This window comes from Myotis yumanensis, unplaced genomic scaffold (genome assembly GCF_028538775.1).
Source record: "Myotis yumanensis isolate MYYU_CA2020_CCGP unplaced genomic scaffold, mMyoYum1.0.hap1 SCAF_7, whole genome shotgun sequence".
Taxonomy (NCBI): domain Eukaryota; kingdom Metazoa; phylum Chordata; class Mammalia; order Chiroptera; family Vespertilionidae; genus Myotis; species Myotis yumanensis.
Window position 1 is genome coordinate 50,539,988 of NW_027223758.1, and position 72,089 is coordinate 50,612,076.

Below are 72,089 nucleotides of genomic sequence, written 5' to 3' on the forward strand. Positions count from 1 at the left end.
GAGAAAAGAAATAGAATAAAAAAGAAGGGGGAAAAACTATTTATATGGGGAGAAAACTCCACTAGAACAACAATTAATCCAAAAAAATGCAAACAATTAACACCCAGATATGAATGCAAACCACAAACAATGACTAATAACAAGCAAGGAGAGGAAAAACAGAAGCAAAAAAGAGAGACAATCACACAAACAAATAAACCTGTCTAATCAACAATAAAACTAACAACAACAATAGGACAGAGAGAAAGAAGGGCAAAACAAAACAAAATAAAACAAAAAACATAAATAAAACAACAACAACAAAAACCAAAAAAAGGAAAGCTAGAAAAAAATTTGGATAGCGAAGAAAGAGAAGAGAGAAGTGTGTATGGACTTGGAGCAGAGGATTGGAATTTAGATATATAAGTAGGATAAATTTTTAATGGAGTAAAAAGAGGTAATAGGGAAAATCTAAAGCAGGAATAGGGTAAGAAAAACAGAACAACAAAAAGGGAAAAGTGAGGAAGAGAGTGTTGGCATAAAGGTAAAGTTGAGATAGAGTAAAATGATGTTAAAGGAAAAATGAAAATAGAATGTAGAACACTAATCCCAAAGTAAAATAAAATAAAAAGAGAAAATAAAATGAAACTTTAAAAAAGAGGTAAAATAATAGTAGTAATAATACTGAATAAAAATATAATAAATAAAAGGGTAAAATCCAGTGAGAAAAAGAGATAAAAATTAGTTTCTTACGTAAAAGATAAAAAATAAAAATGGGCAGTAGTGAAAGTCATTCAATTCCTCTACTGTTCTGTTTGGCACGCCTGTTTCGTGTCAGGTAGTCAGGACAGTATTGACGTTCCCTGTGTTCCATAGTTCCTCTGTGTCATAAGCCACAATCCTATTTCAAACAGGCAGTATTTCTTTGTTTCTCAGCCTGCCTCTGGTTGTATTTACACAAGAGTCAATTTGTGATTCAACCCCTGGGTGGCAGTGTTTCTGTATTGAAATCCAGGGCTATAAGTCCTCTCTATCCAGTATTTAGAATTTGTTTTCCCTGCTGCACTTTATACTGGTTTGGGGGTATGGACTGCTTCAGAGCTGGTTTTCTGATAGTTTTGCCCCACTCTGATCCCCAGGTTCCACAAAAACAACTTTCCCCTGCAGTTTCTGAGAGTGTTTTTAATTAGGTGATCCCATGTACAGGGCTTAGTATTCAAAAGCAATGATTTAAAAAGAAAGAAGAGTCAGAGTAAATGTGAGAACTCACAACTTTTTCACCTCGGCACTGTGTGCAACTTGGCTCAAGTCTCTGTGCATGTCTTTTTCCCCTGGCACAGCGCAGCCAGTTTACTGGTAAAGCTTCAGGCTGCCTTTTTGTGCCCATCCCAGCTATGGGTTGATTTCTAGAGTTCTCTTCTGTCAGCAGCCCCATGGACCCCCTTTCACATTCGCGGACTACCCTGGCCCCAATGGCCACGGATTTTGTGGGACACAGACTTCCTCTGAAACTCTAGATCAGTGATTCTCAACCTGTAGGTCGCGACCCCTTTGGGGGTGGAACAACCCTTTCACAGGGGTCGCCTAAGACCATTGGAAAACACATATATGATTGCCGTAGCAAAATTACAGTTATGAAGTAGCAACAAAAATAATTTTATGGTTGGGGGTCACCACAACATGAGGAACTATATTAAAGGGTCGTGGCATTAGGAAGGTTGAGAACCACTGCTCTAGATCCTGCTGCGTGCGTTTCTCTCTCCAGTCTGGATCACAGACCTCACCTTTCTCTGTGCTAAATCTGAGCTTTCAGTGAGAAGGTGCAGAGCTTGTCTGCGTCCGCCTATTCACACTGCTTGAGACCCAGTGTTTGTGGGTACACAGCTGGTCCTTGTATTGTGGTTGTAGGGTCGCAGGAGGTACCCGATTCTTCCCAATTGAAGGTAAGGCTATGCTTCTGATAACAACCACTATCCCCTTCAAGATGGCATGGACTCTGCGGCATAGCTGGTTGCTCTGGGAGAGATTCAGCAGTACTGGAGGCTGCCTGGTCAAGGGAGCCTGGTCTGGCAGTCCCCAACAGTCCCGTGGAATATAGCTGTCCCTCACTCACAAATAGACACTCCCCGTACGTTCACACACTCTCCTTTTGTTCTCTCACTCACACACTATCTTGCAGCCTGCCTTCCTGTCGGCAGCCATCTTCGATCTCCTTCAATGATTATTTATGTGAAGTAAATGATTAATATGAATACACTTGGAAGAAGTGTGTTCCTTATTTTTTGGATACGAGGCAAATGGATTTGACTTGTATTTTTAAATCATAGGTAAACAGTCCTGAGATACTAATTGCACATACCTTCAGTTCCTTCAATGAAATTTAAATATAGAAGAAGCATCCATAAGGATGTATTTATTCTAATTACATTTAAACTGAAAGGTATGATGAGAAACCATAAAAATCTTAGAAGACTCAATAGGCAGCAAAATATCAGACATATATTATAGCAATATCTTTACCAATATAGCTCTTAGGGCAGGGGTGGGCAACCCCTGGCACGGGTGCCAAACATGGCACACCAGTAACTTTTGCTGGCACACGAAACCCTCTCTTATAATCTTCCATTTACAATTTTTTTCTTAATATCGACTTTTTTACTTTTCAGATAAAGTCAGTGTAGGTGCATCTTAGATAAATAAATAATTTTACATAACAAGTTATCTTAAAGACCATAGACATGGATTGACGAGAGAGGGGAAGAGCAATTTCTAAGCCTCTGCCTTAACTCTCCCTGCCTTCCTAGATCCGACCAGTGTTTTGGTTTCATCCACATACGCTTGTGAATCTTTGTTCTCAGTGATGAATTTTGTTAAGTCTCGTAATAGGAGTAGCCTGATGGATGAAAGTAGTAGCTCGTGCATATCTCTGAAGGTCACAAAATATAAACCTGATGTAAAATCTCTGTCATCAGTGATGCAGCAGCAAATGTCCCACTGATAATATAAAAAGGAGTCATAAAGTTTTCTGTCAGACTATCAGTGTACATGTATACATTTAAAAATAAATGTATGTTTCATCATCATATACTGTGTTTTTGTTGCTCGAATGAATTTTATTATTTCTTCAAGGTTCTTCACATACGTACACCTTAAGAGATATCAAGTAGGTATAACATGTTCTCAAAAAATTAGGGTTGGCATGCAGAAGAATTTTGAGTCAGAGATTTTGCTGGTTTTGGCATGCACTCACAAAAAGGTTGCCCACCCCTGTCCTAGGTCAATGGAAACTAAGGAGAAAATAAACAAATGGGACTACATCAAAATAAAAAGCTTCTGCACAGCAAAATAAACCATCAACAAAACAACATGAAAGCCCACTGCATGGGAGAACATATTTGCCAATGATATTTTTGATAAGGGTTTAATCTCCAAAATTTACAGAGAACTCATACAACTTAACAAAAGGAAGATAAACAATCCATTCAAAAAGTGGGCAAAGGACCTAAATAAACACTTTTTGAAAGAGGACTTACAAAAGCCCACAAGATATATGAAAACATGCTCAAAGTCACTAATCATCGGAGAGATGCAAATCAAAATAACAATGAGATACCATCTCACACCTATCAGCATGGCTATCATCAACAAATCAACAAACTATGAGTGCTGGAGAGGATGTGGAGAAAAAGGAACCCTCCTACACTGCTGGTGGAAATGCAGACTGGTGCAGCTACTGTGGAAAACACTATGGAGTTTCCTCAAAAAAATTAAAAATGGAACTCCCATTTGACCCAGTAATCCCACTCCTAGGACTATGTCCCAAGAAACCAGAAACACCAGTCAGAAAGGATATATGTACGCTTGTGTTCATAGCAGCACAATTTATAATAGCTATGTTTTGGAAACAGCCTAAGTGTCCATTAGAAGATGAGTGGATTAAAAACCAGTGGTACATCTACACAATGGAATATCATGCTGCTATAAAAAAAAGGAATTCTTACCATTTGCAACAGGATGGATGGAACTGGAGAGCATTATGCTAAGTGAAATAAGCCAGTCAGAGAAAAATAAATATCATATGATCTCACTCATATGTGGGATATAATGATCAACATAAACTGATGAACAAAAATAGATCCAGAGATACATGGCAGGGGATGGGAGAGGGTTAGAGAGGGACTTGTATGCATGCATATTAGCATAACCAATGGGCACAGACACTGGGGCAGTGGGGGCTTGCCCTCAGGGGTGAGAGTGGTGGTGGAGGGGTCAATCAGGGAAAAAGGAGACATATGTAATACTTTACACAATAAAAAAACAATTAAAAACCTTTGATATTGTTTAGTAATTCACTTTGTTCCTTTTTTCAAAATTTTATAGTAAAAAAAAATGTTACTTTCACGTAAATGACTTGAAAATTCTGTAGACATAGATTTCTGTGGTTCTCTCATGGATTCCCCCTTCTGAGACATGATTACAATTTACCATGGTCATCACAATACCACCCTCAAAAATACAAATATTTTTTTTAATGGCCTCAAAATAGATATTACACCTCTCAGCCATAAAAAGAAAAGCATTTCTGGGTAGTAATGTCAATAGTTCTGTTGATGAAAAAAATGAAATATACTTAAAATGTAAATAATGGGCACTGTATAATAATCAGTATGAGGGCAAATAACTTTCTGCCACTTACAATGATATACAGTCCATAACAAAAGGATGTGATAACCACCAATTATTTCCATGTCTCTGTGATTATGCAAAGGATTGCTTTCAAATGCAAAATATTAACAAATTACATATACAGTAAATTTTATCTGTAGGGGTCATTAATATTTTTGTGGCTGACAAAAGGTAAACTGTGGTGCTGGTCCCAATTTATAACTCCATGTTGTTTTCATGCTTCACAACATAAAAAAGTCAACGGATAGGAATTCCACACAGTCCTAAACAGTTTGGGAAGGTTGATTGTGTGTAAGATTTGAGATCTTGATAAGTAAAATATTAGTTGAAAATGGTTCTTCTCTTTGCCACTGCCTTCATCTATCACAGTGTTCCCACCTCTAGGGACACAAACACGGGTTTCCTGGGACTTTCCCAGTGTTAGGCCAGAGTGTCCTGTGCCAGGAAGACCAGGAGACCCAGGTAAATCCTACAACTGGTCCCCCTGATATTAGGGTACGGAGCTGAGAGTCTGAAGTGTGTATCTGGGACTCTTTAAAACACTCCCGCAGATTAGGGAATAAACATTCAGCATTATTCAGATGACACAAATCCAGAGGTCCTAGAGCAAGCATGTCAAACTCGCAGCCAGCAACAAATGTTTTTGCAGCCCAGCCAATATAACAGTATGTAAGAAATGTTTTAATAAAAATTTCATAACTTAATTTTTACAATATCCTGTTATACATAATTATTAATAACGAATGACACTGTTTGCTAATTGATTACTATAATTACTAACTGATTACTATAATTGTGTTGCATTCATTACCTTTATGTGCCCTAGCTCAGGTGCACCATTTCTCTCCACTAATACTAGCAGTGAATATTTTAGCAGCCGATTGCCACGTCCTTAGTCTTGGACTGACTTGTTTGGTGTGTGCAACAGGAAATATTTTGCTTTTGGAGAACAAGAAAAATAGGTTTATTTGCATTATGCTTATTAATTTGTGCAGTTATTCAGTGTCTGGTAAGTTAATGTTAAAAAATATTAATTTTTGTTAAACTATCCTATTATTTTATGTTAACAATTACTCATTTATGTCAGCCCTTTGTATTCAGCATGTCTCTATTGAAATAAACTTATGTTTCTCTGGAAATTGAAGCTTTTTTTTTTTTGCAGCCCACATAAACTTAAACCTTGTTTATTTGGCCCATGTTAGCCTTTGAGTTTGACATGCTTGTCCTAGTACATTATCATAGAAACTTCATCAAAGTCATAACCATTCAAATACCCACATTACCTCAAAGAACATCTTGGAATCATAAAGAGGAAAGAAGTATTAAAATCAATGACAGGTTAATTCAGTGTTTTCATTGATATTTTAAAAATAATCTTAACTAAGACTTTTATTAGGAATACCAGGCAGTAAACTGTTCATATGGACATCTGCTGAGCATTTAGATGGTAACTAGGCACATAAAATTTCAATCTGCAGTTTCTTCAGGATTTAAGACTACATTGCTATCAACATATTTTTCATAACGAAAGTCATGCACCACTGTCAGCTATATTTATTAGACAGAGGAACATTTTAATATAAAAATGCAGATGTCTTCATTCTATAAACCCCAGTGGTACTTAAAGCTAGGATTTTATTACTTGTGCCAAGGGCCAAACAAAACTATAAACCTTCTCAATTTTAACTCAGATACTGCTTTTGAGTTGTGCACATCTGAGTTGTAAATTACAATATAAAGTAATCAAATATGTATAAAAATGGTAGTCATGGAAGCAGTATCCTGGATTCATAGGATTTCATAAGAAATCAAGAAAATAATTTATAAACATCAATGCTCTGCTCTGGGTTTATGAATTTCTTTTCCCAAAATATAATGCTGCTCTAATCACTTAAGAAATGGTCCATCAATCAGCACTACTTACATTCTCCTGTTATCTCCTTTATTCATAACTTATTTCTGAAACCATGATAGCAGCCAACTTTATGCTGAGGGTGACCCAAAGCCCATGCGGTGTTATTAAGATTCTAGAACCTTTACAAGGCACCTCCCCAATTCATTTTGTAACATGCAGAGCACTTAGACACATCATTTTGAAAAATAACAGATTTAAAGGATGGGAAATTATTCTGCTTCTAGCTAGAACAAAAGAGTGAAACAGCCACACAAAAAAATCCCACACTGAAACATGGAATTTTATATATGTGAGTGTATAGAGATGGTGATGAACTTGAAACTAAACAGGCTAAGTTTCTCCTCATGTACTACTAGCCTTTTCAGGGGTCCTCAAACTTTTTAAACAGGGGCCAGTTCACTGTCCCTCAGACCGTTGGAGGGCCGGACTATAGTTTAAAAAAAAACTATGAACAAATTCCTGTGCACACTGCACATATCTTATTTTGAAGTAAAAAAACAAAACGGGAACAAATACAATATTTGTATTTGCATGTGGCCCGCAGGCCGTAGTTTGAGGACCCCTGCTTTATATAATCCTACTAGTGGCCCGGTGCATGAAATTCATGCACATTAAAAGGGAATTAATTAGGGGAAATATTTTAATATTGCTATTTGCCCTTTCTCTATAATAGAAGTGTCCGGAGATGAAAGAAAATTAGTAAAATGTATATGAAAATCTTCCTCCTGTCAGAGACGAAGGCTTGCCACAGGACCCAGAGTTAAGTGCCCACCCATCTGTGCGCTTCTCAAAATCTCATGAGACCCAGACCTGGCCGGCCCCACCCCATTGGGTGAGATCCAGGCCCTGCCCCCATCAAGCCCTGTTGGGCAGGGGGCACAGCCTCAGGGCCCTGTCAAGCCATGCCAGGCAGGGGCACAGCCTGAGGTCCCCCATTAAGCACTGCCAGGTAGGGGGCATGACCTGAGGTCCCCCATCAAGCCCTGTCAGGCAGGGAGTGCTACCTGAAGTCCCCCATGAAGCCCCGCCATGTGGGGGGCATGGCCTGAGGTCACCCAGCCCAGGCAGGGGGCTCTCCTTAATGTCCCCCATCAAGCCCCACTGGGCACAGGGCACAGCCTCAGGTCCCTCCCCCACTGATCGCTCGTTATGTCTCCTTATAGGAACCCTGCCTCCGCTGTGGGTGCAGCCATCTTGTGACAGCGTTACAGCATGAGGGTCAGTTTGCATTTTACCTCTTTATTATATAGGATTATGAACTCTTCCTTAAGAAAAAAAATAATTTTAAACATTGCATATATTGTAACATTAAAACAATGTTCATTTTTCTCAGTATTCTTGGAAACTGCAGTATAGACTATACAATTTCTGAAGAGGCTTATTAAGAAAAACCATTTTCCTACATTACCAACATGGACAATAATAGAAGAATGTGGCACTTTTCTTAATGTGATAGACTGCCTCTAATAATCTTTCATAAGATTGAGATTTGACATGTTTTATACATTTGGAGGAACTCTATATTACTTCAGCTTTGTAAACCATACTCTTTAATATACAAAAAGTGTGGGGTCAGACAGTTTGGTCATATGTTCACTGGGAGAGTTTGGTCAAGTTATCTAGGCTTCCTGAGCTTTAAGCACTAACTAGCTAATTAGATTGTTGAAGTAAAACATGAGCTGATTATATATAAAAAGGATAGCACTATGAGAGAAGTATCTAATAATTAATAATATGGTGTTATTAGTGATTCACTATGATTATTTTATCAGATTATTTTCATTGTTATGGAAAAGTCATTTACTAAAATTTTCACAAAGCTATGTGTAGAGATTATAGGTGGCTATATATATTTCTTATAAGAACCTATATTTATGAATTTTTCTATAAAATGTACAATTTATAATAAGAAAGTAAAATATACTATATAATAGAAGCCTAATATGCAAATTGCTTGACCAGGAGTCTGACCAGGAGTTCAACCGCTTGCTATGATGTGTGCTGACCACCAGGGGGTGGAGCAGAACATGGTGGGTGTCAGTGACACAGTGCTGGCAGCAGATGGAAGTGGAGGCTCTGCTGGCCCTGATGAGCCCCAATGGCTGAGGGTCCATGGCAGGATGGTGGAGCCAGTGAGTGGGTGGTGCCAGGCTAAGGTGGGTGCAAGCAGGACCCTGATTGCCCTGCCGATAGCCCCACCAATCTCCCCACAGATGGCTTATTTCTTGTCTGTGGTTATATCATGTACTAAATTAGATTTTATGGAAGTTTTCAAATCTCTTGTCATATTAAATGATAACTTTGTTCTAGACTTGTTTATAACTATGGCAATAAGTATTGTTATATAAAGTCATATTGAGTCACTAATCCAATCACTGATGTGCATAGAGACAAAGCAAAAACCATCTTTCAGTAGTGAATTGTTATCTTAAAAGTTACTGAATAAAATTTCTCAAAATTGCTGAAAATTAAAAACAGAAAAAGAAAAAAAATCCTGTCCAAATTTGAACATAATATATGTCTTGAAATTCAAAGATTTAATATTTTTCTAATTTTTTTCACAATATTTTCTCATAGTATCATTAATGCCACCTTATCATAACCTACTTTTCACTTCTCTGCTTAGTATATCTATATATATAAAAAGCCAGCAACCAGAAAGCCGTAATGACCAGTTGCTATGATGCCCACTGCGGCCAGCAAACCAGCCAATTGAGGGATAGGCCAGCCAGCCAATCTCCTGCAGCCCCTCCTCCAAGTGCCCCCACCCCAATCAGCCTCTCCTACTCCAATTGAGGGCAGGGCAGCCAGCCAACCCCCCGCCCCCCCGTGGCCCTTCTGTCCAGGCAGTCCTGCCCCCAATTGGCCACCTCACCCAGATCGGCCTGCAACCCCTTCCCCTGGCCAACCCTGCCCCTGATCGTCCCCGCTACCCCAATAGGGGGTGGGTTCAGCTGGCCATCCTCCTGCGACCCCTCCCCCTAGCCGACCCCACCCCAGATGGGCCCCCACCACCCTGATTGGCCTGCTGCCTCTCCCCCCAGCCAGCTCTGCCCCCAATCTTCCCCCCCATTCCAATCAGGGGCAAGGCCAGCTAGCCAACCACCCATGGCCCCTCCCTCAGGCCACTGCCCCCGCCTGGCCCCATTCTGGGGCAGGGCCTGCCGGAAAATCACCTACGGCCCCTCCCTCAAGCTGGCCTGGCTCTGATTGAGCCCAGATTGGGGCAGGCTAGCTGGCCAAACTCCCACCATCTCCTCCCGACAGGCCCAGCCCCAATCCTCCAATTGGGGCTAGGCTGGCTGGACCCCACCTGTGCACAAATTTGTACACTGGGCCTCTAGTCATTGTAATAAAGATATCAAACAGGATTTTCCCAATTCATTTGAAATTAACCAATTTATCTCACACCTTCTCATATGGGGGCTACATAATTCCTCTTCTAAATTTCTGAAATGTTAATTGCATGCTTTCCTTTTAAGAGGTAACCTGCAAATAGAATTTGAAAACTCTATAGTAATATCCTCAGTTATTCAGCCAAAATACCCATAGGTAATTGCCGACTGTAACAGGCTATATTGTTTTTGACATGAGTACTATTTAAATGATATATGGGTGTATGTTTGTTTTTCAGTTTTTCTTTAGAGTGCAGAGTTTTATACATGTTTTGCTTTCTCCTCAATATTTTAAAAAGCTCATTCTTTAAGTAATTCCCTCACTAATAAATATTAGTGGATTATATAAAGACTAGAGGCCAGGTGCACAAAATTCATGCACTGGAGGGGGGTCCCTCAGCCCGGCCTGCCCCTTCTCACAGTCTGGGAGCCCAATCTCCTGCAGCCCCTCCTCCAAGTCCCCCCACCCCAATCAACCTCTCCTACTCCAATTGAGGGCAGGGCAGCCAGTCAAGTCTGAGCTGAGAAGACCTTCCAAGAAAGAAGGCCTAGCAATAAAGCACAAACCAGAGGAGCCCACTTACTGACAACTTAAGCCTGCTCCCTGGGGGGCCTAAGCCACAGTCTGGCTCCCTCTGCCAGAGGTGACCAGCTGATCAGGGAAAGGCACCACCCCCATCACCCCCTCACTGCTGCTGCCTCTGGCCTCCCTCTGAAGGAGGTGACCTGGCGATCAGGGGAAGGAGACACCCCCATCACACCTCTGTTGCTTCCACTGCCAGCTGTAAGGCTGCCTGAGCCTCAGCCTTCGCAGCCACTGCAGCTTGCCTGAGCCTCGGGCCCTTGCAGCGGCAGCAGCCATCAGTGGCTTGCCTGAGTCCTGTGCCCGCCCTGGGCAAGCGGCAGCTGCCATTGCTTCCCCACCCCCTTCCCTGACCACCCCCTTCCCTGACGCTGCAAGTCCCCACCCACCCGCGCCTGCTGTCTGCGCAGCCTGCTGATCAGTCATTACTGTGATGGCGTCCTGACCAATTTGTATATTACCCTATTATTAGATAGATAAATGAAAGATGGATTTCTTAGAAAGGACATATTGAGCTCAGCTCTCAGCCTCCCTTGCCCGCCTCCTCCTTACCACCCTATGATCTCTCTCCTAAGAGGTCCTGAGTCAGGAAAACGCTGCAGAGTGTAGTTAGTTGGGAAGGGTTGATAAGCAGCAAATGAAATGAGATAGTGTTTCATTCACTCCTGCTCATTCATTCTCTATCTGCTTGACACTTTGGATTTCTGTTGTTTGCTCTGGTTTGTGCTTTATTGCTATGCCTTCTTTCTTGGAAGGTCTTCTCAGCTCAGACTTGACTGGAAATGCTCACTATCCTTTCTAAGGGAAAGAAATGATACAATATTGTAAGACCAAGACAATTATAATACTGTAATGCTATTTATCCAAGCTTAGCATTATTTTTCTTTTTTCTCTCCTAAAATAAGAATTTTTTTCCTTGGTGGGGGGGGGGGATGAGGGGAAGGACAGAAGACCCCTGTTTTGATAAACTTTTGATGAACACCTCCATTCATAATAACCTCTATTGATGACCCAGTGACACTTACTAACAATGCTTCTCAGCTCAATCTTGCACTGGCTTGAATTTTACTTAACTTTCTCCTGTGCATCTTAAAAGAGTAAAGATGATACCTTCAGGACCTGTTTTAGTCCTTTCAGCAACCAGCAGGGTGACAGAATTTTTGATTAAGTAAATTTCATTACATATATGCTTCCTTTTTATAGAGTATTGGAATGAGAAACATTCTCCCTGTGTGAGTCCTGCTGATCTCTCTCACCCGTAGGCTGCAGTAAATGCACAGGGGCAGAGAGAACCCAAGCAAAAAGCTCCCTGTCCACTCCTCACCCCACCAAGTTCTAAACAACGCATTAGCAAAAATGCTGAAATAAATGGGGGAAATTGTAGCCTCATGGGGTATAATCTTCCAAGATTCTGCCTTTTAGGGTAATTTTGTTATCCATTTCTTTCCTAATACTTCCCACTCCTTTGTAAAATCCACTAAAATAAGCGTGCCCACATTTTTCTTAATATAACCTAAGGCCTTAGTAATCAGTTACTTCCTCTTTTATCACTTTCCTCTTGTATTCATTACCTTTCCATGACATAATATATCTAAAATATTATATCTAGTAATTGAATTGGTGGCTAAAATTAAACACATTTTAGTGTCATCTACATTATAACAAGGATAATAGTGTCTTCTCAAAAGCAACCTCACTGAATCTTTTACACATAAAAACAAAATTAAAACTGACTACAGTTAATGCTGTCTCTTCTGACAAATAAGAATTTGTTAAACAAATAACCAAATTATTGGTTTAAAGCAAAAAACAACAACTCAGTAAACTATTAGTTTACACTTTAATATTTAAATGCAATAAATGAACAAATACAATAAAACAGCATGGTCACAATTTTTTTGGTTATCAAATTATTCTGACTCTACATGTATAAACTATGGGGTAAAAAATTTTAAGTGATGCCTGATTAAAATAGACATATTATGGGAATAGCACTGAATTAGATAATATTTTGGCAAAGGCACTTCACACTTTTTGTGCTGCCTCAGGATAAACATCAGGGCTTGATTTATAATGTATTGTTCTAAGTCAAAATGGATGCCTTGATTTATAATTGAGTGAAATAAGTTGTTAAAAATGGATGTGCATACTCAGATATGATGTAAGAGAATTAAATAAATGCAAATATTAAATTTGATTTTATTATCAGAATGTACTTCTCAAAGACACGAACGGTATCATTTTTGAGAGAGGTTATTATAAAAAACCTATGTTGTTAGGAAATATTTAACACCTTGGGGAACATAATAAAATACTATCTTGCACATAAAAGTTTTGAAATTCTGACTTTATTCAATGCTATCCAATAAAGTCATGTATAAATAGACATGTGTTGGGTTTTCAATATTCATCTTAATAATTTTATCTTGAATTTATAGGTGATGTTTTCTGGATCAGAAGCAGTTTTATTAATAACAGGTGCATCGCCCCCTCTCCTGCCCCTGGGAATGTGTCCTGAGAGCCAGGTTAGCCATGTAAGCAGTCAGGTACTCCATAGGTGAAGGACAAGGAAAGATGTTTTCCTGCTTTTAAAGGATGTGGAGGCAGCTGTCCCTCTGCCCTCCTGAAAGGGTATCCTTGGAAATTTAAGGGATCTGAAATCTAATCCCAGCCCTTTGATATGTACTAGTAAATAAAATCTTCCAGTATCTACTTTTAAGACCAAGAGAAGTCTGTCTTCAAGCACAGGGCTTCATCTTAAATTTTGTTTCCTTTTTTCTTTCTTCCTGTCTTTCTTTCTTTCTTTCTTTCTTTCTTTCTTTCTTTCTTTCTTTCTTTCTTTCTTTCTTTCTTTCTTTCTTCCTTCCTTCCTTCCTTCCTTCCTTCCTTCCTCCCTCTCTCCCTCCCTCCCTCCCTCCCTCCCTCCCTTTCTTTCTTTCTTTCTTTCTTTCTTTCTTTCTTTCTTTCTTTCTTTCTCTCTCTCTCCCCCTCTCTCTCCCTCTCTCTCTTTCCTTTTTTTTTTTTTTTTTTAACAGGGACTGGCAACAGAGTCCTGGGATGAGTAACACCTGATTGGCCTGGGTGCTGGTCCCACGATTGCCCTAAGCAGTCTGGCTCAGGCCAATCACCCATGCCTCCCCAGATGCCCTAGTCAGAGTCACTGTGCAGCCTCACCTTGCCCTCTGCCAGCTGCAAAGGACCAGGCTCTGACCCAAGTCTGTGTGGGGACAGGGTCATTGGAGGCCAGAACGGGGACTGAACTCACCTACATGGCCACAAATATATAGCTGTCCAGGAGACTGGAGGCAAAACCCTGGGGTCCAATCCCATATCTTTCAAGGTCCAAGGCTGCAGCCACCTGAATGCACTGAGCCATTGCACATCCTTAGGGTTAAGTACTCCTCGGGCAGCTGCCAGGTGTCTGGAATCTTCTCAAGAGCCTATTCCTTCCTGTTCCTGCAGCCTTTCCCTAAAGGGAAGTCCCCAGCCATTGCTCTCTCTTCCTGACTCAGCCCAGCTGCCACAGCCTGATCCCTGGACCCAACCCCTCCTTCAGGACTGTTCTCCTCTTTGGAGTACCATGTTTTTCTTGCTGTTCATCTCTGGTGACCAAGATTCTCCAAGTTCTAGGCTTCATCTCTCACCATAAATACTGAGGAAAAATTTGCTCAGGTCTCAGGGCCCCTAGTTCCTAGTCCAGGCTATAACCCTATAGTCTACCCAGGAAAAAAGAGAAGTTTTAGTTTCCTTTCTCTTTGGGGGTCAGGGACATTGACTATGCAAAGGGCTACAGATGTGATTGTTCTAGTATCTAGAAGGTTATGTGTTTATAGGGGCAATGAGCAAACCAGAAAGTGTGACTTACCCACAGTATCCCTCAGTATTAGCTCTCTCTACATAATGGATTTAATTATATTAGAAGAAATAAAAGAGTGATAGCTCTTTATTTAAAGTACTTTATGTATAAACTAGAGGCTCTGTGCACAAAATTCGTGCATGGGGGAGGGAGGGGAGTCCCTCAGGCCGTCCTGCACGCTCTCCAATCAGGGACCCCTTGGGGGATGTCTGACTGTCAGTTTAGGCCTAATCCCGCAGTCCAGGTCCCTCTTGCAATCCAGGACCACTGGCTCCTAACCACTCACCTGCCTGCCAGCCTAATGCCCCTAACTGCTCTCTTGCCTGCCTGGTCTCCCCTAACTGCCTCTGCTTGCCTAGTCCTTTGTCGGCCTGGTTGCCCCCAATGTGCATATGGCTGGGGTCCTTCAGTCTGGCCTGTGCCCTCTCACAGTCCGGGAGCCCTCAGAGGATGTCCTTGGGGCAGCAAGCCTAAGCCAGCAGTCATACATCCTTAGCTCTGCTATGAAGGTGGTAGAGGCTCCCGCTACCACTGCTGTACTTGCCAGCTGTGAGCCCAGCTCAGGGGTTCTGGCTGAGTGGCACTCCCCCTGTGGGAGTGCACTGACCACAAGGGGGCAGTTCCTGCATTGAGCGTCTGCCTCTGGTGATCAGTGTGCATCATAGCGACTGGTTGTTCCATCGTTAGGTCTTTTATTATATAGGATGGGAGGGACTGACAGAGGTCAGAGGGGAGGGTGATGGACATAGACAAAAGTGTGGTGATAGCCAGAGGTGGGGTGGCTGGGGGAGAGGGTAAAGAGGGGGAAAGGGAGACATCTATAAAAGTGTCAATAATAAAATAAAAACAATCATATACCACTACACTACACACCTATTAGGAAAAAAAATATATACATTATGAACTATGTATTTACTACTTTGATAAAATTTTAAAAATTAAAAAGAAAGAATTTCGTGCAGAAAGGAGTGTTGTTGAAGTGTATTTATTTATTTATTATTTTTATGGTAAACCTAAGGAAGCTTCAGAGTCCCTGTGAGGACTGGATTTGTTCTGGGGGAGAGAGCAAGCAAGTTACAATCAGCAGCATTTTGGATAACCTGCCTGAAATGATTTAAAAGAGAAAGGGACAGATTCCCCAAGCCTACAGTTATTTATAATTCATTTTCTTATTCTAAATAAAGTCATTTTTGAACCTTATTAACTCCCCCCCCTAAAATTAGTCCTTCAGATTCAGTAAACTTTAGGCCTCACAAAACCTGTGTTAGTCCCTGAGGGTTGGGGTCCCCAAAGGAGTTTGGATTCATCATTATATTTATTTGCTCCTTTTAATTCTTGTTCTAGAGGGAGAGTGAGGACAGTTTTATACTCAGTAATTTTTATAATAAGAATTGTAGTGGAACCTGCTCCTTCTTTGGCTGTTTATGGGTTTACCTTATACGGGATCTCACAGAGACTTTAAGCCCTTTGACGACAGAGACAGAGCTGTATTGTGTTTCTATAATACAGGCACAAAGTTACTACAACTTTTATAAATATTTGTTGAAAAAAACAGATAAATTTCAGTGCCATGAAGCATTACTTTTCTTTCTGCTCCATCTCTTTATTGAGACTTTTGTGCAAAGCATAAGGCTGAGGGGATGAGCAGGTAGAGTGGAGTAAAGTTGCTTTTTCCAAACCCTAGATCCCATACTTCGATTTTACATAGTAGATGCATTTCTGAAAGACATTTTGAATTGGGTATATTAGATTTTGCTAATACCAACTTCTTTTACTCATAGAGATTATTTTTAATGATGTTTAAATGTTTTGTACTATAAGATGCAAAATATTTTGCTTATTTCAAGAATCTTTGTGCATTCTTTCAGTAGTAAAGTGAATTATCAACGTGGTAAGTCTATTTTGCTTAAAATGGGGCATGCCAGTACTAAATTCAGTTCTAACAATGACTAATTTGCACACCATGTGTGGAGTTAAATGGCTGTTGTACATAATCATTTTTTTTAGTCCCTTTGTTCCCACAGCACCTGCTTCAACCAGAGGCAGTGTTTTGACCCTCCATGACCTCTTTGTCATGGCGACCGTGGGGCGTCTACTGCCTGAGGCCTTGGCAATCAGCCTGGCGTTGACCTTCCCAAGATGGCAGCAACCCTGATGAATGTGTGTCAGGAGTGGGCTCCCCTCAGCATAGGAGGAGCAGGGAGGCACAGGGGGAGAGCTTTCAGGCAGGCTGGCTGAACCCGACAGAGTCTCACCGACAGCTTCCCTTCTCTTCTCTCCTCCCGTGCCAGCGGGCCGATGGCTGAGGGGAGTGGCAGCCACTGTTGAGGCCGGGTGCAGGATCTCAAGGGTGGGGAGCCTGAAGTGCCAGTCCCAGCTGGGCGGGCAGGGACTTCTTCCCAGGGTTTTGGAAGATGTTGGGGGTGGAGATGTGCCCCAGCCTCTGTGCTGGGACGGAGCTGGAAAGGAGGGTGGCTTCCCCCTCCTCCACTGCTGGGTGGGATGCTGAGGAGGTAGGGCTGTGGATCCCTAGCCTAGACCCACACTCCCTGGGGCATGTCACGGGCTCAGGTGCCACCTAGGCCACCAGACTCTTGGGGGCGGGAAGGAGCATCTGGGCCCACCCTGTGGCTAGTCCCTGGCTCAGGTGTCTGAGCAGCAGGCAGGCAGCAGGTGGCAAGAGTAGATGGAGAAACTGGCCCTGAGCCAGATAGGTGAGGCATGCAAAACTTCTGCCCAGGCAGCACCGGGGCAGTGGAGTTGTGGTGGATTACAGAGCGCTGGCATCTGAGGCCTTGATGTTGATGTGGGGGTCTGAGAACCTGGCTGGGTGCGGGATGCGCCTCTCGTGCCTCCCCCTGGCATGGGCTCCACTGCGCCACTTGCGGGGGGAGGGTAGGAGCTGGCCCAGGCGAGCTGCTTGCTGCTTGCCGCCCACCACAGCTCGCCAGTGCCCTATGGGCTTGGGGGAGGTGACCGGTCGGTCCTCTGGTCATCCTGGTCATGACAGACACTACCTTTTTTTTAATATATAGATAGCAAGATTAAACAGTGAAACACAGAGGCATTCAACTTTTACACAAAGTGGTCAGTTCACAGATTTTTTTGTTTAATGTTAGGAAACATTTTAAAATCATACAATTGTCAAATCACAAACTAAATAAATGACTATTAAGTGAAAAAACTACTTTTGTCTTTATTTGTTTATTCATGTAAAATCTATAATTTTTTAAAGAAAGAAAAAAATAGCTACGCATGGTATACAGATTAGATATAATATGTTCCCTTGTGCTTTCTGTATTAATGAGAACATGTTATGATAATCTAAATATACACTCTCTTTTTAAAATATTTATTGTTGAAAGTATTATATATATCCCCTTTCCCTCCATTGACCTCTTCTATTAATACACATTCTTGCATATAGGGAGAGCCTCAGTTCTCAAACTTAATTCTGGAAGGCTGTTTGAAAACAGAATCAATTTTTCTCATTAGAAATAAGGTAAATTGGGTTAATCCAATCTAGACCCCCAAATGATTCACTGTTTTAACCTTCCCTATATACAGTGCATACCTAATGTACTGGTTAATCTTTAAATAAACACTTAAAAACAAAAAGGACATAAAATGCAAATTTAACAAAAAATTTAATAATAACAAGTAGCAACAAAAGCAAAAAACACAAAATTATCCACAGCACAAAATCCTGATATATTAACAATGTGAGGTTTAATGGTAAACTGACTCATACTCACAATTCTCTCCTTTGTTTATCCCCTGAGAGACGTGTGACTGATCATATAGGTATCAACATAAAAGAGTTGTCAGATTGAGAATTGTTAGAAATAGGAGATATTCGAGAACCAAGGTTTGACTGTATAACTGAAGGTGTTCATATTTTCAGAATTCTCACATTTCTCTTTATTTACTCCATAATAATACAAATTGCCAATGGCAGGTCATTGAGATCAATGATGTGTACTTTGATGTCATACGTTTCATCCATATGTCTGTTATTAATTTCAGACTCCTAATACATGAAAGCATACTGTAGTCCATCCAATGCTATCCCATCCTTAGAGATATATATGGAGCAACGGGCATAGCATCCTGCATACCATTAACACATATGACTTGCAACTTTTGCTGTTAGAGTATTGTTTGCTCATGCATCTTGCAAATCTGGGGAAAAAAAGGAAACCATCTGTAGAAAAAGGAAGATTTCTTTCTGGAAAAGCACAGCCCAGGGCCCTGGTGATATGTCATCTAATTAGCTGAGTCATTCACACCTTATGATGCTCAGACTTACCTACTTAAGTGTTGAATGCATTTGAGAAAATGAGGGCAGTTTTCCTGTACAGCAAGATGAGTAAGATGAGGAAGAAAGTATTTTAGAATCATCACTTGCTAAAATTATCCTTAGCTGCTGAGGAGGATGTAGAAAATAACCAGGGTGTTCAGGTACCGTCTATCTAAAGACTGGCTCAATGAAAAGTCATCTAATGACTACAGATGTCACGTGCTTGTTCTTCTAACATCATAATTGCCTACAAATCTGCATGCTTGCCATTTCACATACATCTTCTTTATTATACTGCATACTGTCTTTCTGACTCCAAATTGCATTTAAATAGACTAGAAATGGAGGTTTCAAAATCCAAAGAGTCTTGGTGTTCCATTAATTGACATTATCAGCAGGATAAGTCTGTGCAAGGAATTTGCTTTTTAACACAATAGCTAACCATCAACCCCAAAACAAAGTGTAACTCCCCAAAATGGAATTTGATATTGGAATATCAGCAAATGTCTTTGAAGCTCACTGAAATGCTTTGTACACCCTTTTTTTTAAAATATATTTTATTGATTTTTTACAGAGAAGAAGGGAGAGGGATAGAGAGTTAGAAACATCGATGAGAGAGATCAGATCGATCAGCTGCCTCCTGCACGCCCCCCACTGGGGATGTGCCCGCAACCAGGGTACATGCCCTTGACTGGAATCGAACCAGGGACCCTTGAGTCCACAGGCTGACGCCCTATCCACTGAGCCAAACCGGTTCGGCGCTTTGTACACTCTTAAAAAAAAATTAGGACTCGTGTTGATGGAGGGCAACATGGTGGGGCAAGAAACAGAGCAGCCCAGGCATTGCCCTGTGTATCTGGCATCCCTGCCAGAGGTTCTCTGCAGACTGCCTCCCACACTCGTGTCCATCTTACCCACATAAGTTTTAAGAAAAGCAGGGGCCTACTTTCATCAAGTGGTCTGGAGAGAAAACATTTGTGGGTCTTAGTCTACAAGCTACTCCAAGAAACTTTTCTAATCAAATTTACAAGAAGAAAATGTTGGCACTCCGTCCTCACTGGATGCTTGTTAGCAGCTCAGCCAAACCCAAGAAGCACAGAGACTCACTCCTGCCCTTCAGCTGATCAAGGGAAAATATGTGACCTTGAGCGACAGTGACACACAAGAGCTGGCAGGTGGGACTTGATCAAGGTTGCATGGGAGGGGACGTCTCTCACAGCATGTGACTGCAGAGGCTCATGGCTAGGGGACCACCATCCAGATTGAGAGGCAGGAGAGGGAATTTCTGGAAGAGGGCATCAGAGACCAGCACTGTGGGGATTCTCTGGGCAGCCCACTCAGAAGCACAGATAGCAGCCTCTTGGGTCCTATAACCACATGATTTGTTTACCAATGACCTCCTCCATTTGCTGGGGTAGGTTTACAGAATATGCAAAGGGGGCAGGCACTGAATGGCCAAAAGTTTGCTTGTTTGGACTAGTTAGAAAATAATTAAATGTGTAAAACTATGACTTTGGAGCCTGGGAGCTTTTGAGCTAACAGGTAGGTACCTACTGAAAGGTTGCATGAAGCCAGTACACAGAGGCCATCTTTGGCTCATTCTTATAACAAGCCCCTTTCTCAAAACAATGAGAATGGCAGTCTTTAGTGCCACATCTTGAATTTGAGAACTTTTCCAGAATGATACAATAAGAATCATAATGAACATCCAAAAAGCATGGCATTAATACAAGTCCCAGTCAGAGAATCACTAAGAGTCAGTGATTTAAAGAAATTAATACCTTGTCTTTGACCAAGCATTTCACAGAAAGGTCTCTCATACCTGGTTATTTTTAGATCATTATCATTGTTCTTAGAGTCACATCTGCCACCTCACACTTACTAAATAACTTACTTGCTTTTCCTTTTATTCTTTCTCTAGGTAGTGTCTCTGGAACAACTTTTCTCTCTCTTACTTCCAGAAGCTGCTTGGCATATATTCTCTTTAATTTTTGTTTCATGAAATCTCCAGAATAGTTTTTCTTTTCCTGCTCATAGTTGCTCAAAAGCTGCTCAAAAGAAGAAATTAGAATTTTCTTTCTACTCCTTAAAACACACAGTGACTCTCCTGTGCATCCATTTCCCATCAACTAAATTCATCTTGCTTCATCCCCAAACTGATGGCCCTTTCTGAAATTGAAGAGCACATATTAACACTGTGGCACTTAGCCCTGGCTGGTGTGGCTCAGTGGTTGAATGTCATCCCATGCACCAAAAGGTAGCTGGTTGGATTCACAGTCAGGGCACATGCCCGGGTTTCTGGCTTAATCCCCAGCAGAGGGCATGCTGGAAGCAGCCAATAGATGTATCTCTTCCATATTAATGTTTCTTTCTCTCTCTCTTTCTCTCTCTCTCTCTCTCTCTCTCTCTCTCTCCTCTCCTTTTCTCTCTCACTAAAATCTCTCTATATAAAAAGCCAGTGACCTAACTGCCATAATGACCTGAATGACTGGTCACTGTGAAGCCCACTTCGGCCAGCAAACCGGCCAGATCAGGGTGTGGGGCCAACTGACCAACCTCCCACAGCCCCTCCCCCCAGCTGGCCCCGTCCCTGATCAGCCTCTCCCACCCTGATCAAGGGTAAGGTGGCCGGCCAACCCCACCCCTTGCGTGGCCCTTCCCCCAGCTGTCTTTGCCCCTGATTCCCCCTACCCCAATAGGGGGGAGTGCTGGCCGGCCAACCTCCTGCAGCCCCTCCCCCTGTCCGGCCCGGCCCCTGATGGACCCCCACCACCCCAATTGGCCTGCAGCTCCTACCACCAGCTGGCCTCACCCCTGATTGCCCCCCCCTACCCCAATAGGGGATGGAGCCAGCTGGCCAACCTCCTGTAGCCCCTCCCTCCACCTGGCTCCACCCCAGATCAGCCCTCCCACCCTGATCAGGGGCAGGGTCCGCCGGCCAACCACCTGCGGCCCCTCCCCCCAGCTGCTGCCATCCCTGATGGACCCCCACTATGCTTATCGGCCTGCAGCTCCTCCCCCCAAGTCAGCTCCACCCCCTATCAGCCCCCCCCCACACACACACACCAATCGGAGTTGGGCCTGGCCGAACAACTCCCACAGCCCCTCCCCCAGCTGCTGACCCCCAATTGGCCCCCCACCCCAATTGGGGGCAGGGCCCACTGGCCAATCGCCCTCGGCCCTTTCCCTCAGCAGGCTTGGCCATGATCTGGCCCTGATCAGGGGTGGGGGGAGCGCTGGCCAGCCAACCTCCTGCTGTCTCCTCCTCCCAACAGACCCAGCTCCAATCTGCCTCGATTGGGGCCCAGCTGGCTGGACCCCACCAGTACATGAATTCATGCACTGGGCCTCTAGTCAATAATAAAAAATATACTCTGCAGTTGGGTCAGCTGACCTGTGGGGCGACGAGCGGATTTAGGCCGCTCTCCTCTTGGGGGTCACCGCCGCCATGGCCAGTCAATCGCAGGGCATCCAGCAGCTGCTGCAGGCCGAGAAGCGGGCTGCCGAGAAGGTGTCCGAGGCCCGCAAGCGAAAGAACCGGAGGCTGAAGCAGGCCAAAGAAGAGGCTCAGGCTGAAATTGAACAGTACTGCCTGCAGAGGGAGAAGGAATTCAAGGCCAAGGAAGCTGCGGCTCTGGGATCCCACGGCAGTTGTAGCACTGAAATGGAGAAGGAAACCCAGGAGAAGATGCTCATCCTGCAGACCTACTTCTGGCAGAACAGGGATGAAGTCCTGGACAACCTCTTGGCCTTTGTCTGTGACATCCGGCCAGAAATCCATGAAAACTACCGCATAAGTGGATAGTAAAGAAGAAAGAAGCACCTGTTCTATGGGTTGGCATCTTATATGCCTCCATGGAATATGAAGCTTTTGCAAAGCTTGAGTTACAATCTTGTGAAAAGGCATTAAATTATTTCTGTGTAAAAAAAAAAAATACTCTGGCACTTAGTGAAACAATATAATATACCTAATTTTCCTGAGCATTTCATCTCAGAAAGATGATATATAATAACATATATCATACACCCTTAACAAAGGCCCCAGCAACCTCATTCCTTAATACTTACTCAAATATAATGAAAACCTATAATCAAACAGAACCTCTATGTAAATGATTATAGTGGTTACATTTGTAATTGTTGAGAAAACAGAATACTATTCAGCAATTAAAAGGAATGAACACCAACTCTTGCCAGGTATATCGGTTGATTAGAGCATCACTGGAGAATTTAACTGGTACCACAGCACTTTAATTCTTAAGACTGTAAAGAACTTATTCTTAAGCTAAATTCCTGATTCTTCTTCATGTCTCATGGGACATTTTCTCTAACTTCCTTCATCTTCTCCAGCCCTCCTCCCCACTGAGAGCATGTTGACCACATCTTACCATCCCTGTGGAGTTTTGCAGAAGCTTAAACTTCACCCCCTGGGATGGCTCCCCTACACATAGGGAGCGAGTCTCTCCAATGTGTTTTCTGCTCTGGGCACCCCTTGCTTCTCAAAGTCCTAACATTTACTGGACAGGACAGACAGGTAGTTCCATAGCTACTCATCAAAAACCCCCAAACCACATGCTTCATGACCTGTAAATGTTTGTCATCATCATATCCCCAGTACCTGACCCTAATACATAAATAAATAAATGATTTGAGTCTGGATGCAAATATGTTAAGCTATTGAGATAAGCACTTCAGTGTTGGGAATCAGTTTGTCATTTTATACTTGGACAGAAAATATTATTAAATTCATGAATTAATTTTAACCCCAGATACAATTAACTTACAAATGTTATAAATAATTGATTTATGGGGTAAAAAAGAAACTTTTGCAAGATCAGCATCTGACCACAACAATCGATTTGAAAATGGAGCATTCCGCTCTTATTGAACTTTTCTGAGGCAGCTTCCCAAACGTATGATGCCATAATCTATATAACCTTCTGGGTCCCAAGGCAGTCAGCCTGGACTCAGATCGTGGCTGGGATGGCCAATAGAGGGGGTGTACAAGTTACCTAGCCTACGTGCTTCCACTTTCTCTGTAACAGAGTAGAGAAAGTACAGAAAAGGCTCATCACAAGAAGTTAAACACTTAAAATGGCACCTGGTACATGGTAAGCTTTCAATAAATGTTATTTATTTTCATTAGTGATATTAATTAGCCTCTGAGTGACAGAATTCTAATAGAGAGATGATGCTTTGTTTTTATTGTAATGCCTTCTAGGCAGTATCTGAGCAGTTTTAGAATCTGATAATAGAGAGGAAAACTCTAGGTATGACTAGTACAATTAAGCTTTAAAAGCATTTTAATGCTGTAAACAAACTAACATCTCCATACGTCTCCTAAATTTGTTATTAGGAGTTTTCTGGAGGCATCCTTCATGGTAGTTTATAGTTCCCTAGTTCCAAGGTTGGGGATCACAATGAACACGGTGAATCAGCAAATCAAACTTCAAATGAGATTTGGCAAGGAATATTAAATTGTCATTGTAGCAGATTTGGGTCTATGTTTTAGATTTAAAATGCTGTTTTGTTAGATGCAAAATAATGAAACCAACTAACCATATATATTAATGTAAAATGAACCAGCCGTGGCAGATAAAACTTGTTCATTTAGAATGTTTCATGGAGGAAAACATAAAGCCTCCAGCCCCAATTCCCCAGGTTACACTGCGGTAGAATTTACCACCCGTTAGAGGTGCTTCTTTTACCAATCAGAGCTTAACTATATCTGAAGTGGCAAAGTTTTCAACAAGAATCAGGTTGTTGCCCTGACTTGTTTGGCTCAGTAGATAGAGCGTCGGCCTGCGGACTGAAGGGCCCCGGGTTCGATTCCGGTCAGGGGCATGTACCTTGGTTGCAGGCACATCCCCAGTAGGAGATGTGCAGGAGGCGGCTGATCGATATTTCTCTCTCATCAATGTTTCTAACTATCTATCTCCCTTCCTCTCTGTAAAAAATCAATAAAATATATTTAAAAAAAAAAGAATCAGGTTGACTGTGGTATCAATCACGAACACTTGTGATTTCTCTAATCCTGTCATGGTTGCCATTATTTTGCAACTCATCCATAATCTATCACAATTGGTCACCAGGACCTTCCTCTGCCCTCTATAGTCACCTCTCTCTGTGATTAAAGGTAACCAAAGTTTACAAGATAAGATTTAGCTTGATTATTTATATAAGTTCAGCAAGAATGATAATTGACAATTGACAATACAGGCCTTTTTAAGTTTGCTTTGCTGAAACTTTCCTTAAGGAATCTCAGATTAGACTTTTGAAAGCTTATTGAAGCTAAAAAGCCAAGCTGAGAACTCACCACCACACTCAGCTGCGGCACCTAAAGATTTGGGTGAATTCTTCTGTCCTTGAGGCCCCCAAGATAGTCTAAGTTTCCAGGGCCTGTCAAGAAGTGACCTTCCTAACCTGTAAGGTTGGGAACCTTATAAACCAGATACCAAGTACCAGACTAGTTTTTCCAATAGGTCTTTGTAAGAATTGGCTCCATAAAGACAACCTTAATCCCTTAAAACTGTCTGGTCGTAACTGATTGTATGAACATTTCTCTCAAATATGACAGTCCAGTCAAAGCTTTGGTTATAGAGCCATTTTTTTCTAATTATTTTCTGTTATAAGGAGAATATATTCTTATTGAAGTTATGTTAATAGTTATGTGGTAGGCAGTTAGACAGACATGAGTAGAGGGAGGAAGATGGGCCAGGTACAGAAGGTCACCAGGGCAGAAAGTCCTGGGGGCCTAGCCAAGGACAATTGCAGGATGAGGCCTCAGGGTGGCCTTTCCTCCTCTAGCACATCACTGATCATGTGGTTTGGAACCCCTGCCCTTTCCTCCCTTGAGATAACATCTGTATCTCAGTTGTCTTTCACCTCCAGGCCCAGAAAAGCAGCAAAACCAGACAAGCAACAACACAACATGCCAGAGCGGACTTCAGAACCAGCTGCATTGAATAATGACCTCTGCCCTGGAGGTGCCAATCAATCAATCAGTGGAGACCCAGACCCTGAAAGGACACACCTGGGAAGCTGCTGAATAGTCTATTGAGATCTTCATCTGGAACCTCCCCTAAACTCTCCACCCTTAAAACCCCAAGAACCGAGGATCCAGCTCACTCTCCCTTCTGAGAACACACTGAAGCCTTCCCTTCCCACCCACACTCTCCTATCCCCCAGGCAGGTCACTTTGACCTTCCTCATCTCTAAGCTCAAGGGCCCTTCCTTTACTTCTGTAGGTTGTTTCCTAAGCCCATTTCTTCTATGAATTACTTCTTCTATTTCTGTAATTTTCTAAATAAATGTTCTCTTATAGTTTGAATCTTGGCTCTAATTCTTTCCTAGCCAGAACTCAAGTACCGAGGTTGCTGAGGCCAGGTCAGTCTGACCCCACAGGTGTAACACCTGATGCTGTTCCTGCTGCCCACAACAGTAGTACTTCATGATTCAGCAATCACACTTCTGGGTATTTATCCAAAGAAAGCCAAAACACTAATTTGAAACAATAGATGCACCCCTATGTTCATGGTAGTGTTATTTATAATAGCCAAGATCTGGAAGCAGACAGAATTAGTGCCGTAGCAGTGGAGCATGCAGTCAGTAGGGACTGAGGAGGGGAGTTCAGGCAAGAAACTCCCATGTTCTCAATGAGTGATGCTGTGCAAACGAAGAAGCCTGGCACTCTAACCCAGTCTCTGTGCCTTGCGAGTTCTCTCACCCAGTCTCTACATTAGAGACCTCAGCAGAGGCCCACCCAAGAATTAAGAAATTCTCAAAAAGAGCCAAGAAACCTTCCATCTATAAGGGTTCTTGTTCCAACAGTGCCTGGGACACTAACCCAGCCTTGACAGTATATTCAGAATCTTAGGACTCAAAACTGTCCATGCTTCAGGGCACTGTATGTAATCCAGAGGACTGGAGTGTCATGTTTTTTTAAACTCACTTAGCAGATTCTTGCTACAACTGGGTTAGGGAAGCTTGAAGACAATGCCCAAGGTCAAGGCCTACTACGGAAAAGGGCTGAGAGAGCCTGCCCAAAGGTTTGTTGAGATAGTGTGACTTTCAAACCACTATATATTTAAAGTATCTATTTAGCTATCTATCATCTTTCTACCTATCCTTCTCATGAGTACATTTAAATCTCCATATGATTACCATCAATATGCTGTGATACATTTTTCCATACATTTATGTCTAATAAACAAAAATTATTTTATTTTCAAAATGTATATTCTTGGAGTAAAAGCTAGTTCATGATGATATGATGCCCTTTCTCAACATATGCAAGCAGGAAAATACCAGAGCCCCCTGAGGACAGGGATGTAACAGCTTTGGCTCATCACCTTGTGTGCTGAAAGCCAGACAAGATGGGTCATGTACTATTGAGTTATAGGATCTCCTATTCGTTTTCTAATTGAGAAGTGACCACCAGGGTTGGCAAGATAAACTTCTATGATGCCAAGATACTGTCAATAAGCCACATGTTCTTAAAGTAATACCATTATGAAGTAATATTGATTACCAGTACCTTACAAGCCATTAAGTTTAACTTCATAATATTTCATTTTAAACAAACCATCCTAAATAATTATTAGAAAATGATCAATATTTTTGATTAGAAAAACAAATTTTTTACATCTAAATTTATTTTATGTACATTTCAGATTTTGCTTAAATATCTTATTTCACTGAAAAGTTCAACATCCCTATATGTAATTGTTACATTTTTGTCTAATCTACTCTATTTTCTGCTATAGCAAATAATAAAGGGTGTTTTTAAGGCTTGTGATAGAGCCAAGTAAAGAACCCAGACAAATACTATTACAAAAATTTTCACCCACCTTTCTTAAAAAACATCATTTATTTACCCAAGAAGACCAAGTCTCATATTGTAAACAAGTAAAAGTTGTTAAAGGTACCTTTGCCTTATCTTTTTTAATTGTAGTGATACTTTTTTTTAATAAAATGTACATTCAGAAAACAACAACAAAAGTAAACCCCTTATCTTCTGCTTAAAATATGAAAATATGTACTAGGTAAAAATTCTTGGTAAAAAATGTAGAAGCAGTAATTTCAAACGTAATTACTTTGCTGTGTCCACAGTCTTTAAACTAATATGCTTTGAAAAAAGAGAGGAAACAAAAAATTAGAAAATTATTATCAGACTAAAAAAAACATATTTGGAAACATCTTTAGTTTGCCTTTTTATTATCTAACTTCAAAAAATGTTTTCCTCTGATTAGAATATATTCAAAACCTTAAATCCAACCAAAGGCCACATACCATCTCTAAAATTTCCCTTTAATTTTAATTTGTTTTAATTTTGCTAATTATGCTTTCAAGGCAAAAGATCTCCCTGACTCCAGGTTCTAAGAGAGTTCTCTAGCCAGAGGTTAAGCTTAAAGCTTTATAAACAACATTAAGGCAATTTTCTCAATTCAAGCATCACTTATTTTGCTTATTCCTTTCTTGTACTTGACTTCTTGTGTTTTACTCTAGAATTCTAAAGAGACAGTGGCCTGTGTCCTTTATAAAATACTAGAGGCCCGGTGCACGAAATCTGTGCATGTGGCGCGTGGTATGTCTCTCAGCCCAACCTGCACCCTCTCTAATCTGGGACCCCTCTCACAATCCAGGACTTCTGGCTCCCAACAGCTCACCTGCCTGCCTGCCTGATTGCCCCTAACCACTTCTGCCTACCAGCCTGATCACCCCCTAACCACTCCCCTGCCAGCCTGATTGATGCCTAACTGCTCCCCTGCTGGCCCAATTGCCCCTAACTGCCTTCCCCTGCAGGCCTGGTTCCCCCCGCCCCCCCCGCCATCTGCCCTCTCCTGCAGGTCTTGCCCCTCCCAACTGCCCTCTCCTGCAGGCCTGGTCCCTCCCCCAACTGTCCTCCCCTGCAGACCTGATCGCAAAAACTGCCCTCCCCTGCCAGCCATCTTGTGTCCACATGGGGCGGCCATCTTGTGTGTTGGAGTGATGGTCAATTTGCATATTGCTGCTATTATATAGGAGGTACATTATTGTTGAAAAAAATGCACTATTCATATTTATATGTTTGAGTATTTTGAATTCATCTTTGCAAAGAGATTTGGCAAGAGAAATAAAGAAAAAAAATGTTTCCATTATCGTTTTCTGCATGGGAATGATAACTACACATAGGAACAGCCTGAATATTGGTGTTTCTGGTATAAAAGGGTTAATAAATTTATAACAGCAGTTGGCACATTTCTCTTATGATTACAGTAAAGCAGTTTTTTATGTTTGTAGAGTGTGAAGCTAAATTGTACGTTTTTTAAACAATACATTAAATGGCAATAACTATGATGCAAACACTTATGACTAATCATAATATATATAGATTTCTTACTAAAGAAAAAGGATTTTCACACTTCAGCACTCATTCTGAGATGCACCTTAAAGCCATAGTTTGGAGAATAGGTTTTGAAGTTAGAAAGTCCACGATTGGAATCCTATCTCTGGGATCCATATACTATGAGACCTGGACCATGTCATTTAATTGTTTTAAATAATATTCTCACCATCTGTCAAATGGTCATAATGATAGTGTCAACTTTGCAGTGTTATTGTAATGATTAAATGGAAAGACAATTTTAAAGCACTCAACACTGCCTGGGACATGTAAAGCTTGATATATTAAGGTTTTTCATGAATAGCATTCTGCCAATAGGATTCGGAATCTGCAATTCTTTTCTCCATAATTAGGAAGAAAGGACTCCATTTTTCATTATAATGAAATTTTCATATTATGGCTTCTAGTAATAGACCTTTTGAGCATTATGGGAGATGACACTTGGAAGGACATTCAGCCCATCCTTCGTTGACACTCAGTTTTGTTTGTGATTGTGTTTGAAAGCTATTTGAGATACAAACAATGGAGAAGAGAACTAATATCTTGACTTCAACACATCAAGAAATCTTTCCAAAGTTTTCAAATTTGACAATTATGTCAATTTGCATTTTGCAAAAAAAAAAATAAAGCCCCATTTTTTTAATTTCTATAACTTGAAGTGAGGGAATTCCCAGAGGCCTCTCTCCAGAGCTTTTTTGCATACTAATTATTTGGTGGCTTAAATCACAGCAGCAGCACCATCTATTGGGGAGTTATTTTTTTTTCCTGAAACAAATGTTTGCAATTCTGCAAGAAAATATCACAACATAAATTGAGATTCATTTCCATTTTCCATTAAGATAAAAAGGAAAGCTTATTTTAATAAATAATTTCTTCCATCAACATACTCAGGAATACTATGTAAAAATTGCCTGCCATTCACTGTTTGGTGCAGCACATTTTGAGACATTAAAAAAAGGGAAAATTAAATATCAAAAGCAATGGGCCTTAGGGGAGAATAAGTCTTCCCTAATTATCACAGTCTGATGTGTGCATGTTGCTTGCCTGCTAAGGATTGGGAGATGTGGCACTTTTCTTTAAAAACCTAGCCCCCTGTCATTCTTTTGTGCCAAGGTAATTCAGATGCAATGGATGAAGAGCAGATTAGGCTGAGAGCCACTGATCATAAGTTTCTGTTGGATTTATAGCACCAGATGGCTTAATTATTCTCAACAGTTCTTAGTCTCTGTCTGTAAGGAAGACCAGATGCAATTTCTACCTTCTGGTGAAATAGATCCCTAAGACTGAATACAAGAAATAAAATATAAAGCATAGTCCTGCCAGGTGTGGCTGATTTGGTTGAGTGCCTTCCCAGGCACCCAGAGGTCACAGGTCGATTCAGGTCAGGGCACATACTGGTGTACCAGGCTTGATCCCTAATAGGGAGTGTACAGGAGGCAACCTATAGGTCTCTCGCTCTCTCTCTCTTTTTCTCTCTCTCTTTCATCTTTTTCCCTCCATCTCCCTTCCTCTTTCTCTCTAAAATCAATAAAAAAAACATATAAAACATAGACCAAATAAGTGAGTAAGAAGTTAGGAGCAATGAGTCAATGTACCTAATCAAAGCTACCTGGGTCCATCGCCTCCCTAGTGCACGAGAGCTAGTTCCCAGTGGTGGAATGAAAAGAAAATATCTAAATCCTAATCGCTAAGGAATAAATTATTTATAAGTAATATAATTTCCTCTTCCCACTGACAGTTTACAATTTCAGAGCAAAATCTGTGCTATGACATCCACACATGGCGCTTGGTAATATGAAAAAAAGACAGGGTCATATTTTGAGGTCCTACATTTTTTGTCAGCAATAGAGTGGTCTCTGAAACTACATATATATAACCTGAAAGTTACATGATTGTAAAAAATGTTACCAATTCAAAAATAAATATTAATATTGATTTTAAAGCTAGTAAGAATCTGTTAAGACCCATGTAACATGTTGCAAATGAGGGGTTTTAGTATTAAGAAGAATTTGCCAAAATTTTCCAGTTAATTTAGTTATATTTTAGGTATATTCTTAAGTCAGTTCCATAACAACAATGCACCCAGAATAACAATAAATGTCCATTTATAGGACAAAGCCAAGGATTCTCTATAGCCTACAGGAGCTCGAAAGCAGAAGAGATTGATATAAGTACTGTAAAATGAATAAAGTGAGAGCAAACAGACTTAAGCAAAATACTCAGGAGTTCCACATGCCAATGTATTGCCAACCTTTTCCAATAATGTTTCTCGCCACCTGCAATGAATTCGGGAGATATCAACATTCTCAGAGAATGTGAAGGAACAAGATAATACAAGCCAAGGCGCTGCCCCTCAGGTTGCAAGGCTGGCTCATTCATAAATGGCCTCCCTTCTGTTAAGGTAGTTCTAGTGCAAAGCAGCATTCTAACCCCGGGGAGTCCTGCCACAGGCATTCTAAGAGGGAATGAAGATTTCTTTTCCAAATTAAGTTGTCAAGGAGCTCATTTACACTACACAGTGAGTGTATGTGGGCCAGCTGATGAAGATGATGATTTATGAGGCCACAGACCCTGATTCTGGTGACGGAAATCCACAGCAAAATCCACTTAGGAAAATAAAGCAGAGATCCTGTTATCCGTGGGAGGTAAAAATCACGTGGCTTCTGCCCTTAAATTTCAAGTAACCCTACTGGGTTTGGGAATGGGAGGAAAGCTCATTTACTTAGAATTCGGGTTTTGGTATAATGTTATTATACAGACTCACACACATGCCATTTATTAAACAGTTTGTATTCATTGAATCTGTCTTAAATGATTTTGACAAGACTTTTTTTTGGGGGGGCAGTATTTGTTTATTTTGAAGGTATGGGTGAGGATTGGATCTGAACAAATAGATCATGGATTGCTATGTCACATTAACATTTAAAACATCTAAATATGGGCAAATTGTAGTGCTCTACCTGCACAAGCAGGAAATATAGTATTTTGGTGAAATACATCTGCAAAAATGTTTTAAAAGGCTGGGAAATATGTAAACAGACTTGTTTAATGAGTGTGGCCTCCACCAGCTACATTCTTCAGAGCATCAGTTAAAAAAAAAATTTAAGCTCGAAAACTGTTAAATGATAAAACCAAGTTTCCAAAATGGAAATTGTATTTTAACTTATTTCCTTGTATTTGCTGTGCTTGCTCCTTAAATGCCAAGAAAATCAATTTTAAGAGTCTTGTGAGAATTTATAGGCTTTGATCTTAAAATGTAAAATATGTTTGCAATATCCCATTTTAGTATCAAAGTGTGAGTCCCAATGACAATTAAACAGCTACATAAACAAGGCAAAGGGCAAAAAGTCATTGTAGTTCTATGGTTAATGTAGTTTTCCGTTGTGTACATGTGTTTTTTACAGATGACTCAGTAAAACCTATAGAGTGATTCAGTGTAACCTGCCTCTGTGAATTCCATCATGTGTCGGCACTGTCTTAAATGTAACAGAGCATTTTATTCATGTGCATTTATGCATTAGGTTATTATATACATCCTATGCTGTAGAAAACATAAACACTATTTACTCACAGCTACATTATCTTATGTCATGTTTATTTCCTTGTAAAAGATTGAAAAATTATGGGGACATACATCGATGGGACACTCTACTCCTTCTGATATAGGTGGTGTATTGGAGCTACCCATAAACAGTGATAAACAGTGATTTATCAAATTTTCCTCTCACATATTTCTAGAGTCCAGGAGAATGTGGCCAATCTATGTATTTTATTTTATGTCTCTATGATAAAAACCACATGTTCAGGTGTTTGCAGGCAAACAATATATATGGAATAGTTACTATGTATGTGACTTGATATCAATCAGTTCCCTTGATAAGATATCAAGGAAACAGTACAAATATTACAAATAAATGTAAGGATACAGCAAAGTTTTCAGTTTGTTTTGTATATCTTTTTAACTTTTCTGATGCTTGATATAATTAGATTTAGCTTAAACATTTTTTTCCAAACAAGTAAATATGTAATCTATACAGGGTTCCATGAGTTTTTTCAGGCCAATATTCAATAGGCTTTTATAACTTTTGCTCTTAGCAGTCATAATAAGCACAATTTTTAAAATGTAAATGATTTCATTATACATGAGCATATAAATAAAAAATATTAGGATGCAAAAAACAAACAAACAAAAAACCCTCAGCAGTTACAATGATAAACACAGTTTCTCAGGACCTAGATAGTTGAATCATCAGGGATGTGTTTCAAATTAGAATATATTTTAAGTTAAAAAATTGAATTTTTTTTTTTAAAAAAAAGCATTTATAGTTAGTAGGGTTAACCTTTACCAACTAGACCAACTTACTATCATAATGCAAAAAAAAATTGATAATTCACTATTTACCTGTACTAAAAATGTTATAGCTGTATATTTTTATAAAATATTGGCATTACCTACTAGAACAGAAAGGTGGGCTTGAGCCACAAAAGACAGTCAAATAACATAACTGAGTTCATGTGAAAAATGTATAGATTTGCATATGTTCATATTACCATTCATAAAAATCAGATGATACTTCAATATAACACCACAGTGTTACCACACTCTTTGAATAAATGGAAATTCACATAAAAATGTCCTCCTGTCAGATATTTTAAATATTTTTCATAAACTGCATGTTGAAAAGTCAGACTTTCAAGAAACACCCTCCACACCATTGGCACCGCCTGTCATCAAGGTGCTTGACAGTCCTCAGGTCTCAGTGTGACCCTTACAATAGTCTTGTAAGCTGGGGGGAGGGGGGTCACAGGGGTCATGATCCTCGTGCCAAAGGTGGGGAAACTGAGGCTCAGAGATGGGGCTGCTCAAATTGGGTGGCAAATATCACACCTGCCTCTTTTTACTAATTGAAGGAAAATCAATTTCAAAGTTTTCTCTGACCTATATATTTTTGTAGACCATACACAGGAGCTTCATCACAGGCCCCGGGCACACGTGACAGTGAGTTATAACAACTGCAGAAACACCAGTGTCACCACTTCTTCCTAATGTAGTCTTTGGCATCAGCTCAAAAAAAAAAAAAAAAAAGAGTGTAATAAACAGAATGAAGCATTTTACCTAACAAAATAAACTCCTGAAATATACTTATTTTTAGATCAGTCAATTTAATAACTTATTTATTAGACAGTATAACCAAATGACAGCCTCTATGTAATAAAGTTGTAAATACAAAGAAATGCGTGTATTCCATACTTGTAAGCAATAAAAATAACAAGTACTCATATATCTTTCACTCTCTGAAGTGCTGTATTATCTTCTAATGAGGTTTGCTGTTTGTTTTAAATTGAACAGAAGGTTAAGGAAATGAGAGAAAGAGGACTAAATAACTAAGGGCAATAAAATATAGAGAAAATATATTAGCCAGCATCCTGCTGTTTATGTTATCAGCATTCATAAACAATGCTTTTGCTCAGAAGTATCTCTAGTGATCACAGAGCCAAAACACCCCAGATGTCTTTGGGTTGATGTTTCCTGATATTTCCCCCATCTTCACAAAATGTAACAGCATTTTAATTCAAATTAAAATTATTCTGCACCTTATCATGCTCTTCACGTAAGGCCAGTGAAACTCAGACCCTTACTCAAACTATAGTTTTTCATTTATATAGTCCCCACTGCATCTCTTTTTGGGAAATGAAAGCCAATGCCGTTCCAATCTCTCACATGCCTTAGAAACAACTGACTCTCTCTTCAAATGTCAGTTTCTTTTAATCACTGGTCTTCAATTGGAACAGGGACCACATCAATGATTACATGTGACAAAAGCAGACTCCTATCCACAACACCTTTTGAATGCTGTCTTTTTAATGTATCTCTTTAAAAATTGTCCTGTGTGAAAGATATTATGTACTAATTAAAATGTATTTTATGTGTAAATTCCATCTGACCCATTACTACATCTGTGTGTGTGTGTGTGTGTGTGTGTGTGTGTATGTGTTTAAACAGGCAGGGTATGGATTTACCTTTGGCAAGTCCCCGACCCTTGGCTGATACTTACACACAATTTGGGAGTTGGGAGACAATGGGAAGGGAGAAGAGCAAGCCAGACATCAAACCCATTTATTCTGAATCTTAAATTGTGACTTCTTTATCATCAATATTTTGGTTACATTGTTACACAAAGGACAAATTAACATCCGGTTTGAGGTCTCTTCTTTGACTGCTTTGGGATTAGTGACATCTCCTTGGCATAGGAATTCTGTACTCATCAACGCTCAGCTGGATTTTAATAATATTGTTATACAAGGTGCCAAAACAGGAAGGATTTGAGAAACCGCTCCTAGGGTGCCTCTGCCAATAGCTTTAACCGCTGGGACTCCAGCCTGGCTTCCTGCCAGTGCACGCAGGGGGCAGGGGAGTGTCCACACCCCTCTTTCCTGGGCAGATCATAAGGGGATCCCTGGAGAGTGGCTGGTCCTGCTGCCTTTGAAGCACCTGGTCCCAGGTGTGCTCACGCAGAGTGACTCCCAGTAAGTGAAACATGCTGCTGCAAAGACCCAGGTCACTCCACAGAGAAGCCATATACGCGGGAGACTCGGTCACACAGCACCTGCTCTCATCTTACATGATCCAGGCCACCCAGGAACGCCAGGTTCTTAAAGTACTCTGAAGCGTTAAAAAAAAATATCCTGGTTGTTCATTCTCATGATGCATCTGAGAGAATCTCTTTAAAAGAATCCAAGGAATTGTTCATTTGTCATTTTCACTTTGATATACAGGTACCTTTTGTTTGGTTGGGTCTCATCCAGGAATTCAACATACATTTCTCTCTGTCAGCCCAGCATGAAGAAGAAAAGCAGGGGTGAGGAGGGAGAGCCGAGCGTAGAAAGCAATGTAAAGCTCTTCGAGGACACACACACACACACACACACACACACACACAGTACAGAACAAAAGTCCAGTCCGATCGTGCAAAACTCGCATCTCCAGATAAAGCACTTCCGACAGGATCACAATGCCCCTTCCCCTCCCCAGTCCTCCCATTCTCCCAACGAAACACACAGAATGAAAGCCAAGCCATCCTTTTTCTTAAGGCTGAACAGACACACAGAGAACACATTTCACGGACTGGCCAGTGGGCGGTGACCTGCAGGGCTCTTGCTCTGAGTGCAGCCAGCCCCCTGCAATCCATCCTGAGGTCTGGGCACTCCTCACTCCGGACAACAATACAGCGTCCATACAAAAGAAGAAATCGCAGTGGTCCCAACAGTAAAATCCCAGATCGACGTTACAATCACAGGTACAAATTGCTCAGGTCCATAGTGTCATTTCTCCTGAAGACCTTATCGTCTAAAACTAATTAGAGGCCAGGTTCCCGAGGAATGGTCAATAGTCAAAGAAAACACTGGAGATTTGGAAGGAAATCATTCTTCTACCACGACAGTCAGACGGAGCTTGGAAACAAGTTGTCCTGTTCTGCCAAGTTCAGGGGGTTAGGAAGGGCGAATTCCTGGGTCCAGATTACAACTTCCCCGCCACCCCAGGCTCGGCGTTTATAGGGGAAACACCAAGAAGCCGGAGAAGGTGGAGTACTTCCAGCCTCCCATGAGGTTGCCCCGCTCCAGTTTGAGGTGCACCTTGTCCTCCCGCTCCATCAGCAGCAGGACCCCATTGCTGGCTGCTTCTCTGGTCACGTCCTGGTCTCCTGCGAATGCTGAGATCACTGGATAGCCGTTCTGCATTAAACTGACCTACAATGCAGAGGGTAGAGCTCAGCAGGCCATGCGGGGCCCACTGTTCTCACACACCTGTCCTCTCCTTCCCCCAGCCCTTCCCCCACCCTTTCCATGGAGCCCTACTTCCCCAGGGACCTGACCCAGAGGACTCAGCTGGCTCCCAGCCCCTCCCCCTGCCTCACAGAAGGGCTGATAGGGTCTGCAGTAATGGGGAATGGTAACCCAAAGTTCAAAGGGTCCCGTTTCCGAAGCTACCCACCTGGATGGTCTGTCTGTTGTACACTTTGACCACGTGGAAGCTGAAGCTATAAATCCCTTTTCTCGGAGCTACAAATATACTGGAGGCAAGATCGAAATGGTTGCCAATATTTACTAACACCTGAAAAAGAAGAGGAACACACAGAGACATAGCAAGCCCCTCCTTGGCACACAGGGTGAGCAGACTGGCACAGCAGTGACCCAGGTCCACTATGGGCTGCTCAGGCTGCCCACCCATGGGGGAGGCACTACTGGGGTTAAGATTTCCCACAGTGGGAAGTGATTTCAAAGGTATTTCAAGGGATAGCGATTCATAAAGATGTTTTAAACTATATTCATTTATGAGTTGAAAAAGTAGGTGCTAATTTTGTGCATTGGGGGCAGAACAGAGAGAAAGGAAGGAAGACAATGAGGTCAGTAAACAACCAGATGTTAAGTCTGTTCTGAGGCTTGTGGAATGATGGGACTTCAGCATGGAGTTTTGACAAAAATTAGTGGACCACACTGAGTGGGTAGAGAATGGGCTATGGGGCAAGAAGCCAATTAAGTGAGATCAGTTCCCTCAGATGAAGCTTCCCACCTAACTTCCTGTATGTGCTCCAGGGCAGAACAGACTGTGTCAGGTCCTGGTCTCTGTGTTCCTGCAGCCCTGGCACATGCCCTGGCGGCACACAGTAGGTGCTCAATAATGGCTGCTGAGTGCAAGATCTCAGTCCATAAATACCTGTGGTGCCTGCTTCCCTCATTTTCCTCTGAGAGATGTTTGCTTCCTTGGATGAGCTATGACGTCATGCAATGTGCTTGAAAAAATAGCAGGAGAGTCCACACAGCAGCTTGGACACCCCTGGCTCAATCCCAGGAATTCCATCAGGTACAAGAATAATGACTAATCTAGCCATGGGACACGAGCTCACTTGGCCCTGCAAGTGGGTTTCCTCAGATAGAGGGGATGGGAGCATGACATCATAAGTAGGACCTGAAGACCAGAGGGCCTCCCATCACAACCCAAATCTTTTTTAGAAGCTGAAGACAGAATTTGGCCACTCTGCCTGGATCCCGTCCCCACTCCTACTCACACACAAATGCACAACTCGATTAAGATACTAGAATGGCTTGCCTGGTGTTCTCAGCTTCTAAGACAAACATCCAGCAACAACAACACAGGCCTGGATGAAAGAGCCTGTCATCTGTTCAGAAAATAAATGTCAACTGAATACGTTTTGCGGTGATTTCTTAGGCACTCATTATAGATGAATAACAAGCAATTCCCAGAGCCATGTCAACTGCTGCTCAACCACAGCTGCAGGATGGTTCGGAAGGCAGCCCGCACGGGAGCTGGGGGCACCACCTCCGCCCCCCTAGTCTGTGGGGTTCACATAGACACGAGGGCTCTATGCTTAGGGGTGGTGTGCCCTACTGTTCTGTGCCTCCCCAAGGCTATGCTCTCAGTGGGTAGTAAGATGTTTTCATGAAGAATAAAGCATTCTCCACTCAAGCCCTTGGAGCTGCTTCTTCCAACTCTTTACCTCAACTCTTTCACCTCAATTTTAAATTCAGGAAACTGGCAGATTCGGAGGCCTGCTGTAGAGGAAAGATCTCCCACCAGCTCAGAAAAGCAGGCTGTTTCTCCCTAACCAGGAACCAGTGGCGCACCATCCAGCCTGCCCTGCCACAGGTTCCTCATCCATAAAATGAGAACCCTGCTACCCCTTACCCTGCCCCACATCACCGTTTTCTTGACCCAAATGAACGATGGACATAAAAAGGTGGTGAAACTATTTGTAGGACATGGGAAGGTAAATTATAGTAACTCATAACGGAGGACTTATTAATCCAGTAAATAGTTACCTATTTCTTATTGTCTCCTTTCTTTGAACATAAAGTAAATATTGTTATGTCCTATAAATAAAAACAGATTAAAAGCATACTCCCTCCCATCACCACCCCCAAATCCCACAAAACTTCATGAATGTACAGACTCCCTAACAACAAGGAAAACAAATGAACACACTGGCCTAAAATGAGTCAAGGGTGTGTGTGCAGGTTTATCGATACTCAGGAGTGAGAGGGGGTTTATGCAGAGGGGAGGTCTCAGTGTGGACAGCCGAAGAGGGTTCCATTTGTGGAAGGCTTAGGTTCCTAAGGAATGGACTGATGCGTTCAAGTTTGGAAAGCACTATTATGTTTCAATTTGTTTCTGAAAAACAACAGAACCAAGGGGGGAGGGATCCAAGAAGAAGGTCGTGACCTCTAATCCTGACCTCTAATCCCAGCCACACCAGAGATGGGGTTGCCAAGGTAGGATCCTATTCATAACCCTTTGGCTTTGGCCCCAGTGGGAAAAGTTAAGTGGATTAGGGCAACAGAAGTCATCGATCCTTTTTTATTATTATTATTCCCATAACCACACTGCATATCGTTTATATATTGTATTTGTAGATTGTCTTATATATTGTTTTCACTACACATTGCAGTTATATAAGAAGTTATTTCGTTTTGTATTTATATAATCATCCTGCTATTTCCCTCACACACTTGCTCACTTATTTTTCTTGAAGATAAATATCCTCTTCCCAGTCCTTTCCAAAATAAGCAATAGGCACCTCTTTTCTGAGCGTCTGGGCCTCCGGAGGACCCCTCCTTGAGCATGGAGAGTTTAAAATGCTCAGTCTCTGTGTTGGCCACCTGGGTGAGGAAGGCCCATCTACCACAAATGACAGCCCCCCACCCGGGCGAAAAGGGAACCATGCAGTTCCCTTTTGGGAAATAGCTTTCTGATCTCTTAGCTTGATGGGGTTCTCAGTCACCAAAGTGCCACCTGAGCGGACAGGTACAAGGAAGCTATAACGCGATAAGGAGGGAATGTCAAGGAGAGCAGTCTAGAAACAGGAGAGAGAAGGGAGAGGCGCAGGGCAGGACAGGGCAGAGGAGGGAAGAACCTGGAACTGCAGGTTCCGGACGCGGGAAGCCCCAGCCCCAGCGCCCAGGCTCCCGCCCTGTTCTCCAGGGCAAGAGGCACGGTGCGCCAACCGGCCGGCTGACCTGGTCGAAGTAGATGGTCATGGTGCGGTTGCTCATCTCCGACGGCTCGTGGTTGGTGCTCCGAGTGGCGGAGAAGGCCACTTTGGCGCTGCCAGAGCGCACGGAGATGCCAAGCGAGGAGGTGACAGCACCGTCCGCCGATGGGCTGGAGTCGCACACCACCAGGCACTTGCCCTCCAGCACGATGGGCTCCGTGTCGTTCTGCGCCCGCACCGGGCAGCCGGCGGGCAGCAGCAGCAGCAGCAGGGCCAGCGCCGCCCCGAGGCAGGAGCCGCAGCCCGTCGGCTCGCGCAGCGCCCCCCGGAGCCCGGGCATGGTCAGCGGCGGCCTGCGGGGGCCCTGGCCAGGCGCCGGCATCCGGGCTGGGGGGGGCGGCGCGCTTGGGACAGCGGCAGAGGCGGGAGGAGCGCGGGCGGTCGAGCAACGTGCGGGGCCAGGGATAGCCTCCTCTGGCCTGGGTCCCCGGCTCTGACGGTTAAGGCCAGGATCGTCCTCACAAGAAAAGCGCCAACGGACCTGTCAGGGCAAAGAACCCACACCCTTAGACTGGGAGGTGAAGCAGTTCTGGAGGGGGCACGGGGAGTAGGTGCCTGAGGCGCTTAGGCCCCTCGCTGGAGGCCACCCTCTTGCTCCCGCGCACAGCCACCCCCCTCCCGCACAACAGGTCCCGAGAAACGCGCGGCGCCCTGGGCAGGGCATCCCTGAAGGCTCCGGGGTGGCGCGCGCCAGAGGTGCAGTCAGGTCAGGGGCCCGCGATTCTGCACGGTCTCAGCACTAAGACAGGATCGGGCCCCCTCGGGGACTCCGTCAGCGCCACCCCACACCCGCTCAAGCCTAAGGCGGAGGGGAGCTCAGGACGTGGCAAAGGAAAACCCACTCATGCTGTATCGCCTTCATTTCAGCGGCATTTTCCTCAACACACTACGAACCCTTTCCCCTTTCTCTGCTTTCCCTTTCATCCTGTCTTTTCCCATCCTAGACATTTTTTTAAAGCAGTCCATCCAAAGACCAAACCTCCAGGAATCCTTGGGATGAATTAGAGAAAAAGAAAAAAGAGACTCTAAAAGCAGACACCCACTTCCACGGCGTCCCCTCAGCCAGCAGCGAGCGCCTTTGGAGAGTCCCTGGGATCCCTCTGGCACAGGCGGGGATGCCGGCGCCCTGAGCCCTGAGCCCGGAGCTAGCCTGATGGTGCAGCTTTTGTTTCCAGACTCCGGGCTCCCGTTTGCCGAGCTGGGAGGCGGCCCCGAGACTCTCTGCTAACTTAACCCCTTTCTCCGGCCCCCTCTGCTCCCCCTAAACCAGACAGGTCATTTCCACACCCAGCCCAGAAACGAAAAAGCCGGAAGCCTCTCCCCGCGCCGCCCACGGCCTCTGAACAACTCCTCTAATAGTCTAAGAAGAGAGAAGTTGTTTCTCCATGAGTAGCCTCTGTCCTCAGCCCCAGACAAAATCATGTCCTTTTTCTCGGTCGCTTCTCCCGACACCCGGACGCAGACTCGCGATGGTCCCCGTTGAAATACACGCATGAATGCAGTTAACGCGCGGATCGCGGAGCGCAGGGCTGGGTTGGTTACCTGGAACATCCATGACGAGCGAGCACCGCCGTCAGCCAAGTTCTGCTTAAAGAGGGTGAGCGGAGCTGGCGGGAGGAGACACCGGGCGCAATCCGCTCCCCGCGCCTGGCCAATGCAGCTCCGCCCCGCCCTGCCCCTCTGCCTCATCGGCCCGCGCCTGCTCCCGGCGCACTGCACGGGTCCTTGTCCCTGACCCGCAAGCCCCGCGCCCCAAACGGGACAGCACCCCACTCCGCGCCCTGCACCTCTTACGCCCTCGCTTCGCACTGGTGCGCTAGGCGCACCGCAACGCACCCGGCCGGCATGCGTTCCGCACCGGGTCTGCACCGGGTCTGCACCGCTCCTGCGCCCGCTGCGCGGCTCTCTCCTCCCACCCCAGCCCCACAGCCCAGCCTTCCGCCGTCTCCAGGCGGCTCAGCCAAACGCCACGAGGTCTCCGAGCACTCAAGGCGCCCTCCGGGCTCAGCACTCGCTCCCGCACCCTCCACCACCTAGATTCGGCTCTCACCCTAACACCCAGAGCGAAATCCTCGCTGACGCCTCTTTCAAAAATTAGGCACCGTCAAAAGCACTGGTCGCACCTCTGATTTTTGATTCTTTCTTTTCTTTTCCAAATTCCCTCCAAATCTTAATCCTGAGAAGCGTGACCACTTTCATAATTGAAAAGGGGTTGAGGGGAGGGAAGCAGTTTTATTGAGAGAGAAAGAGAGGAGAGAGAGAGAGAGAGAGAGAGAGAGAGAGAGAGAGAGAAGAAACAGAAGAAAAGAATGGAGAGGGAAAGGCTTGGGATTTGAATGGTTTAGGGCGGCTGTGGTTCCGGAGTCTCCAGTTTGGGAAATGTCAGGATTTGGCAGGGATTAAGGAGGCGCCTCCGCCGGGGTTTCTGTGCTGCTCCTCAGATCCTCCGGGCTCCCGGAGCGCGTTGGCACTCGCGCTTATTCATTAAAATGCCTGCTCTGAGCTCGAAGGACTTGGGGAGACGCGCGGGGTTTCCGAGCTGCGCCCAGAGCGCGACGGCGCAAGCACGGGCGTGGGGCGCCACCTACGGGCGCTGGGGTCTCCCTGCCGCGGGCTCCGGTGGCGCGGGGGAGCCCCTAGGGACAAGATTGGGGTTTGCTGAGTCCTCTTTAACCCTCAAAAGCACTCCTGGCCTCTGCAAAAATACAAAAATAAATGATCTTTCTTTGCACCCTCGCCCCTGATCTTTGCTCTCACAAACATCTCTGCCAAAATGGTAAATGCTGCAGTCAGGTTCTCACAGCATCATTGTCTGCTGAACCCTGGGCTGTATACTCCATACTTCCTGTAAACAAAGACAGTCTGTAACTGTGCATTCACTTTTAAAAACATCTTTACAAAATACTTAATCCTTTGACTTGCACAGTATCCCTTTGCTGATAGGCTGATCAAAATAAATTGGCCAATGCTACACATAAGAACAGAGCGAAAGTATTTCTTATTCCTCCGCACTTAGCACCTAACCCTCTTTCTTATGGAGATTTCAGCCAGGGTCCTGGTTCTACCCTATAACCTGGGTGTTTTCAGGTAGGATGTATTCAAGCCTCATTCCCCACAGACTCTCACATGACTCTTCTCCCCATTAGAACCCTCGGCACAGAAGAACTCCAAATCAGTTCAACCTAAATGGATGTGGAAGAAGACAGGGTAAGGTGGAACAATCCCATTGAGTTACCTGAGACCATTATAACGTAGGGTTGTAAAAATCCCATGAAAAGAACTGTCCAGCCAAATGTTTTCTACTTCACGTGCAAAATAGTACAAAATACAAAATAGCCCCCAAATCTGTTATCCTCCTAAGATATTTGCTGAAAATCAAGTGTTTTGCTTTAACATTTTTAAAACATGCTGGTCAGATGCACTGGACTTTGCCAGGAAACTTCTCCAAAGCCATTATATTTTGCTACCATTTTTGTGAGGTTAACACTATTTTGCTACCATTTTTTGTGAGGTTAACACAATGGAAATTGTTAATTCTTATTTGCAGATAGTTACGTTAGTCCAACATTGCATCAATTTTACAATCTCTTATTGCCACAATAAGCACAGCACTAGCGTTCCGTCATAGAGAGTTCTGATTTGAATGCAAGCATAAATAACAAAGGACGCTGGGTCTCTGGAGGAAATGCAAGGCACAGACTGAAAATCAGACCAAGTGGGAATGCTAATGAAGTAGCAATAGCTCTCACACATCTATACATCTTCAAATAACAGCTCTGTTAAGCAACTGCCTTAAAGGTTGCATTATAAGTATTTCTTCTAACTAATACGAATGCAAACACACATGAACCAGATTATTATCATCATCTTTTGGGTAATAAAAGCAAAACTTTTCCAGGTGTCAACAAACATGTTTAAATTCTATAAATAAACTGTTCACCTACATGGTAAACCCAATCACAGAATTAGAGCAGTAAGCATTCTTATATAATGGGAAAAACAGGTTTGATTTAAATGCAGGCTTGAGGCTATTTTTAGAAGGAACTTGATAATTGTGAAAACTAGCAGATTGATAGAGACGGAACATTATTTATCTACTGATAAATTGATTGTTCTATCTGTAAGGAGACATTTAAGTCGTGATAGATTTAAGTCCATAAACATGCTTAGAAAATATTTTAGGATGTCACTCAATTTAAAAGTGAAAATGTTTTCTAGTTATCACAGGGATTACTTTTTTCTGCCCCATTTCCACGTTATTAGTCATCGTTACGATTAGTAGAACAGTAATAGTAGACTCTATTCAGTGTAGGTACATCCCCATAGACAATCACAATGTCAACCATTTATTGAGCATCCATTACATGTTGGATATTATCTAGGATGTAACACACAGTTTAACACCCACCATCACCCTGCAGCTGACAGATGGTCACATAGAGCTTAAGAGGAAAGTATTCTAATTTTTTTTTAAGTGGGAAAAGGAGGCTGAGATAATTCAAGTTCCCTTCCTTCCAGTTGTCCTAAGTATTGATCTCTAATAGAACATAAATATATTTCCCTGGGATAAAACACACCACTGGAATACATCTTCAGTGTGCATGGTAGCCTTTTCTTGCTGTTTTAAACTAATATACCATATTTATGATTTTATTCCAGGTATATGATAAATATGATCTGCTACATATTTTATTCTCTAAGATGTGAATATCATATATGTACTTTTAAACACAAACATGAAAGCATTACTAAGCAGAGATGATTGTCTTTTAATTTTAACTTTATTGGAAAATACTTGATAAGTATAATTGTATATATTTAAAGTGTACATGCATTGTGATGACTGGATAGACATACACAGTGTGGAATGATTCCCAAGAGTAAGACAATGCATACATCTATCACCTCACATATTTCACAGTTAACTCTTTTTTTTAATTTATGTGGTGAGAATGTTTAAAATTTACTTTCAGCAACTTTTAAGCATACAATACCATCTGACTGACTATAATCACCATGCTGTACATTAGACCCTAAGTACTTCTTACAACTGAAAATGTGTACCTTTGACCTACATCACCCATGTCCCTCTCACCCCAACCCCTGGCAACCTCCATTCAATTCCGTTTCTATGATACTACCTTTTTATTTTTATTTTTTTAAGATTCCTCATGTAAGTGAGTTTATACAATATCTTTCTTTCTTTGGCTTATTTCGCTTAGCACTAGCATCATGCCTTTCAGATTCATCCATTTTGCCACAAATGGCAGGATTTCCTTCTTTTTAATGGCTGAATATTCGATTGTATATATGTGCCACATTTCCTTTATCCAGTCATCTGTTGAGGGACATGCAGGTTGCTTACATACCTTGGCTATTGTAAATAGTGCTGCAATAGACATAGGGGTGCAGATAATTTTGAGATCCTGATTTCATGTCCTTCGGATACAATACCCAGGAGTGGGATTGATTGAACACAAGGTATTTAAATGTTTACTTTAGTAGAAATATAACTTTTTGAAACTATCAGTAACTGTATTTCCAAGGTGATATAATACTATTCTAGAGGGTCTGTAAGATGTGGAAAATAATAATTCTAAACATTGCATACCATTAAGTTATACATGCTAAATTGTTACCTATGCATGCTTATATTTCTCACTATAATAAAAACATATGGAAGTGCATATAAAACTTTATAATAGCAATAAAGAGAATAAATACTCAATGCTATTTGGACACTTTACTGAGTTAGCAATGTAAGAAAAAAATCTTTAAAGATTGGAACCAGTTCTAATTCAGTTCAACAGAAAGACCATGAAAAGTGTGTCTATATAAGTAACCGGTTTGTAATTGTTGAATGAAATTACTAAGTAATCAAAGTAATCTGGTCGAAACAGGTAAACATTTGTGACTAGTTAAAAATTCCAGGATAGCCAAATTTGAGTCAATAAGACTGTTTGCATTGTGTGGTCATATTATACAAAACAAATTACCTCTGTCACTCACAGAGCATACTGAACTATTTTTAAAGACCATGTACAGTAAAACTTGATATAATGGACTAATTCGAGCATGAGGGTGTCCATTATAGCCAAAAGTCCATTACAAAATGAAGTAGGTTTTCTGAATTCCTATGTTAAAAAAATTGACAAATCACTTAGCTTACCTGTTTTTAGTTATGTAGATACAGTTGTATAATTAAAATTAGGTGTTTATGAAAAGTTTAATTTCACAGAAAAGTTTTTATATGTATTACAGTAATTTTAAATTTATACTGACTGGGTCTAGTAAATGCATGCATTCACCACTGTGAGTAAACAAATGCTCAGGGCTGGGGTGTGGCTTAGTGCACATGGGAACATCAGCTGGCACATGTTAAAACTACTGCAGAAAGTCATGCCATGTGACAACAGAACCAATTAACTAATTATCACTCGTGATGCTGTGTGATCGTGTGCTAATCATTTGCAGAACATTGTTTACCAGTGGTGACTCTTGGATTTAAATATGTAGACTATAGTTGTACTAGTAGATATGTAATATTTATTTATGTCTGCAAAATTACTACAGTGTTTTTTCTAACATACAGACTATTCACTAAAATTTGTTAAAAATAACAGTGAATTAATAACAAAAAAATAACTTGTTAGTTTAATTATAAGAAAACCTTGGTTGAAAGCATTTTAACATTAACAGGGTGCTAATGTTCACATATAACATATGGACCGGAAATTTTGTCCCTTAAATTGAGGTCTGAAAAATTGATTATTTATAGTACTAGCTATCTTTTCTCTGAGATACATTTCAACATTTAATAAATATTATTTAAAAATATGATTTTTAATTTAGCTTTTATTAGCAAATTGATAAAATAGAGAGCAACCTTGGACCAACAATGTGATATCACTTCTACAGTATTACAAAATGAACATATTACATTATAAAAAATCACTTTTGTTGTTCTAGAGTGCCTTATAAACTTAAAAAATATGTATAAGTACAGTTACATATTGTAGATAAGTATTAGGGCTAATGAGACTGTATGAGTCAAGGTATTGCAAACATTCAAAGTGACCTATTTTCTTGGTACCTCAATGTCTCCTGCTACTTGATTCTTATTAAGGCGCATCTTAAAATTAGTGAAAAAGGAAAATTAGTAACTTAATGGACTTATAACATTTGAAATATTATATGCCTGCAGATATGGAAACCATTATTTGGGAAAAGAAACAATTCATCTTTGTTCTTTTCAGCTATGTCTTATTGTCTTACATAATCCTAATATTTAATTTCTTCTATTTTATGGCAGGCAATGTCTCTATTGCTTTACCAAATTGGGTCAAGTGCCTAATGTTAGTCATTTTAATGCTATCAAAACAAAAGTCTTTATGAACTAGGATGCCATTTGTCAACTCTTATTTCTCAATAAAGGAAAGATGATGATATTGCAAAATGAAAGTTCCTTCTGCAAGCTCTTGCTAAAAGAATTCTAGCGGCCCAGAAGGGAGTAAGGATTCATTTAATATGAAGCTAAAACATTTCCTAAATTTTTACTTAAATATTATTTCTTATAATCTAATTGTGTAAGTTTCTGGAATAGCCGCAGCCACATGTATGTTTTCAAGAATCATATTTGGAATATTTTGAATACATATAATATACAAAAATCATATTTTTTCTTATAAACTAGTTTTGAAGTAACAACATGCATAATTTAAGATAAAACAAAACTGCTAGTTTTGTGCTTTCAGAAATAGTCCAGGAAGTTACAGGTCAATGTGTATTTCCCTCTCAAATGTTCCCCTGTAAGAATAAATTACAACGGTACCAGAGGCCCGGTGCATGAAATTCATGCATGGGTAGGGTCCCGAGGCATGGCCAGCAACCAGGGCCGATCAGGGCCTTCCTTCCCCAGCTGCTAGCTGCCAGCTGGGGCCTTCCTCCGTTTGGGGCCTTCCTCCATTCGGCGCCGCCCCCTGGTGATCAGCACACATCCTAGCAAGGGGTCAAACCCCCGAGGGGACAATTTGCATTTAGCCTTTTATTATATAGGATGTTGAATTTGCAATTGTTGGGTAATGCTTTAATTCCAAAATTTTTGGAGCTAAACTTAAACACTTCTAAGAATACTATTTATTCTTACCAGGAGACATACCTACATCCTCAAAAAGCAACATATCCACAGGATATGATGGAATTAACGTTGGGAGTTTAGGGAAGAGCCATCTGGAAAGTTCTATGATTCAAGCAAGAGTGAGGTCTGGATGTGGGTCCAGTCTCTGGAACTGGTGAGGGGGAGGAATCATCCGATTTCTTAGTGAGCTCCTTGTCACCATCTCCTGGCTGAGTCTGGTGAAGCTCCACCTCCCACAGCCTTAGTGACCCGGAATCTGAGGTATTTCTGTCATGTTGCTACAGCAAACTGTACTGTGAAGGGCTATTTTAGTCCAACACAGACTAAATGTAATTCAAGCATTGTTGAGATCTGAACACTATCTTTTTGTTGTCGTTTCTGAAGCCATAACTAATTATTTCATGCTTGATATTAATGATTTATCTTGAGACTATTCTTTGGAAACAGAGCCTCCTAATGGAACGTTAAGTAAGCATTCACAGGACTGCTATGTTTTAATACTGAGAAATCTGAAGGCTTGCGTTTTAGAGTTGCACCCTGCACAGGCTGAGAACAGCTGCTTATCCCGTAGGAATCATTCTTCTGATCTAATCCATTACAAAGGCCGTTTTACCCTGAGCAGAAGTTTTTAAGAGCAATATGGCCATTCTCGGCACAGAGATCAGAGTGCAGGAACAAATATATTGAAGGAATGTTTCTCTGCCTGAGAGGGAAGGATGTGCTGCCTGGCTATTTGAGCAAGCAGTGAGCTGAATCCGTGTGCCACACCTCCTCATCTGCTGTCTCACCCTAACTCACCCAGACTACAGTGAATTTACGAAGGAAAGGAAGGGGGATCCTATGTGCCAAGGACTCCCAAACTGTAATGAACACCAGAATCACCTGGAATCCCCCCTACAAAAGTATTTTCTGAATCAGTAAGCTTGGGGTGAGACCTGAAATTCTACATTTCTAACAAGCTCATAGCTGAGGACAGTCCTCCTGGTCTTCAGACTCCACTTTGAGTAGCAAAATCTATTCTTCTATTCTTATGGGGAATTAAACTATACTGGAAATATTAGAAGGTTTATTATTAAGACATTTACAAGGAGAGTATGCTTAAATAAAGGAAGTGAAACTCACATCAGAAAATGGCCTGGTGATCATAGAGTAAACATGGAAGTCGATATCCAATAATCTGATTCCACAGCAGTTGTTTCCTTACTGCCCACTCAGGCTATTTTCTCAAGTTTAACTTGTTATATTCTATAGACATTATTTCTGAAAGAAATCACGTTTGTGTTCAAATCTTACACAAAATGTATTTTTTTTTTTTTTTGCCTTTCTGAAAGCTCAACTCTGACAAGACAAATTAAGGAAAACTGAGGGACAGCTTCCTAAATGCTTCTGTAATTGACACCTCAGGACAGTTTCTTATCTGTGTACAACTTTTCTATCATGAGTTACAACATAAATGTCCGGAAAGGGGTTTCAGTTCCTTGGCATATCACTGGGCAAACACTACCTGGGGCTGCAAGTGTGGTGGTGTGTTTCTGTGAAATGTCTCCTGAATCAGAAGGTGTCGTGGGTACCAGCAGCACCGAGGAAGGGGATCATGGCATCGATACTTGGATCTGCAATCACACACAAGAGCACAAATTCTGGCTGTCATATCGGAATATACTTCTTTACATAAAATTTGGGCTTTGTATACACACTACCTGAGTGCTTGCGAGTTAAAAATTAACTTTGAAATGAGCAAACTTCGGAACCTGGGCAGGTTGACTGGATTTTTGTTTGAAAAATGATGGCTTTGCTCTGTCATGATGATCTACAAGGAAGTGTCCAATGTCCCTGCAGGATTCTCTTCATTGCCAATAAGCATAAGTGTTTGTGAAGTTTCTAATATATCTGAGGCACACATTGTATTGTATTATGATTTCTCCGGAGGAGACGCCAGCCACACGAGTAGCTAAGGAAGACACTTAATGAGTCAGAATGCAGCAAGTCAGGGAGGTGCTGAGAAGTCAGAGGATCTGCAGACAGTTAAGTTTGAGAGCTGACCCTGGGGTCATGGGGAAGACGGGCTTTGAGTAAAGAAAGACAAGCAGTTTCATTAGCGAAGGCAGATTCCCTTTCAAATTCCTGGACTCTGAACCCTAAGCAATGAGACATATTTTTACCCAGCTTTCAAAAATACTGAAACCAAAAGTTCATATCATGAAATATAGCAGAACATGGATGGCCTTACTTGTCAGGGAAGTTTTTGTTTTAAGTAATTTTTTAAAAATCCTCTATGTGTCCTTAGGAAGCTTTCAGTGAACATTAAGAATTAGATTAAGTTTTGTTTTACTTCATAATGTTATTTAAGGTGTTCTGCATAGAATAGTTTTTAAATATTAGACTCATACTAAAATGTTCCTTGATTTATTTCTATGCATTAAATAGTTCCCTAAAATGATATATGATTACATTTATATCATCTTGTTTACCTCTCCATTATGATGTGTATGGTGAACCCCCTGCACGAGCATTTTTTATACAAAGACTTTGCTTATCCACAAACTATACTTTTTTTTTGCAAACAGGTACCATGACTTTTTGCTTTACTATTTTCAACACATCCAACATGCACCTTTGCCTTATGTTTGCATATTGATAAACTCAATCTGTCACTCATTAATTCATAATTTTAAGTAATTCTATTATATGTCTTCATGCATACTTTCACAAATACATAATGAGAAAAATGATTTAAATAAGTAAAAAGTGATTCAGAACTTAAGATAAAAAATTTTATTAGCCCATTAAGAAAAGTTGGATTGAAGAGATTTGTTTGTTTGTTTATTTATTTATTTATTTATTTATTTATTTATATTTTCTTGTGCACCAGGAGATGCTAACTCACAGCCTAAAGACCCAACCTGGTTCAGCCCAGTGCTTCCAATTGTTAGCATTTATATTTCTGGGTGGTCCAACTCTTGCTTGAGATAGGATTGAGTAAAAGATAGCAGAAGAGGCAAACTGAAAATTTTCTCAAAGCCTTCACAAATGGGAGATCTACCCTTCTGTAGGCACTTCGAGTGCAGGCCATTACTAACTTCCACACATCTTCATAGAACAGGGCTGATGTTTGGGTCTCTATCATACACATGTGTGGCTTAGTTTCCTTGGAAAAAGAAACAAAATGTCTATTAATCAAACTGAGGTTTTTTCAGATCTGTTTATGGCATGAAATTGCATGAGTTCCATTATATATAAAACCTATTAATCACATAGTTTATTTTTATAATATCAATATCATAGTTTAATATTAACTAATACGGCTCTTTAGTGCATGAAATAAATATATTGTCCTAACCTCACAGACTCACCTTAGACAGTGTGGGAGCTGAAAATTCAACCTTAAAAGTGCAACTTTCTCTTTTATGATTTTGTGACTGTACAATTGCGCTGACCTTTCATATAAATAAAGCAAACCATTGCCATTTGGATTTTTGTTGTTTTGTAAATCCTCACCTGAGATACTGGAGGATGCTCCAACCAACTGAGCCATACTGGTCAGGGCGGTGTTTGGGTTTTTTAGTGAGCTTGTTACCCGGTGCCCCAGTTCTTGTCACCTTTTATTTCCTTTTTTTCTACCAGGTCCTTCAGTGGGTGATTTCTGCATCCCATTCCCGGTTCACACAGCCATCAGAGAGAGGGATTTTTAAAAATATAATACAAATATTTAAATTAAGCTATCATAGACATACCTAATGTTTTATATTTCTTTTAGAAGAAATGTATAGAAAAGAAACCAACTCCTTCTTCAATGCATCGTTGGAAACTTTTATAATATGAAGTGAATGGCAAGATAGTGGGAAATGAAAGTGGGACTCACAGAATGTGGAGGGGAGCCAGTGACATGTATGGTCATTGTCCTAAAAGGTGTTCAAGTGCTCACTAAAATTATGGGGGGAACACCCACAGCATTTTCAAGTATATTGGCCCAGATAATAAAATGAAAAATAATATATTCCTGTTGGTAGTGAAAGGAGAAATTCAGGAGGCTAGTGTTATTGAGCTAAACTCCCATCTTTCAACTAGGAAATCAATACATTGAATAAAGTTGATAAGTTTATGAATAGACCTAAAATAATAATATTATTTAGACTGGGAAATAGTAGGAGAAGGAGAAGAAAACAAAAAGAAATGTTTTTCTAAAAAAAAGATTACTACAGGCATTAAGAAGGTATTAGACAAAAATCCATTATTAGTATGATTAAACCTATATGTTTCTGTATTTTTAAATTTATTACTGTATTTAAATTTGTGACTATTATTTTGGAAATAATTTTAATTAAAAAAACATGAAATATATTTTCTTAATATATTATCTTCTAAACTAAGTGCAGAGTGGTGGCAAGGAGAGGGATTGGATTCTAGAGTCAGGAACGGGAAGGGAGGGCTCCCATCAGAGCACCACTGAGGAGAAAGGTGTCCCTGGCCTGCACGTTCCTTTAGAAAAAACCAAGCTGGATCTCAGGCTTTTGGGAAATATAACTCCAAGGGCAAGTGCAGAGTAGCGATCCCCCGCTTCCTCAGGGGGTTCAAAACTGAAACAAGTAAATGAAAGAAGAAACTACAAATTTCTTTTTATTGTCATACTGGGCAAATAGGAAGTATAGCCCCAGTCAAATAATAAGGGATCCCAACAGGCAAGTTTTAGTAAATGAACTTGCAATTTGCAATACCCGTGTGTGTGTGTGTGTGTGTGTGTGTGTGTGTGTGTGTGTAACACATTTTGGTGATAGAAAGCTCAAACATTTGGATAATTTAGATAACAACAGCTAATTTACAACTTGATGGATATGTAATTTCACTGCCAAAAAACTACCTGATCCAGGTCATAGAATTTGGGATATGATGATAATCAAAAGAGGACAAGATTACAGTCCACAATTCAATCTAGAAATCTTACCCCCCCCCCCCGAATAAATGTAAATTTATTTTTAAAAACTCACTATTAATTCTGATAAGAGGTCTGGGCTAAGATAAATTTGAAATATTTGGCTAAAATGAGATTTGAAGACAACTGTCAGGTTCATTTTTCAGCTTTCTGCCTATCCTTCATTACCAGGTCTCAGTGTGAATTGATTATATTACTGGGGAAGCAGCCCATATTTCTATAATGAAGAAATATTATAGCATCCTTTGGTTCTCAATCTGCAGGGAAAGAATTAATAACTAATCACATAATCTCCCCTATAATTTATCCTTCATAATCCTTAGCTCATGGCATGACTAATAATGTGAAAGGAAGCGAAAACTTAAGACTATTAATATTTGTTGTTTTCATTACACTCTTCTTATTAGGGTTTGACTGTGGTGAAGGCAGTCCATTTGAAATGTATTATAAGATTTGAAATCTATTATGCCTGATTTACCTCGTGGATGTTCAGGAGGAAGTGACAGGAATGACTTTGAAAAGAAAAATAAACTCGTTGCCAGCCTTTTAGGCTTCTTCGAAAGCAATAAAGAATGTACAGAAAAAAAAGGTTGAAATGATGATTTCTAAAGTTCCTTTAAGTGGTAACGTTGTCCTCTTTCCTTCCAAGTCTTGGGTAATGGAATTAAATTCCTGAGTTTAGAATTACTACTGAAGAGCACTACATAGTACATAGCTGTTCCCATTAACTTGGGTCTAGTCAAGAACAAGACTGGCATCAGGCACTATAGAGATTAAATAAGTCACCAACTAAGCAAAATTAAATGCCTTCAAAGGAAAAAAAAGGAAGGAAATTCAGTGACGAAAGAATTTCAGTGACAAAACCTTAACTATGTTCTCTCAATACTCTAAGCCAATATTCAGGCAAAGTCCCGAATAAAGGTTAAATTGGAAAAGAATAGGAGTTTCTCACTACAGAACGCCCCTCCCCCATATTATTAAAAAGAGAAAAGATAAAAGGGGGCATTTCTTTTCCTGTAACCTGCATTTTTAGGTATGCAAAGAGCTGAAGGCACAGTGCTGTGTTTAAAATGGGGAGATACTTTGCTCTGAATATACCCTCTGTTAGGAGGCTGCTGGCCTTGGGCAATTCACAGGAAGCCACACAAGCATTTTAAGTTGTCTTCCAATGCAGCACCTCTCCTTGTGTGCAAGTATACATACAACAGATGCAGTTGCATGCACTTTATCTTGCTTTCATTTCGTTTTGATTTTTAAATATAACATATTTTGGTTTTCTCATAAAATAAATTCAAACCAAATAAAAATGATAGGAAAAGTAAGAACAAGAATCAGAACATAAGAGTCAGCAGACTGACTGGCTAGTTAAGGGTAAAGCAATGGCAAAAGGCACAGTTTGCAAGACATATGCCAGTGAAGGGTGCCCCAAGGAGGAATGACAAAGAAGTTGACCTACAGGACTCCCCTAATGGGTGTAGGATCTCCCACAATTTCTAGGATCCTCACAGAGAACAGGAATGCTAACAGCACGCTCCATGTCAGGGGCCTTGGGCCCTGTGATATCAGCTTGACCTGTGGAGCCACTGGAAACCGTGGTCAGCCACATAGGCGCTCAGCCATGACTACATGGCCAACCCTCCTGTCCCCCATAAAATCTCTGCACACCAAGGGGTAGATGAGTGTCCCTGGTAGGCGGTGGTCCATGAATGTTGTCACACATTGTTGCTAGGAGACTTATAAACACTATTCATGTAACTCCCCTGGGGAGGACAGTTGGGATCTCCTTGCCTGGCCTCCCCTGACCCTGCCCTTGGCACCTTTTCCCTCTGCTGATCATAATCCACCTCCCTTAACTGTACCAAATTCTAAAAAGCAACAGAACAGCTTTGCCAAGTTTTGGATCCTCTAGTGAATCCGTGGACCTGGATTACCTTGGGGAACTCCCAAACTCAAAGTTCTCCAGGGGAGAGTGGGGAGGATGCTGCCTCCTGCACTCCAGCAGCTGGTCCTATGGCTTCACTACCTTACATGCAACAGACAGCAACTTGAGGCACACAGAGGAGAGGCATGCATCCAAGCAAAGGGCAGATACAAGGAGCACGGACCACTCCAGAGTTAGAAGTCAATTTATTGATGATAATTTTATAAATATTTTCTCTGTATTATATATATGTAAAGATTTAATATATATTTACTATAGGCAATCTTATAAACATTATATGTATACATATATATGTATATTATGTAAATGTATATACATATATTATATAACTTTAAAACATCATGGAAGAAAGATGTGAAGTACCATCTGAGGTGGTGGCCACCCCCATTGCACCAGGACTCACTGGGCTGGCACCACTGAGTGTCTTGGATGGCATTGCTGGGTGCCCATGCAGCAACACATTCGATATTTTGTAAGCCCAATGCCATCTGCAGTGGGCACCAACAATTTCTCATGGCAGTGTGCATGCGCACTTTCATAGGTGGAAAGGACAATTTTGCACAGTCCACATGGCCCGGGGAGAAGCGTGCTCACCAAGTCTGAGGAGCCCAGGAAAGCCTGCTGGGCCCACACACGTGGGGCTGCCCTTTTGGACTGGACAGTGTTTATGCGTTTATGGTTGGCTCTCGTTTAACATAAAACACAATTCAGTGTCAAATATTTAAATGAACAAAACTTCACTGATCATCACAGCAGAGGATGACATGAACGACTCGTACATGAAGCATCCTGGAGAACACGGGGCTGGTGTGTCGGAAAAGAGGAGAAGGCACCTGCCATTACCAGCCGCCAGCCTGGATTCTAATTGGCATCCGTCACTCACAGGTCCATCTGACTTTCTGGAGGAGAATGCGAAGCTGGGTGACACACAGACACAGGTGACATTATTTTGCTTAGATTTTTAAAGGGCACTTCCTGTGGCAGAGGAGATGAAAAGCTATGCTGAAGTGCGGTCTCATGGGGCTGCTGAAATCAAACATGGAGCATTGAGAAGTGCTTGGAAGAAAGATGAAAGGCACCTTCATTTGGTGGTCAGAGGCACTCTCTTTGGTGGCATTTGTTAATTTTTTATATATGCATTGATCAATTCTCTATTGTTTTGATCCTTTTTCTCCAGGGGGATAATGGTATTGACTCTCTTTGCCCTGAGCCCAGGACTGAGCTCATTGAACAGGGAGGGGCACAGGAGGGGTGCAGTCTCCCCAGTTCCCCATGCACACCTCTTTGTGGTGCTCATGGCCTGACCTAACTAACAACGCTATTGCTCTTCAGAAGCAAATGGGCTGTGGGCACCTGCACTCAGCTTCCCCCCACCCCACCCTTCCCCTCCCCTCCCCTCCCCTCCCCACCCCACCCCTCCCCTCCAGTTGTAAAGAGGATGGTGAGGGGCAGCGGGGTGCCTCCCACTCTGGGGATGCAGACCTGCCATGGAGACAGACCACCCGGGCAGACAGGCAAGGCCTGCATCTGTGGAATGGGTACACCAGCAGTCCACACGCACCAGGAAAAGAATGGGGCTGCCCTTACGCCTCTGAAGTAAAACACATTAGATGCTGTTTCAGCCAATGGAGAGTTTCAAAGCTTTCAAAAATGTTACATTAACCTGGGGAATTACAGGGGAAAATTGGGATGAACTTTGGGTTTGAGTTAAGTTTTCCTTAGGATTGGAAAAGGCACATTATGACCCAGACATCAAAACACAGTCACCCTGGTTTGTGTACGTCCTGTCCTCTGATTTCATTATAGCAGCAGATGCGAGTAGCGGTGACAGCGCCAAGAAGGCTGCCAAGCCTGAGATATTGACTATCTGGTCCTTAATAGAAAAGTTTGCTGACCCTTGTATGTAGATGTGTATACCTACATGAAGGTTCATACTGCTATGAGAGTTTAAAGAATAAAATACAGTTACTATGTATAACATTGTGATAGATGTAAGTGCTTTTGAGATAAAGGATAGGGACAGATATGGATATTTATATCACTTATATAATAGTGTATGTTTCCATTAAGTAAAAACAAACAAACAAAAATACCACAGTAAACTAGAAGTCACTCCCAGGAAACAAACTACCAAACAACAAAAAACTGATTTTTGTTATTAACTTTCACAAACTTATGTGGAGTGTGAGAAATTAATTTTTAAACTAGAGTGGGAATAAAAGACAACATTATATGAAAATATTTAAGGCTGGCAACCAGATTTACTGATTACTTAAAATGCATGCACTTTACTTCTTACAGTAGAAATAGCATCCACTATAAACACATCTTTAGTTTTCTCCTTCTCTCTCTCCCCTTCTCCCCCGCCCCACTCACTCAAATGCAATATAGCACTTCTCTGCTGCTTTGGCACAATCTCCCTCTCTAACAGGAACTTAAGATTGTGGATCTATTAGCAGTGCATACATTACTTATTAACTTGCATCAGGAGTAATTTTGCGATTGGCAAGCTTCAGAAAGCTGCAGAAAATTATCATAGCGCCACCACTGTGTGTATTGTTCCTTAGTGCCCGTGACAGATAAACACATTTAAAGGGGAGCCTTCTTTTCCGTCTGCTGGAATGGAAAGCATCTGAAATTGCTTGTTTCATTCACCATTTCCCCTCAGTCCATGCAGCAGTGACCTGTGCAGTAGGATGAAGACTTAAAAGCACATACACAATAATTTCAAAATGCTCTGGAGGCTCCTAGGAATTCTAACTACGCGTCGGTCTGGGGACTAAAAGGTGTTCTAGGACAACAGCTTGTATTTGCGTCGGCTTTGGCAGGTAGGTCTGCAAGGTGAAGTCACAGAAGCATCGTCAGGTTACACAGTTCCTTTCGCCTGTGACAACAGATTAGCAACAGACATAACTCACAGCCCTGTACCTACAAATGCATTACTTGTTTTATGTGCCTCTACTACCCTGTAGGGAGCAGTCAGCAGTGCTCACGTTTGGGATGTCATTTACAACAGATGACAGCTACCTAAAACAAGCTATGTATCAGATGAATTGAGTGTGGGTGTGTGTGTGATAGGTGAAGATTGATATGGTGTAAGTGTAGCATGGCTGGACAGAAAATGCAATTAGGAGACATAGGGACAAAAATATAATTGAGAGATGGTTGAAAAGAAGACAGAGTATATCTCTAGCTGAAGAATGCAATCTTACAGGCAGAGAAATAAAGCATTTGAATTTGTATAGAATAAATTTTTCCCCGGGGATGAAGTGTGGTCCAACATTTCCATCTAATCATAATTTCTCAGTCTATCATTTATTTAATTAAAATGGCAGGAATACAGTTGACCTAATTTGACTGATATTTGTGGGCACCTCTCCTTGACTAGTTTGGAACAAAAATAGTGAAAAATTTCTTTGAATCTCACTATTTTGTTTTGCTTTTATTTGCGGTTTACAAAGAAACCGATACAGCACAAATATTGAATGTATATTTAGAGCCTCTGGAAACAGAATAGCTGAAAATGAGTCCTACTTCAAGGAGGCAATTTGAAATTTTAGTCTTCCAAGTATCATTTAGGTTTGACATCATGTGAAAATGCCTTCATGATTCAAAGGCTTTTAGAAGCTCATTACCTTAGTGCTTTTACTAGTATGTATCTCTCTGATACTGTCTGACAGTTGAAGTGCGCTTGCTTACACCTGCTGGCAGTTGCTAGTTTTAACCACGGAAAACTGAAAGCAAGTTGCTTCTAGGACATTGAACTTAGAATATCTTTCCTATTTTGGCAAATGGTGCTCACATAAGATAAATGTAAGGTTTTTGTCTTAATATTTAGAGAAGCCTCACATTAAAATCAGCCCTTTTACAGATAGTTACATACATTTAGATATAGATAAACATAGACCTACACACACACACACACACACACACACACACAGAGAGAGCTTTAGAAAATAACACAACTTGTACTATGAATCCAGAGACTAAATTACAATAGAATAAAACCAGATTTACATTATGAAAGGAAAAACCCAAAAGTTGTAATAAACACATATTACATTTCCACAATTAAATGAAAGGCAATCTTCTGAATGGCCCAAGTGTCATCAAACCAGGCCAATGTAATGAGTCATTCACATTTGCATTACTTATTTATATCAGTCCCGAAAGATGAGCAGAAGATTCTCCTAAACCAAGGTGCTAAGGCCTGAATATTTAAGGCCCCCACAAATTTATATATGAAATACTAATGCCCAGTGTGCTGGTATGATATTAGGAGGCGGCACCTTTGAGGGTGTTTAATTATGAGCAGGATTAGTTCCCTATAAAGAGGCCCCACGGAACTCTGCAGCCCCTTCTACTGTAAGACGTTAAAGAGAGAAGGCACCATCTATGAACCTAGAAGCCCTCTCTGAACACCAGATCTGCTTGTGCCTCAATCCTGGAGACCAACCTCCAGAGCTTGGAAAAACAAATAGTTGTTTATAAGCCACCTGGTCTGTGGTATTTAGCAGCCAAAATGGCCTAAGACATGAGGGATATCAAGAATGTGGCTTTATTTTAACTGGGGGTGGGGAGGGGAGTGCGGGTGGAAGAGGTTAAGGGGAGATAAATGGTGATGAAAAAAAGAAAATAAAAAGAAATTAGAAGATATATATATATATACTGTATGTGTATGTATATATATACTGTATATGTATAGCTGGTGCACGACATTTGTGCACTTGGGGATGGGGATCCCTCAGCCCAGCCTGTGCCCTTTCGCAGTCTGAGACCCCTCAAGGGATGTCCTCCAACCATCGCTGTGCTTGCCAGTCATGAGCCAGGCTTCTGGCTGAGTGGTGTTCCCCCTGTGGGAGCACACTGACTACCAGAGGGCAGTTCCTGTGTTGAGGATCTGCCCCCTGGTGGTCAGTGCACGTCATAGAGACCAGTCATTTTGCCATTCGGTCGATTTGCATATTAGTGTTTTATTATCTAATCTAATAATAGACAAACAGGGTAATTGACCCATACCTTCGCTACGCCTCCCATTGGCTAATCAGTGAGATATGCAAATTAACCACCAACAAAGATGGCGGTTAATTTGCATACATAGGGCAAAGCCAAAGCGGAGCAGCGAAGGCACTGAAGGTGGCTCCGGCCAGAGCCGGCAGCCAGGGGAAGGGAAGGCCTATTGCACGAATATTTTCATGCAACAGGCCTCTAGTATAAGATATATATATCCTATATAATAAAAGGGCTATATGCAAATCAACTGAACGGTGGAATAATGGGGCGCTATGACATGCACTGAACACCAGGGACCAGACACTCAATGCAGGAGCTGCCCCCTGGTGATCAGTGCACTCCCAGAGGGGGAGCACTGCTCAGCCAGAAGCCGGGCTGACAACTGGAGAGTGCAGCAGTGGTAGCGGGAGCCTCTCCAGCCTCCTGAGGGCTTCTGGACTGCAAAAGGGTGCAGGTCGTGCTGAGGGACACCCTCCCCACCTGCCCTGAGTGCACAAATGTCATGCACAGGGCCTCTAGTATATCTATAAAATATATAACACCAGAGTACTTCTAATTTTTTTAAATACATGAAGTGCAAAACCTGTTTTCTAGGACCTTGTTTATCTAAAATAACACAGACAACACAGGATTTTAGAGACTGCGGTATCAATACTTCAAAAACATTTTTGAGCACAAATTTTAACAAGGAAACTGTAATACATGAGCACAATGAAACAATTGACCATCCATTATATTAAGTTTAGAGAAAGTGCAACGTGATTGGTTGGCTCTTCATCAAAATCAAGGCCTATGTTCACTGGTGAAAATGGGCTCCAAGGAGAGCTGATTGGTGATAAATCCTGGAAATGTGGTGAAACCCGGAAAAAAAGGGGGAAAGAAATTGGAGAAGTAGCATAGAAGGTTATAGGCATCAAGAAGGAACAAAAATGTTGAAAAGAAATGGAGAAATTGATGAAGTAAATAAAAAAATCACCCCCTTAAAAGCAACAGAAGAAACTACAAGGAAGGAAAATGTGTGGATGTATCAACACATTGGCAATTAGCTGTATGTCTTTCAATACAACCATGAGGTTTTACTCTGATAAGAGAAAGTACATCAACGACTTGATTCCAAAGCTTTTTGTGAAGATTCCACATAGAAAGAATAAATTAAACCATACATCCTAATAGCTTTTTCATTGATACATAGAGAAATATCAAGACAGATGTAAGTGTATTATACGTAGCAGAATATCAACCACATAGATTTTTCCAGTAAATGCAAAGAGAAAGAAACATGGAAAAACCGTGTCCAGCATAGAAGATAAAATTGACCTCTTAATTAAAAGGACTGAAAGTATTTTTAAAATATTTTATTAATTGAATATGAGTAACAGGACCACACAGTATCAATACCAGGAACTATCTTCCATATCAAAGAAGATAAATTTCTCACACTTTTTGATCATACAATCAGGTAACCTTACTTGCTAGAATCACACACTTAAGGCTCCCTCATGCCTTTTTATGCTAATTTTAATATTAGAGGTTGCTCCCTAAATCTTGTTTTAGATGCTTTTGCACTGACTTATATGTAGAACCAACCATCTATGTTGTAGTGTCTCAGATATAGAAACATCAGCAGGTTCTCTGCCCCCACTCCCATATTTTGCATCACTAGTATATGTTCATTTGCTTTTGCTAGTTGCTATATGGTGCACTTGGTGCAACTGAGATGGCCTCATTTATGAGAACCAAAGATGCATTGAAAATAAAATTTCAAGAGTTTTATGCACAAATATGACTATATTTTCAGGTTATTTTTAAGTCATGATGCAGTAAGGGATGACTAGTAGAACATTTTAAAGTACAATTAGGGAACTACAACATTGAAAAATAATTTGGGATTGCATTAGGCAAAGTATTTTTGACCATAGTGTAAATCTTCTTCAAAGAGTTTTAAATGGTAATGTATCTATTCTGCTTCCTGAATGATTGCTAAATGTGCCTGGGGCAGTGATCAATGAATTCATGATAACCTGAGTTAGAATAGCTTTGCTGTTTTTAATGAAGTAAGTCTAATAAATCCCATTTTAAAAAGCACTTGGTTATTAAAATATTATTAGCATAGAGTTTTTGAATTTAGCAAATTTTACACAGTTCTTATAAAACAAAAGCATACATTATATCACCTGTTAATTATGTGCAAAAATCAAAAGTGAAATAAATTTTCTGAATGTAGGCATGGCAAAGAATAGGAAAGAGTGGTCTTTGGCAATCACAAAATTTACATGGAACAATATGAGTGATTTTTTATTTGTTCCTGTTTTTTTCTACTCACAATATAGCATGAAAGTTTTGTGTAAAAACTTCCATGGAATGCTAGATCTAGCTTTCATATTCTCCAGAGGATATTTGATTTTGTTAGAGAATGATGCCTTAGTCAGGTCAATACTAGTCGCTCTAATAAAGAAACTCCAAAATACCTCATGGCATCAGCATGACCAAAGTTTATTTTTCTCTCATATAAAGTTTGAAACAGATGTTCTTGATCAGTGAAGAAGTTTTCCTGCAAGAGGTAATTCAAAAACCCAGACGCTTTCTATCTTGTAGCTTTGTGATCTCCAACAAAGTTGCCACACTTGTCTTCAATAAACCATTGAAGATGAAAGCAAAGGAGAGAGCATGGCTGTCTTAGCCACCCAGGGCACTCACACTGCTTCTGCTCAGATTCCATCCTTAAAAGCCACTTGAATGGGTCTTCATAGTTGCAAGAGCAGTTGGGAACTGTAATCCAAGTTTGCTTGCTGGGATCTAGCAAGACATCAATATTATTTAAAAGAACTATTTTGGGGGGAAGATGGGTGATCTTCCAAAAATGAAATGTAAACTTTCAAAACTTAAACCTGATATCCCATTAAAAGTGATTAAGAAAAAAATATACAATAGAATATTTTCACTGCCCTGGAAATTCTCTTGTGTTCTGCCTATTTATCCCTTCTGCTCCCCCAACCTTAGTCACCACAAATCTTTTTACTGTCTCCGTAGTTTTGTCTTTTCCAGAATGTCATATAGTTGCAGCTTTTTCAGGTTGGCTTCTTTTACTTAGTAACATGCATTTAAAGTTCCTTCATGCCTTTTTATAGCTTGATAGCTCATTTCTTTCTAGCACATAATAGTATTTCATTGTCTGGTGTGCATTTCCACCAGCAGTGAGTTCCCTTTGCTCCACACATTTAGTGTTACATTTAGTGTTGTCAGCATTGTGGACTTTGGCCATTCTAATAGGTGTGTGGTGGTATCTCGTTTAATTTTCATTTTCCTAATGACATAGGTTGTGGAGCATCTTTTCATATTATTTTCCATCTGCATATTTTGTTTGGTGAGGAGTCTATTCAGGTCTTTTGCCTGTTTTTAGATTGGGCTGCTTGTTTTCTTACTGTTGAGTTTTAAGAGTTCTTTGTATATTTTGGATAACAGTCCTTTATCCTATATGTCTTTTGTAAATATTTTCTCCCAGTCTGTGGCTTGTCTTCTCATTCTCTTGAGTGTGTTTTTACAGTAGAAGTTTTTAATTTTAATGAATTCTCATGGGTCATTTGGTGTAGTATCTAAAAAAGTCATCACTAAACTCAGTCAGCTGGACGTTCCTCCATATTATCACTGAGAATCTTAGTACTTTAGACACTTCTTGGGAGAATTTGTGCTACCAAAGGAGCAAAGAAATGAGGTGGTAGCTGGAGAGGGATGAGTGAGGCCAAGAACAAAATAATTAAAGTGATAATGTCAAAAGCAGGGATTGCTGAAGTATCTCCCTGTGCTTGTGGGAGGTGATGGAATCTGGTAGACAGATGGCGGGGACGGCCTTACATAGGATCACTGTTTGTTCTTCCATGTGAACAGCAGGAATACAAAGTACGTGGGTGTGGATGCCGGGAAGTGAGGAGGTGTGGTAGTGGGAGTTTGCAATTTCTATTCTGAAGCTTGATTTCCTCAATGAGTAGAAAACTAAGAATAACAATGGGAAAAATGGTGTTTGGGGTTTGAGGAAAGGGTAGAAGAGAACAAGAAGGTACATGAAATAGGAAAGTTGCCATGGTTGCCATGAATCATTAAAGGCCAGTTTGTAGTTCTCAGTGAGGAATTTAAAGGGTGAGTTCAGTGTGAGATGGCTGTTCTCATTTCTTTAGTTAGGTTCACTGCAGAAATGCAATCAAGGAATTAAGAGGGCGAAGTTAACTCAGATCATGGAATTCTCAAGTCAATAATAAACAAAAGTCAGAGCAGGGAAGTTGAGAGTGTATGCATGGAAGTGATGGAATTGAGTAATCATGGGACTTCAGCTAGGTAGTTCAGGAAAGGCCATGGGGATATAGGATCAACAGAATCCAATCTTGTGGGGTTAAAAGATGGTTGGAGCTGAACTACTAAAGTGATTGAGAGTGATGGTCAGGAATGCAATGCATGGGGCTGAGATAACAGAGGGTCTGCCTTTGATGATGCCATGGGAGTGAGTCACCTTGGTAGGGTGCATGTTCAGAGCATCAGAAGAGAGGATTTAAAATAACTTGAGGCTGGAGTGCTGGAAAGATCATCTGCATGAACATTCAAATTGCTACAAATATAAGACAGGGATATTTTGGACAGAATGGCAGTGAGTCAGTGGCTAAAACTTTAAGAAATGAGGGGGAATCTCCAGGGTAAATGGGGATGACAGCAGCAGGGAGGAATGGCGGTCAATATCACCTGCTGAGATGTGATTCAAAGCTGAAGTATGATGTGGAAGCAGCAATGAAGAGATAGGATGTCCACTCCCCTGACCCCCCAGTGAAAGCTACAGGGGAGGCAGAGGCCAGGAGAGTGAGGAGGAGAAGGGCCAAGGTGCAAAGAGGTTGAGGACAAGGTGACCTTGCTGACGATGCACTGGGATTTCCAGAGGGGCAGGGGCAGGATTTGGGGCTTGGGAGCTGTGAGAGAAGGATGGAGGACAGGAGATATGCAGTGACTGGTGACCTAAGTCATCCAACCATTTAATTTGAAAGCAGGCCACTGAATACCAACAAGTGAGCTGAGTCAGAAAGAAACCAGTCTTACTGAATGAGAGCTTGCACTAGCCCTTATCCCCCAAACTGTGAATCAGACCCTTCCATTTTATTGGCTGTCAGTCACGTATTCATCCAACAATATTTATTGAGTACATATGATCAGCCAGGAACTGGTTATCTGCTGGAGAACAAAGTCGACAAAAATGTGTCAAAACTTAAACTAGACTGAAACTAAGACTTAAAACTAACTCAGGAGTTGGCACAATCATGGAGTATTTATACACAGCCTCTTGTGTCTGTACTTTCTTATTAATGCGAAATTGGTCCCCCACTCTTTTTAAAATGTGAGTTCCCCGCTGTGTAACAGACTATGGAGGAGGCAATGGCTATGTGAGCACATGTGCTTTGCACAGATGCATACTGCATCTACACCCTAAGTTATGACTTAGGGGGAAAGAAACATAAATACTATTGTTTTTTCCTGAAGGAGCTTTCAGGATTTTAGAAAATTACTCTGAAATATATTTCAAGAGTTTTTAAGATAATTTTTTCTGCACACTCAATAACTTTATATCTAATAAAACTACTAGGGTGTTATTAAAATGAATATAACATAGGCATACAATTATTTTCACCATAGAATGATATATAAAAATGTATAAATGGGAATAACAGAAATAAATTGCTTTGGCATATTATGGTAAATCTATAACATGATAATCATTAAAATTACATTAAAAAGTGTTGATGGCAGTGGAAATGTTTATTATAAAACATTGACTGAAAACATTGTTTCAATATCATATAAACTTATGGAAATACATGTGGAAGAATAAAAACAAATGTACTAATATGTTAGCAATTATTTTTAGAGCATCTTGACTTTTTACATATGCTTTCTCTTTTACAAAGGTACTCTACAATTGTCATAATTTAGTTTTATAATTGTAACAACCCTATATTTTTAAAAGTGTAAAGGTAAGGAGAGAAGCTTTCTTATCAGTATATCATTTAACTCTAACTTTGTGTACATTTTTATTGTATTGGGTATCATTCTTATGACTTACGCAGAAGAAACTATGCTAGCTGAGTAAAATCATAGTCTAAATCATTAGTTAGTCCACACTGATCTCTTTTTACCATCATGAAACCTCCCATTTGAGTCTGAGCTTCAGTAACAGGGAAAAACAATTGCATTAATATCCAATATCTGAGTGACTCTCTCATATTTTATTAAGTTAGCTCTTTGGAGTTTCTCAAACACATTGACCAATGGAATGGTGGGGAACTTTGGGTATGAAATGCCCCAGGCAGCCTGTGGCTGGTTCCTTAGGTTTTCATCTTATTTCTGAGGTGCCTTGCTGTAAAGACACAGATAAATTCATCGCAATGGATCCCATTTCCATCTCAAAAGTTCACATTTAAAAAACATTAAAACACAATGTCATTCTCTGAGTACAATGGATACTTTTAACAGATGTGTGCTAAGAATAATCCTGTGAGAATCACTATTGTGGCACAATAAAGTGAACAAAGCCAATTAAGAGCATTTTCAAATCCAGTTCTGATCACTGATTAATAATGATGTGTTGTGCTTCATAAACGGTGGCACTGCAGTTCCGTAGTTAGCATCCTTGCTTTGCCTTCAGACAGTCTGGGTGCTGGGTGACTTAGCAAGGTGGGTAGCCTCTTGGAACTTTAATTTACTCATGTGCAAAATGAGGCTTCAATACCTACAGTATCATTACAGGGACACACCTTGTGTAGTGTGATCTTAAAGTGTTTAAAATGTGAATATCAGCTGTGTTACTATGTTAAAAATTCATATAACCCCGCTGAGCCAGGGTTTCATTTGCTCTTCACAGATATTTGCAAAGGAATTACCACTAAGTGTTTAAAGACACTGACATTTTATTCAAGGATGGCGTGATGTATAGATGCAACATATTCTCCCTTTACATTGAGGTGCTGAGGATTCCACTGAGCTCCTATGAGGAGAATGGCTAAGGTCATTTTGTGAGGCACAGAGAAGTGTGAGAACAACTTCCTTCCCTGTTAGAGACCATGCTTCCTCGTGCTGGGGAGACTTCTGTCCCCTCCTTCTTCTGCTAACCATGCTTGTAACATTTGTTTTTGAGAAACCTTCTAGTTTACTCTCCTTTCCCAATGTTTTCTATTTAAACAATTGTGTTTTTTAATTTTTAAAAGCCTTAATATCAAGCTACTGGGGTTTTTGGTATTTAATATACTGTCATGTAGAAGACTCAATCCATAGATTCCCATTCTCTCTCCTACAGAAATTATTATTTAAAAATTGTAGTGAAATATATACATAGGAAACAATTAGAAAAAAATAATAGAGAGGATATTATAATTAATGATATCTCTGAAATGTATATGAAAAATGACTGGTAAAGTGTCTTTTAAAGATAGCAGAAATCTCAATTTTAAAAATTAGAATTATTAAAAATGCTTAAAATACATCTGGATAGATTTTAAAACTCTTTTCATTATTCAATATAAACTTCAGAGAAGTGCTGGGAAGAAAAGCATTCAGCGTGCTGAGCTATTACATGGCAAGCACATATATAACCATCACCTGAAGAAAAGACTAGAATATTGCCAAGAAACTAGCACATACCACAGGTTTGTTTCAATCACAACCTCCTTCTCACTTCCTAAAAGCAAATACTTAACTGAATATTATGCCATCAAGTCACTGCTTTGCTTTTTATCATCTAAGTTTACATCCCTAAATACTACAGAATAGCTTTGCCTGCTTTTTAATTTTATATAAATGGAAACATACATATGTATTCATTTTTACCTGCCACCATCTGCTCACATTAACTGCTAGACTTTTAAGATTCATGTGCTTTTTTCTTGTGTAACTATAGGTCATTCATTTCAAAGTATAAAGTATTGTATTATGTGAATATATCACAATTTATTTATTCTGCTACCAGTGATTGACATTTAGGTTGTTTGGGAATTTGGAAATTTTAAAAAACGATGCTATGAAGCATATCTCTCTCTTCTGGCACATATACACACAGGTTTTTGTTGAGTATGACAAACATTCCCCCGTGACCGGAATTTAGTCTGGCTCCTCTGAGCCTTCTGCTCCTCTGGGTTTTGAGCTCAGCCCCCTCCTGACCTCAGCCTGCCTACTCCAGTCTTAGCAAGATCCTACTCATCAGTTTAGCAAGAATTCCCCCTCCTTTCATGATTCAATCACCCCTAACATCTAATAACGTTCCTCAACCCCCTCCTTTGATGTGCTAGTCTTTGGCCTGGCTTTAAGCAAGAATCCTGTAAAATCAGGTCAGCAAGCAAGAGTCGCCTTACCCTTGATGTCCCCTCTTGGTCACTGATCCCCTCACTCTGCTAGTTGGTTGTTAATCCCCAGATGTCTTTAGTGTACTGGGAGTTGAGTCTGATCTCTTGTCTCTGTTGCAATAGTTATGAATAAAGTCTTCCTTAAAGCTTAGCACTTGTTCCACAGTATGCTCTGAAGAATGAATTGCTTAGGTCATCAGGCATCAGCATCTCCAACTTAATATTTTCTTATTTATTTTCTGGAATGGATATAATAATCTACACTTCTACCATCAATATGCAAGAGTTTCTGTGGCCCCCATTTATGCCATCTCCTGGTTGCTTGAGTTTTAGTCATTCACATGGATAGTGAATGTTACTATTGCTTCATTGATATTCCCCTGGTCATTCATGAGATTAAGCACCTTGCCACATGTATGCCAACCATTCGCATTGTTTGTATGGCTCCCTTTATGTGGTTTATGTTTGCTTATGCTTACTCATTACTTTAGCCCATTTTCTCATGAGTTTTCTGTCTTTCTAACGAAATGTAGGATTTCTCTGTGTATTCTCAAAATAGCACTTTGTAATTACTTGTGTTGCAAATAATATATTTTGCACTCTTTTAATGCTGAATTTTTATGAATAAATAATATTACATTTAGATCATTTTTCTGTTTTATTCTGTTTAAATATTATTCTCTTTTGAAATCATAAAGGTATTCTATTAATTGAATTAAGTTTATTTGCTTATTTAGTTGGTTAGCTGGTACATGTGCATTTGTGTGTATAACTATAGTTACAGTCCCTGTGGAATTATTTTTTGTGAGTGATATGCATAGGGTTCAATTTTTTTATCTTTGAGGAAGTGTCCTATACCTGCTCTGATGTGCCATTTCTGTCCTAAGTCAAGTGTTCCTATACATGGGGCTATTTGAAGGCTACTTTTTTTCTGTCTCTGTCTATCCTTGCGTCAGAACCATATGCTTAAGAATTTGGCTTTATATATAGCAGTTCAAGTCCTCCCACAATCTTTTCCTTCAAGAGTGCTTTGGCTATTTTTGAATCTTTGCATTTCCATGTAAATTTTAGAAACATCTTGTCAAGGTCCATTTAGAATGTTATTTTGATGGTGTTCTTATTAACTATATAGACAACTGTGATGATGATTTTTGCAACGTTGACTTCTACAATACATGAGAATACTATATATCTCAAATTGCTAAACCTATTTTAAATCCCTTAATATTGTTTTAATTTTTTTCTGATATCTTTTGCTGGACACATTTGTGCATACATTCGATTTTCATTACTGCCAGCAGTTATGTTCTAAAAAGTCACCACAGACACTGAACTAGCAAATAAGGAACATTGGTCCTAGGTTCCTGCAAGCCTCTGGCCATGACATGATGGTTAACTGATCAATACATAGTCTTGCTTTATGTGTGTTTCTGTCTAAAGACACCTTGTTTAATACGGTGGTTAAGGCTTCATGTTTGTAAATGCCATGGGGTCCTCTGGCTTTTGCTTCTTTGACACCTGACTGAGTCTTAGCCTTTGGGGCAGCTTTGGTGTTGGAGTAAGTTCTCCTGGGTGCTGCTGTCCCCCCACAGGCTCCGTGCTGTCTTTCCAGGTGCCACCGCCTTCTGTAGGTCAACTGAGAGACACCAAATGACTTCTACCCTCAAATCAAATCCTCCACTCACCCCTCTCTGTTCCAGCTCTCACATCTTGCTCATCTCTATGCTGTGCTTTTGAGCATCTGCACAAATACTCTACATTTCCCTAGGTCTTTCAGAAATCCTTTTGTTAATATATTTGCCTAAATGCCAAGATGGTCCATGCAGTTAAACAGGTACAGGATTTCAGGATCTTTTAAATTATTCATATTTTGCTTTATGTGTATATTTGTGTCTTGACTTTTTAAAAGAATTTCTAAATTGTTTTAAGATTTTGTTGTTGTTGTTTTATTTTATTTATTGTTGACACTATACAGATGGGTCTTACGGTTTTGAAAAAATAGAAAATATATCCTAAATAAATAAGTGGAAGAATGAAATAACTTTAAAAAACGTATGATGTTGGATTAATATCCACTATCCTTATTCTTTTCAAAATAGAAAATCAAGAAGAAGCTCTTACCATTTGTAACAGCATGGATGGACTTGGAGAGTATTATACTAAGCAAAATAAGCCATCCATGATCTCACTTATATGTGGAACCTAATGAACACAATAAACTGATGAACAAAATACATCTAGAGACATAGAAGCATGGAACAGATTGACAAATCTCGGAGGGAAGCGGGGGCGATAGGTGGAGAGTGGTTAACAGGGGAACTTATATGCATATATGGACACAAACAATAGAGTGGTGAAGGCCTGGGAGGGGTGGAATCGAGGTAGAGGGAGTCAATGGGAGAAAACAAATAAACAAACAAAGGGGACATCTATAATACTTTCAACAATAAAGAAAATAAAAAATGTAGTCATAATAAAATCTAACAGAATATTTATCAGTGTGGCTGCATATCTGAATCCTGTTCCAACCTATCCCTCAGCAGTCTGTTGTCATCTCCGGGGGGAGACTCAGGCCCTTTGCAAAGTTCCTGGGAGACTTCATTGCACAGTCAGAGCTGAAACCTCTGGCCTCATGTTTACTAAGCTCCTGCTCTGCTCAGTCCCGGGAACAGGAACAAATTTTCTTGTTGGTTTAAGGAACTCTTCATAGTCTTGTAACCTTGACCTGCAGGCCCAGTGTTTGTGGCTCCTGCCAAGTTCACTGACCTTCTGTTTGTCCCACCAGTTCTCCAGAAACTCTGGCTTCTGATCATTCAAACACAAGTTCTAATTTAAGAACTTGGATCCGTGTTCCCTGTGCCACGTTCCTACACCTGTGCGTGTGCGTGCACACACACACACAAACATACACACAGTGGCTGCTCCATTCTCATTCAGGTCTCGACTCAAACACCTCCTCCTCATGTAGAACTTTCTGACCCCTAACCAGTCCTCCCTCTCCAATCTCTCTTTATCAGAGTCCCTTTTGCTTCACAGTGTCCACCTTGTAAGTCATCTTGTTTATTTACATAAGTGTATACTGCTTATATACCCCTTTATAATGAGAGGACTAATGCTATCTGTCTTATTTGCTGCTTTATCCCCAGTAGGAAAAAAAGAAAAAGAAAAGAAAGAAAAGACTGATTGGGATAGAGTAAGTCTTAAAGTATTCTCATTATTTCTTTATGTTATAATTGTGGCTGGCTTCTTCCTTTTTCTATCATTTAATATATGGTGTAGTTGGAGCATTTGAGTTCAATAACTACAGGTGGGAAATACTGCCATGGGTTTCTTTACCAACATTCCTATTTCCATAACTTCCCAGATGGCACTGACAGAGGGCAGAGCAGAGGAACCCTCCTGCCAAATGTGAGGCCAGTCATCCCAAAGAGGCACTGAAATAGAATGAAAGTGCCGACCTGGTATTCACGAGTATTCTCTCATCTCATTTTAATTCATGAACTTTTAAGCATTCAGCTTAAGCCAAACTTGAAC

At 40.9% G+C, this 72,089-nt stretch overlaps 1 protein-coding gene and 1 pseudogene across 2 annotated transcripts; one reads left to right on the forward strand and one right to left on the reverse strand.

Moving 5' to 3' along the window:
• The first annotated feature begins 22,156 nt into the window (after positions 1-22,156).
• On the forward strand, positions 22,157-22,632 carry LOC139014590 (V-type proton ATPase subunit G 1 pseudogene; annotated as a pseudogene).
• Positions 22,633-32,327: 9,695 nt separating this feature from the next.
• On the reverse strand, positions 32,328-42,357 carry CBLN2 (cerebellin 2 precursor). 2 transcript variants are annotated; one of them, XM_070420455.1, is made up of 4 exons: positions 42,291-42,357; positions 40,133-40,648; positions 37,092-37,211; positions 32,328-36,847 (listed from the first exon to the last, which is right to left on the reverse strand). In XM_070420455.1, the coding sequence occupies exons 2-4, from the start codon at positions 40,487-40,489 to the stop codon at positions 36,650-36,652; spliced, it is 675 nt and encodes a 224-aa protein (XP_070276556.1). In that variant the 5' UTR covers positions 40,490-40,648; positions 42,291-42,357; the 3' UTR covers positions 32,328-36,649. The 2 variants fall into 2 exon arrangements, with proteins under 2 accessions (XP_070276556.1, XP_070276555.1); XM_070420454.1 differs by lacking the exon at positions 42,291-42,357 and adding an exon at positions 41,710-41,779.
• Positions 42,358-72,089: the final 29,732 nt, after the last annotated feature.

Coding starts and splice junctions, on each gene's coding strand:
- CBLN2 (XM_070420454.1), bottom strand. Junction 37,212..40,132: donor TGACCATCTACTTCGACCAG/GTCAGCCGGCCG, acceptor CTTCTTTTTCAG/GTGTTAGTAAATATTGGCAA. Junction 36,848..37,091: donor ACAACAGACAGACCATCCAG/GTGGGTAGCTTC, acceptor TCTGCATTGTAG/GTCAGTTTAATGCAGAACGG.